A 72,089-nucleotide genomic window follows, 5' to 3' on the forward strand; every position below is an offset into this window, starting at 1 on the left:
CACCCAACAATCTTTGTGTCCCATTTCTACCTATTCTTCAAAACTCAGTTCATTCACAGCTTGGAGAACTCACTGTTTATCAAAGCAATAAGGAATGTTCTGGTGAGAGAAACACCAGCATCTTGGAGAAGATATCCTCTGCAGGCCAAGGCTGATGGAGGGAGATGTCACTTCAGATTAGGACCCGATAGAAAAGGAATGGCAAAATTTCAAACTAATAGAGGACATGAGGTGGTTCTCAACCAACAAAAGCAACGTGGGTGAAATTATCATAAGGATTGGCAAGACTGGAATTATAGTTGGAGGGCAATAAGAGTATTGTTAAATCTATAAAAAGAAATGATATAAAACATGGATAATCAGGAGTCTGAGGTCAGTTGTTCCAATAAAATTTCATAATGCCTTGCCTAAATCCAGATCTGAGACGTTATTCAAATTGAGAATCCACTGACTGGAGGATAGTTAAGGTCCCCAGAAAGAAGGACCATGACACATCACTGCAAGTGTATAAGGTAATGATTCCCTCAGTGCTTCCTGCGGTACTACCAACCGAACAAGGGTCCCTTGGCAATTTACTTAGGACATTACACACTGGGGAATATTCAAACATTTTGAGGACTATTGGCCATAGGAGCCAGGATCATGTTGATACCTAGGAACCTGAGGCATGAGTATGCCCCCTTCCTTTAGACTAGGACATATTGATGTCAGGTAGCAAATATAGTCCTGGCCCAGGTCTGAATTACAGCGGATCCACAGACCCATCATTAGTCATCCCTCCCCTTTTTTGGCTATATAAATACTTGGCTTTTACCAGAACTTCCACATTGGTTCTTTTGCTATAGGACTTGAACTACTATTGTGGAGAAGACCAATTGAAAGCCTCTGAAACTGCCTCCATTTCAGACCAAGAGAATAAGTAAAAAGAAATCTTAAGAAAGGATTTGCAGCAGGTCCAGACTCTGATACAAGCAGTCCTGCTGCTTGGGCTGTAAGACCTGCAGAGCCTATGATGTTAGAGGAAATTATAGTGAGAAAAGATGCCATGTGGGATTTATGGTAAGCCTATAGGAGAGCACAAGAAATGTGAATATCTTTGAATTGTATATGAATACCGACTAGAGAGTGCTTCTGTGACTAGGGTCACAGAAGAAACACTAAATAAAGAGCAGACAGAATGACTCAGTTGACCTCAGCCAACCTCTATTATTGGTCATCCCAGTGGTAGCACAATAGGTGCGTGAATAGAGTAGCCATGGTGGCAGGGATGGAGGTGATGCATGGTCATGGGCTCCCACTTCCCAAGGCTGCTCTAGACACTGTGACTGGTGATTGTTCAAGTTAACAGCAACAGAAATCAGGCTTAGCCCTTCATACCACATCATCTCTCAAGGGGACAACTGGCCACTTGGCAGCAAGTTAACTATATTTTGCTCCTTTCACGGGAGAAGTGATTAGTGTGATTTATCTTGAATGGAATCCGCACATATTCTGGGTACGGGTTTGCCCACCCTACCTGCAGGGTCCAAGCCAGCAACACTATGAGAGGACTTCTAGACTATCTAATCCACCTTCATGGAATCCTGAATCACACCACATTGAACCTAGGAGACTACCTTAAAGCAAAGGAGATGTGTCAGTGGGCACCTGACATGAGTGCCACTGCTCCCATAACATAGCTATAGCTGACCCAGCAGCTGCCCTTTTGTTAGAATGAAAACATCTTTCATTCATACTTACCTCTAGAGTTTTGTAGAGAGAAAGCTCAGACCTAAAACCCTAATCTTTCTGTTTACTTTTGATAAATATTGAAAGAAAGGGGTGCTATACAATGAGCTTTTACTTAGTATGAAGAAGAGACTGGACTCGAGTTACATGTGATTCCTTGAAGCTACTGTGGATACCATGTAGAATCTTCCTCCTTCAAGACATGCTCCTCTTTCGATTCTCTTTGCATCAATCAGCATCTCTTGGGAACTGTGTCTGTGTTATTTTTCATAGGTTGTCTATGTCTGCCTCTTGCATGCTAGCTTTCTCAATGGAATATTTCTGCACAATTACTTGGGAAGCTATACATTGAAGTTGATTCTTTAAGCATACTATGGCCTGTAGGCCACATCTGGTCCACCATCTATTTTGTAAATAAAGTTTTCCTGGAACATAGTATGCTCGTGCATTTACTTATTGTCCATGGCTGCTTTCACACTACTGTGGCTAAGTTGAGTAGTTGTGACAGGGGCATACGGCCCTGCAAATTCTAAAATATTTATTATCAGGCCCTTAACAGAAAAAGTTTGTCAATCCCTGCTTTAATCCAATAGCTGGAGATTCTATGTTTTTGGAGTCAGTGTTTTTTCACCACTGTTTCCAGAGATAGATTTTTGTTTTAGGTGAAAGATACAGATCACTTTGACCACACTGCACAAACCTAACTCCAATGACATTCTCATATCTCTCTCTTTCAAAAGTGAGTATTTTATTCAGAAGGAATATGATCTGGAAACCTGGTTCTTTACTATTTCAAGACACTGCTCTATCACAGACAATGGAGGGGAGAGGGCCAGACAGCAGGCTGCCGTCACTATATGAAGGGGCTTCTTATTTAGAGCAGTGGTTTTCTCGAGGATCCCTGTGTCTTGATCACTGAGTCAACTTATGACTCTTTTTCCATCTTCCTATGACTTTTTCCCCCAGTATTGTTGAGATATAATTGACATATAACATTATATTTGTTTCAGGTGTTCAACATAATGTTTGATATAGGTACATATTATGAAATGGTTACCACAATAAATTTAGTTAACATTCATCACCTCCCATAGTCACAATTCTTTTGACTTTAGATGAGAACTCCTAAGATCTACTCTCTTGGCAACTTTCAAATATCCACTACAGTATTGTTAACTATAGTCACTATGCTGTAAATTACATCTCCAAAACTTTGTCTTACAACTGGAAGTTGGTACGTTTTGACCATCTTCATTCATTTCTACCTTCATCTCGCTCCCCAACCATGCCTCTGGCCACCACCAATTTGTTCTCTGTTTCTATAAGTTCAGTTTCTTTTAGCTTCTGCGTATACTTGCCTATTACTTTTCTTTCAATGAGTTTATACTTTAAAGTCACGGCCAGCCACACCCCTCTTTGGGTTCCTTGGAGCGATTCATTGGCAAATGTTTGTCAATGTGCCCTGAAGATGGAAGCTCATTATGTCTGTGTTAAGTATTATTGATTAAGCAGGACTTCTGCTCTCTCTTCACAGTCTTCCTACTAATTATGTCCATGTTTCATTTTTCTACGTGAACATCAATGTCACAGAGAAGATTTCCCATAGAAGAGCAGAGAGCCCAGCGCTATCTCCCTTAAAACAAATAGATTTTTCATTGAAATCAACATATCTTTCTGAATCGAATAGGTTTTCATGGGGCCAATAAATTTCTTCAAAACAATGCATTTTTATTACAACATATTTTTGTTCAAACCAATACTTTTTGACAACCAGATATTAATGACCTGGCCAGAACTATAAATTTACCCCAAACTATGTGTTTTCTCAGCAGAAAATAATTTTTCTTATACAAACACATTTTTATTTGAATCAATCCTTTTCTGAAATCAGATATATTTCTGCAGGGGACACTGGGAACCTCTTTACTAAGAAATGTCATTTTGTTTAAAGGAACATGGCCTGGATTTCAAGCTTCCCTAGTGACTTACCTTAAATATCTTTATTCAAAAATGAGTGAAGTAAAGGATATTAAAGAAAATAGACTTTTCTTTTGGTCAACTAGAAATGCAGAAAGGTAGCAATAGACACTTCTTATAGGGCCTCAAAAAAATGGATCTCCATCTTATCTACCATCAGGACATAGACCAGCCGGCAGTACTCTGCTTCCTTGAATGCAGCAGAGATGAAAATCGTGTCCCTTCTTAGAAATGCTCTCTAAACATATACTCACAGAAGTACACCAGAGCTACATTATTAAGACTCTCTCTTTGGCATCAGACAGCAATGTCTGTATTGCTTTTTTAGGAAAATTATCTTGCTGTTTCGGATTTTCTCTGTGTTTAACTGAAGCCCAGGACAGCCCTACTCTAAGGGGAGAATATTATTACTACCACTTGTTTTTCCACGTCTGCCTTCTCTGGAAGCAAGTCTTCATCTTCTTAGATACTGAGTTTCTAACCCTTCTTACATGGAAATCAGCTATGAGAAATTCACACAATTGGCTTAAAGGTTATAAGGTGTTTCTGGTTCCTGAAAGGTAAAAAGCATGAAAACAATCCCTACATAAACTTTGCCAGGTAGATATAACTATAAGAGATGTGTTTCAAGGGTTTCCTGTTGGTTCTTTTATTCTTTTCCTTTGCAAGTATACGCCCAGTTGATCAGCTTAAGGCCTCAACAAAGATTCATCAATTCTAGAATGTCTAGGGACTGCCATCTTTGTCTCAACTACAGTAAATTTATGGGACCTGTGTTTCTTGCTACCAGTATGAGCACATTCATTTTTCTGTTTCCCACTCATTTTCATAAAATAATAAAGGAAAAGCACAAAGAGGATGTTCAAATAATTACACAATGCTTTTTGAGACAAGGGTAGCTATGCATCTAAAGCTGTACTTTAGCTGGCGGATGTTATGGTCATTCAAAATAGTCAAGTCTCACCTAACATAAAGAAGTCCAGTTTCAATGTACATGAGACAATTTAAAGCTCACAATATATGAAGCAAAAATGCCTGTGTTGTAAAAAAACGTAAGGACCTAATTGAATGGAAAAAAACATTGAAAATGGAATATTCAGGTTCTTATTAATAAAAGTAATCACTATTGTTACATATTTACTATATGCAAAAGACATTTTGATAGCCATTTCACATCCATTTTCTTGTTTCCATCTTAGGACAAATCTATGAGATACGTATCCTTATTACTGTGTTTAGAAACAGAAAGAAAACCAAAAAACCCAGAGAAGCTGCTTACCCAAGATCGCATAGTGAATGAGTAAACAGGAAGGACTTTGAACACAAATCTGCTTGACTTCAGAGTCAGTACTCATCGCACCAGGCTATCCTGCCTTCTCATGATTGCCATTTACCAGCTACGCGACCTGGAGCAGTCTCTCCCATAAGCTTTGTTTTTCTCGTTTGCACATGTGTTTGCAGATGCACTTCCTACCTCCCTGGTTTTTAGTGAGACTCAGATGAAGATATGAATGGGAAAATCTTCTAAAACAAGAGATTGTGATAGAAATATAGAAAGTAACGCTCCGCAAATGCAAGTTCATTTCTCAAACGTGGATTGTGTGAATATGTTTTGGAGACATTGATGGATTTTTTTTCGCACTTTTTAATTGATTACTTCACTTCTCTGTGAAAATGTTTACATGAGACAGAAAGTTCCTTCTTGGTAGTAGAAGACTCTTGTGCATCACTGAAGGAATCTAGGTAAGATGCAGAAAATGGAGCTGAGACAAAGAGATATAGGTCATCAGGTAAATAATGAGGTTATAATGAGGTCATCAAGTAAATAAAAAAGCAATAATAGTAACCATATCATACACTTATGGAACTTTCTCCTTTTAACTTACAAATCATTTTTACTTAAAATATCTCCTTTGATCTTCACAGCAACTCTGAAGTAGACAGAGCAAGAGGGTAAAATCTCACTTAAAAATGAAGAGATCAGTGTTCAGAAAGATCAGGTACTTGCCCAAGGACATGTAGCTTAAATAATTGGCAAGGCCAGGGCCATTTCCACTTCACCATATAAAGAAATATTTAGTTGTCAAATAAAAAGGAACAGAACAGAATATCGCAAGGACAAAGATAAAAGACAAATACATGTAACATTCCTTATCTTTTCTCTCATTTTTTTCCTTTGAATCACCCTGAGTCTTAGTCACTTGGCCAAAGCTACCCAGATTATTGCTGGCTGAACCAAGGTTGACATTTCTGTTTTCTGATTTCAAGTTCAGTGCTTTTTACAGGAACCTATTCTGTGGATGTGGAGCCTGATGTAAGAGGGCAGAGAGTGGGATATGGGGAAATACGGTAGGGTACCTGTAGGTTTCTTGAATGTGTGGGCCATACCAAGGCAAGTTGAGGAGATAATGGCTCCGATGATGGCCCCAGCAACTGGGTGTCTCTAGGAAGACTGGGGAGCTGGGAAACTGCAGCAGAAGCGGCTGCAGGCATCACAAGCCACACTTGGCTGAGTCAAAAAGCAGACTCTCAATCAGATGCTGCCATATGGGCAAGGCCCAGGGACCGGCCAACTGAATATATGAAGAAAAAATCCAGGAGGTGTGGGAACCAAAAATATCAGGCTGATTCCAAATAAACATCTAATCCTCATGAAATAAAGCCCATCTTTTGCAAGTTCAGTTTAATTTAAGAAGTATCATTATACATATGTATAGCACCTATGTTATGCTAAGTGTTATGGGAACCAAAAATGATACGTGACTCAACTTCTCTGAACCTCAGTTTTGTCATCTGTAAAGTAAGTGCATTGAAGTCGATCATTTCGGAGGTACTGTGAGTCTTTCACGCTGTGACATAGTCACTGCCTGATATTATTTACAATCTGGTAGTCACAGAGATAGAATGTTAGCAGTGGACAGGCGCTTAGCACTCACCTGGTTCAAACATGAGGAATAGAGGAGCTGATTCAGGCTGTGACTAGAGCCTGGGTCTTCTAAAGCCGAGTTCTGGGTTCTCTGTACCACAGCTTCCACTAAATACATTACATGAAGAATCCCTATGTTGAAAGAGACCTTACTGGCCATCGAGCCCATCTGTTTATCCAATGCTTAAACCTGTTCTGGGACAGCCTCACCAAGTGGACAACTCACACAGGCTGACATATACCTCCAGCACAGAAAACTCACTCAATCCAGAAAGAAGCCATTCTATTTTTGTAAGGCTACAAATTTTAGTTTTGTCCTTAAATTCAGCTTCTACCTACTGCCCACCATTTGGATTCATAGAGAACATATTCATGGCCTCTTTTAGATACCTGACTCATGTTTTCCTGACTCATTCATAATTCTTGGCACTGGTCTACACAGCAGCTTGTTCCAGATGGTTTCTGGGATTAACAAGGAGTCACAGTTTGGAAAAAGCTATGATATCCTTCCTAAGAAACACTTCATTTTGTGCCAACTAAGAAAAGGATATGAACTTCACATGGGGCAGAAGATGGCAGCAAGCGTAGCTCAGGACACTTTCTCAACTACAGGACCAGTTTTTCATCCTGCACATCCCTCCTCTCTTTTTCTTGGGGACACAACCACCCTTTCTAGTACCCTGACTCCTACAAAACTAATATAATTGCATGAGATTTTTGTAAGGTCAGGAAAAGAGACAGACATTCCTTGAACAGAATAATGCACCCCATTTTTACCATAGAAGGTCTTGTTTATATCAGTGCTGCCTCCTCAGAAGTCTGCTCTGGGAAGGGGCGCTTCCTTTCATCCCTCTCCCACCCCACACCCTGCACAGGATCTGAGGCCCTTCACTTCCTGCCAGCACCATTAAGGGAAAACCTAAGCCAAAGGCTAAGAGGAGGAAAAAGCAGACTTCGAGGGGGTAAGTGTGAAGGAAGCAGAGGAGTTTAAAAAAAAAAAAAAAAAAAAAAGGAAAAAGAAAACAAGGAGTACTTTGAAGGAAAAAAGAGAAAAGTAGGAGGCTGGTGAGGGGGGACTCTCCAATTCACATCTCGGGTAGAGTGAATGTGGACTGAAATTCACATTTAAGGAAAAAGTAGTGGACTTTTCTGCACTATCTTCTGGACTTTGTGCGTACTTGATTGTCACAGTCAGGCATTGTGGTAGTACATCTGGGTAACACAGCAACCCTCCAAAGATCATGCTAGGATGGCAAGGAAGATGCAGGTCTTTCCATCAGTATTAAATGTAAGAGATGTAGTGCCTGTGATATATTAAGATCAGATCACTGTTCATTAATTCATTCCTTTAAATAATAAATTTCAACACTTACATTCAAGGAACTTTATAGGAAGTGTGTTTTATCCTTCTACTGACAGCTTATAAGCTATTTGGGAAAATGAGACATTAAAGTGAAGCATAAATTAAGAAATTTCACAGAAGGATTTAACCTTAAGTATTAAATGAGTGGTATAAACAATAATTGACATGATTTCATGGGAAGAGTATACTTTGGAGAGATTAGGGAAGGCAATGTTGATGAGGTGAGTGTTCAGTTGGCTGTAATGAATGGGTTGGAATTGGGTGAAGAAGTGAGAAGAGAATCTCAGACATGGGAAACACGTCAAAAGTGCAGAGGGAGAGTGAGCGTACTATAACTGAGTAATGAATAACGCAGTTTAACTGAAGCCAACTGCTTTAAAAAATTATTAGTAAAAGAATAACCTGGAAATGTAGGTTATGGAGGATATGAATATCAGGTAAAGAAAAAAAGTTTTGATCAAGAAAGAGGCATGATGGAAATGTTTTAGAAAGAACATGAAATGGGAATGGATAGCACTGGCAGGGGAGGGGGGAGAAAGGGTGGGTAGCACTTAGAAGGGAGATCCCCATTAGCAGGATTTTGTAATAATCCAGGTGAGAGGATTCGGATAGTGGATTGGGAAAATATAAAAGAATTGTTTGTGAGTGCATTGTGAGGAGGAAACTAGTGGGATTTGGTGACTGATTTGGTATAAAGCAAGAAGCGACTCAAAGATGACTCAGAGACTGTGAATTTATGAATTTTACCATTAACAGAAGATTTTGAAGACAAAATATAAAAGGATCTGTTGCCGTATGACAGAAGGAGTGAGTGATTAGAGAAGAAGACGGCTGCATTGAATGTAGAACTGATTGGTGGAATGATCTCCACGCTATTTAACCTGAGAGTCGAAGACCTCCAATTTCTGACCCTGCCTTATTGCCTTATTGTCCTAGTTCAGGGGGGGTGAGGGTGGGGTAAAAATCTTTACTCTAGCTTATACCTCAATCAACTAAATGAGAATCTCAGGGGGTGGGATCCAAGTAATTGTTTTTAAGCTCCTCCGACAATTCCATTATGTAACCAAGGTGGGGACCACTGCCTTTCAGGTATTTGCCGCATGCTATTTTCAGTATTTCTTCCTCAGAGATCCATCTTTAAATGTGCAAAAGGCATTGTGATAAACTTTGCCTCATCTCAGTGCCCAGCACTACCAACCACATGAGCACCCGAACCACCAATGTGGACACATCCTTGGCTCCTTTCTCTCTCTCAAACCTGCATCGAGTTACCAAGTCTTGTAACTCTACTTCTTAAACAGCTCTGGGATTTGACCACTTTTCTCCTTCCCCATTAACACTTCCCAGCCCAGGTCATTATTTCTTGCGAGAGCCTCCTAATTTCTGCAGCCTCTATGGCTCTTTAATCCCGTATCAGAACTGTAGATGGAAAACTTCTTGTAAAATCAAATCTGGTCCTATCACTTCCCTGTTTAAACTTCAGTGGTTCCTTAAAGTCATTAGGATAGGGTGTAAAGTTCTTAATATGATTTGAAACTTATTCTACGATTCGTCTCTTGATTACGTGTCCAGTTTTACACCTTGCCATTCCCCTCCTCACACTCTGTGATCTGGCCATGCTGGTTGCTCTCCCACTCTTCTGGATAGTTGTTCATAGTGATCCCTCTGCCTGTAACTCCTTCCTCTCCCTTTCCATCCTCCTCCCCTCATTTACTCCTGCTCCTCCTCTTTATCACCTTTCTGCACTTTTCAGCTTAGATGATAGACACTTTCATGTGAAAACCTTCAACGTTCCTCCTCTGTGCCTTGCCCTTATTGTAATCCATTTATTACACTATTTCTGACCCTCACTAATCTGTTAGTTTTGTAAATGCAAGGATTGTGTCAATTCTGTTCAACATTTTATCACCAGCAAAATGCCTGGAACATAGTAAATGTTCAATAAATAATTTTGGAGTCACTATGAAGTGAATCTCCTATTATTACAGGACAAACAATTTGGAGGCAGACACAGTGACTGATACATATTTGTTCCCATGTAGTGAACACTGAGGAAAGACATAGTGGCACAGAATGTTTTTTCATTCTTCATTCTGACGTCCACACAGAAAACCAGTGGAAAAGCAGAATGTTATAGTTTTAATCAGTCCTACCTAAAAGCAGAAATATAGGGCAGTTAGTCAAAATTAATCTAGATGTACAAATATGAACTTATCATCCCTTCTTGTGATATAATAGACAAAGGAATAAAGCTCATAAAAAGTTTTGGTGAGACACTGATCATGAGAACTTCACTGGGATGAATCAAATGCCAAAATTGAATGTTTACATCTATTACACTTTACTAATCCCACACATTTACTGAGCCCCATTTTTGCCATTCTAAATGTCCCCTGAATTTAGATGTCCATATAAGAGTCACTGCATTTTTTTATAAGAGAAGATTGAGATGAAATTCTGCTGCTTCTCTGTTTTGTGATTAAACTCCTTCAGGAATATGGGAGGGAGATTAAAATGATTTGGATTTCTTACCTTTCAGTTTCTAGCTCCTTTTGCACCCAGAAGAAGATGCTTGACAATCAGGGCCAATCGACCATACACCATCAGGACTGAACATGTTGTCTTTATTCATTCTTCCATGGGAAGACATTTTAGGCATGTAGCCACGCCCTCTGAGACACAAGAGTGAATTAAAAGTGGATTTAGAGAGCACCCAGCGATGATAAACTGCAGTTCTGAAAGGAATAAATTCACCACCCAGACTCCCTTAAGGCTGCTGAGGGAGGGACTGAGCAAAGGAGCAAATTTCACCTTAGACTGACAAACAAACGTACAACAAGCATGGCATCTTCTTATGCTTGCTATTCTACAAATAATCCATTAGAGCAAGAACAAAGATCTTGCTTATATATCTTAGATTCTAATGTTGAACAAAAGTTCAGAATTAGAATCACACCACAAAGAGAATTTTGTGGGAATTTAATTCTACCCCACTGAATGACAAGCTTTGTTAGAAGAATGGGTGGAAGGGACAGTAAGGGTCATTTAATTTCCGGGGTATCTGATACTCGAATTTTCTCTGCAACACCTGGGCCACAGGGCTGTCTAGCATGTGCTCTCTGTTGATAGGAAAGTCCTTGACAACCAAGACTAGGAAAGCTTATTGAGACTGATGGTCAAGGGCCTGCTTTCCTCCTGATCAGCTGAGTTGGCAGCTCTGTGTCAGCAACACTTCCACTGCTTCTTTGCAGGACTCGAACACCATAAACAAATAAGAAATGCCACTCGGAGATCCATATCCTATCCAGCCCAGAATCCTCTCTGACTGTGGAACCAAAAGACCTCTAGTGGGAAAACACTGTAATTGTCTTTCATGGCATTCCCACAGGGGCTGAAGAATTACAAAGAAGCATCATGCATTTCCCTATTCTGGACCTCTCACTAGCACACTTCATGTTTCCCCTTTTCTCAATTAAACTCACATTTCTTGAATTCCAACTTTGGACTAGGATTATGCTAAGTGCTTTCTCCTCTTGCGACATTTATTGAGATTCTGCAGAGGAGTACTTGTCCCGTTTAGCCACTTCATACTTCATGGAGTGGCCCGTCTTGTAGCCCTTCATTTTGGGGAAAGAACAACATTAAAATTAAGAGTATAAGCTCCTCTCCCCAGTAGGTGGAGTATAATCCATCACTACTTATTGGTTGATTGTGGATTTATTGCTAGTTTTTATCTTTGCTTTTCACTTTTTCTTTTTTTGATCCAGTAGCTCTCAACATTTTCTACTGCATTATTCCAAGATAGGACCCCCAAATCTTGGGTCTTTTGCAGAAGGAGATACATGTTTTAACTTTATAACTGATCTGAATTTTACATTCTATGTCATTAAATATGTATTTGTTTTAATAAAACATATTTTGTATGATTATTAACTAAAGTCAATGTTTATTTGCGACTTCACATTTCTCCTGGCAGATAAAGAGGGACCCTAAGGTTGACAAATATCTTCCATATCAAGAAGAAAAGGGGAGCTGGCCCCATGGCTGAATAGTTAAGTTCATGTGCTCCGCTTCAGTGGCCCAGGGTTTTACTGGTTCGGATCCTGGGCATGGAGCTAGCACTGCTCATCAAGCCATGCTGACGCAGCATCCCACATAGCTGAGCCAGAAGAACCCACAACTAGGATATACCACTATTTACTGGGCTGCTTTGGGGAGAAGAAGACGACGAAGACGAAGAAGAAGAAGAAGAAGAAGAAGAAGAAGAAGAAGAAGAAGAAGAAGAGGAGGAAGAGGAAGAAGAAAAAGAAAGAAGAGTGACAACACATGTTAGCTCAGGTGCCAATCTTTTAAAAAAAAATCGAAAAAAAAAAAAAAAGAAGAGAAGGTCTGCAATTCCACCCCGGTAATCTCCTCTGGTCTTTCTCAGTATCTCCCTTGTCCTCACTGTACAACCTCCAAACCTGGATGTCCTGGGCCCTCCGATGATTCCCAGGCCGGGGGAGTATCTACCTTCCAAAAGGCTGGCGTGATGCTCAGCTGTTTTCCATCCTATCTAATAAATATTTATTGAGTACCTACTATGTCCCAGGCACTGATATAGATACTCTCCAACTCTCCTTTTCTCTTTCGATCTCAATCCCTCATCACACAGCCCTGTACTCTCAATGAATACGAAGTATAATAAAGAACTTCAAAGAATGTCTGACCTGGGACGAGTGTGCCAAATGGCGCAATGTAATAACTCTTGTCTAAGTTTTCTCTTTCCATTAATTAACTTGGTCCAAAGAGTCCTAGTTTTTACAGTTGGATCTTTTTGATATTCTTGTATTCTTGGCTCATCAGCCTCTTTCCTATTTTCTCTACATGGGATAGGTTACAGAAACTAGAGATAATAGGGAGCATTAATTTTACTTTGGCTTAGCATCTGTATGATCTTAAGTAAGCCACTTAACTTCCTGAGGTTCCTTTCCCTCCCTGAAAAATAGGGATAGTAACGCTTAGCATGTAAGGTTGCTGTTAAAGTGAAGTTGAAATAAGTCTAGTAATTTAACACCCATAGGTGGACATGACTCATTATAGGTCATCAGTAAGCAAATATATTTCAGCACCCAACTAGAACCAAGTTCCAACTTTTGCTTACTGTGAGAATACAGTCATGCACAGGAGACAATCTGCAATAGACCTAAGCCACCAGCAAAGGAGGCATACCAATGAACAATGAGGGAAAAATTTTAGGGAAAATTATGTATTTTAAAAATATAGTAGTCACCTTGAGAAAAAAGTAGTATTTTGATGGAGTTCCTCACCGTTATTTTATGTTGAATTAGGGATGCGTGAGGTTGGGAGCAGCTGCATCTTTTTAGTTCTTACAGCCCCTAAACATCTTAGGCTGCTTAGTAGCCGCAGTAGAAACTTTGCCTTACAACTAAGTGCTAAAAGGCGATCCCCAGGGGCCGACCCTGTGGTGGAGTGGTTAAGTTCCCACGCTCCATTTCGGTGGCCCAGGGTTTTACAGGTTTAGATCCTGGGCTCAGACACGGCACCATTCATGAAGCCATGCTGAGGTGGCATCCCACATAGCAGAGCCAGAAGGCCCTACAACTAGAATATACAACTATGTACTGGGGGGCTTTGGGGAGAAGAAGAAGGAAAAAGAAAAGAAGAAGATTGGCAACAGATGTTAGTTCGGGTGTCAATCTTTAAAAAAAAAAAGTAATGACCATCCTCAGAGCACAGTTCTACCTGCTCAAGTTCTTCCTTAAAAATGCTGACACAGCAACAGTGAAAAGACTCAGTTCTCTGACTTCCCAGATAAAAAATCCAACAGCTGTTGAGCACCTACTATATGCAGTGAAGTTTACATGCATCGTGTCACGTAGACCTTACGAGTGTCCTCGCCTTAATGCTTGAGGAAACTCATGCTTTTGGATGTAAAGCCACGCGCCATGAGCTGTCCAGCTACCCAGGGGAAGAGCTGGGGTTTGAAGCTTGGCCTTTCTGGGTCTGGAACCAGTACACTTCAACTCTATGCTAGACAAACTCGTCATTGTCCCAGTGCAAATGATGATTTCCAAGGCAGTCTGTAATCATGCAGTTTAGGGAAAATTATTTTTCTAGACTGTTTCTTCCAGTGTAAACTTCATATGGATGAAGAAAAAATGTGATGGAGAAAGTGAAGCCAGAAGATTGGAGCGGGTAGGACAAAATCTTGCACAACCTTAGAAAGAATTTGCAAAATGAGACAACAAGCTAACCCTTGCCACAAAGGGATGCCAGGAGGACTGATGAAGCAACTGGTGTGAGTTACTCTATGTTCCTTGGAGGAAGGAGCTTTATAAATAACCAAGACTACTTTTCTCTTTAAAAGAGAATTAAATGAATGTTGATTGTTTGCTTAACTAGCACAACTTGACCTTTATTGTGAGAGATTTTTTTGTTTCTTCTGCTAAAAGGCAAGGCCCTTGAGATCATAGGGCATCTTCAATATGTGGAGCTGCCCAGAATTTTCATTGAGGGTCCCCAGAAAACCATCTTTGTCCCAGACAGCCTCACCCAGGCAAGCATGTGAAGTGCATGGGATAAGCAAAGGGCTGGGTGCCATGGCATTTGTTTTCCATTGAATAGGATTAGGGATTCTGACATGAATGATTAATCACCACATTGCAGACGGCTGACGAACACAGGAAAGAGTCCACTTGCAATGGATGGTGCATGCAATCTATTCCAAACAGCTGCTGGGTGTTCCTGTCTCTTCCACCTCCCTACTCTCTCCCCAGGTTCCTTGCTCCTGGCTTCTTTCTTTCCCATTCTTTCTCCCTCTTCTACTCTAACTTGATCTTCTCTCTCTTTTTCTTTCTTTCACAATCATTCCCCACTCCCTGACCCCAGTCCATCTCTGTTGATGTTGATTCTCTCAGTCTCCTCTTTTCCATCCTCAATCCCCTTTGTGTCTGCAGGACCTGGGTCTGGAGCCCTGAGGGGGAGCACACTGAGGGCTTTGTAAGAGAGAGTACAAGAGGCTAGATTTGAAAGAATCGGGGTGAATTGCAGCTTTTCCTGTCACCTCCTCAGGTACAACGGCAATGAAGAGGAAAGTGCCCTTCCCCTGAGTGAGATGGAGAAAATGAACAGAATTGTATAGAGCCACACACACAATATGTATATGTAAAGATCATAGCAGGAGGAAGAGGATTTGTATTTCCAGGTGCCTCAAGTTCTGGAAGTTTTAAGTAACACATTTTTTTGCGGGAGTAGATTTGGAGGGAGACTATTTTCTCTCTGTTTGCTATGGCTTGTTCATCTACTGTTTCCCTTTAGAATAATGTTTCCCTTTTAGTCATCTGGGTTGTGGAAAGCTGTGTTTGCTGCCACTCCCCTTTGGAAAATGATACCATCACAAGTCCTTGAGTTTTGATGGCCCGGAACAAGAACTCTGGAGTCTGATTTTCTTGTTTGACTCCAAGCTTTACACTTCCTCCTTGTGTTACCTTCAGTCAGTGGTTCTCTACAGCATGCATCGCAATCATCGGAAAATCTTGCAAAGATGCAAACTGCTGCTTTCCACGCCCAGAATCTCTCATTCGGTAAGTCTAGGATGGGGTCCAGGAGTTTGCATTTCTAATGAGTTTCCGGGTGGTCCTGATGCTGTTGGGCTGAGAGTCCCACTTTGTGAACCATTTCCCTGAATGACTTCCTAGACCTCTAGGCTGGTGATTCCTTCCACCATATTTAAATGTATGTAGGATCTGTGGCCTAGCATGTATAGCTTACAAAATTTAAGATTACTCTTAGAGAAAGGAAATGTTACTAACAAAGTTGCCCAAATATCAGGAATGAGTATAATGTGGCCAAGAAAATCATCTAAGACAAGAGTATGAACTAACAGCCATCTCCAGAATCTTTTTTCCATACATGTCCATTCATAGAGCTCCTTATTCCCTGTACTGTACCTAATGAGCACCTCCCTATGTAACCGCCTCTCAAATTCTTCATTTTCACTCCATCATGTCCAAGATGGTTGTCCGTATGGAAACATGACCCACATGTCTTTGAGGCGTTGCCTGCCTAAGACTTTAAAGTGACATATGTATTTAAACTTAACTAGCCAAGCCAAACAAATTAGCAAGCTGATAGGACCTCCACCTGTGCAAATTGCAGTGCAACTGCCTACCACCAGGTGTCCTCTTAGCAGGCTGGGATCAATTAGTGATTGCAATTGAAACCGAATGTCATTAATTACAAAGCTTTGGGCTGTTCAAATTTTATTTTACTAAAATTACATCATGGAACTGGGGATGTGACAAAGGACTGCTGACAAAAGGAAAATTGGAATGAACAAACAACCCATACTCACTTGACTCAAGTTGGGTGCTCCAGGTGGGCCCCCTCTGATTATTCTTATTATTCATTTTTTTCATCACACCCAGATATGGATTTCTGTGCATGTGGCAACAACTGCAAAAGCTTTGAACCTTCTGATTTACAATAAAGTGAAATAGCTTCAAGTGTTGCCCTCTCTGGGGCATTGGCTTAATAAATGCTGTTAGCCCCTTGAAACAAATGGCTCCAAACCCAAGGCTAGCTTTCCAGACACTGGTCCAACAGGCCAAAGGCTGTTGAAAGGATTGGCTTCTTACAAACTCACATCAAGCAACGCTGTCTACGCTGTTGACCCCACCTACTGTAGAACTAGCCTGGTGGGAAGAATTGTCTCAACAATTTGAGAATCTACCTCAAGCGTAAGCCTAGGAGGGAGAATGAAGGACATTTGTCTTTGATGAGGAAATACAATCTTAAGCCTCTGGATAGGTGGTTGCTGTAATACACATGGTCCCAGAAAGCTGAGCTGTCACATTTAGCTAACGGATGGAAGCATGAAAAACTTTGGAAATATCAAAGCTTAACATTTTTCCAGTAACATTAATTCACTTATACTGTACATAATTTTTTTAGATTACTCATTAAGCTGTTAAAACAGCTTTATATAGAATATGAGAAATATGGGTTGCTTGTACATGACTAAGAGTCTCTCAGGCTTTGTATCTCCTAACAATTTTTTTTTTTTTGAGTATAAATTTGTACCTGAGTGCTTTATTAGCATAGCTCTTTGCATATAATTTCCCAGGTGGTTTTTTGTTTTAAGAGAAAGTATGACTGGAGCAAAGGAACTACCAGTATTTAATAATGTTTGCATTTAAATAATCTACATAGATTTTGAGGTTAGCACAGTGATGGGGTGCATGTGTGACGGGAAGGTAAAGTTCACCATTTTGCTCCTACTGCTGTGCATTCGGAGGCTTCTTTTTAACCAGCCAAACCTGAGCAGATGGGAGAAGAAAGCTTAGAGCAAGATAGAGCTTCTCTCTTCCACATTTGCAACCACTCACCAAGATATTCCTTCTTGTAAAGTATTAATAGTTTACCCAGAAACTTCCCTGGGTAAAGTCCTCAGACTGGACAACTCCACTTTCTTCATCAGAACCTGGCCCTATTACAACCCTTAACCTAGATGTCTTGCTCTCTGTCACATAGCCATGGTGGATAAATGAGTTCATCTGAGAGGGAGTGGGAAGTGAGGTGTAGTCAAATTTCACTGGAACTTGAGTATTTCACCAGAATTCTCTTACTGTAAATTCTTTCATACGAACAATGGGAACAGACTGTCTAAGTCATAAAATTGTATTGAATAAGTGAAACTGAGTTACAATTACAGGAAAGTGCCTGTAATGTTGTTCTGCTTTGTTTCCTGTACCTCCACCCCTTTCTCCCCACATGCACCAAGAAATTCCAGAGGAGAATCTTAACATCAGGAAGGGTGCAAGTGATGATTTTTGTTCATGATGCCTTGGGCATAGACCATTCTTTATTACACATCACAGCCTGGAGCGTACCAGCACTGTTCCTAACATATTGTGATGCAGTGAATTTTAACCATCCTCACAAAAAGTTAAAATTTAAAGCAGCAACAAAAATTTATTTGCATAAAACATGATGTAGGGTTCATTGTGATTGGGTAGAATCTCATCTTGGGGAAGCAGGGATTGGAAACCTCTCATGTGCTGTCATGAGAGCAAGGGAATCCAATATCTTTAGCACATACAGTAAAAACCTGGAGCACAGAACGAGGTTCCTCGGAGCCTAGAAAGGGCACCTTATGCTAGACTCAGGCTCAGGTTGCCTGACCACTGAAGACTCCAAAGGAAATGCTATCAGGAAGTTTGCTTGTCCTCTGTCAGGTCAAATTTGGACATCAGGCTTAGGAAAGGTGGGCTGATTGCTGAAACAAATTTGGGAGGCTATCTGGAAAAGGGACAGTGCTGATTATATTAGTTATATGTGAGGCTCAACTTCTATTAGCAGTTTAGGATTCTCACTGTGTTCCCTCTAAACAAATTGGATGGGGAAGAAAAACTGAGTTAAATTAAATCATGAAAAAATAATTAGTTTTAATTTTCAAAGTAAACATTAGTATGCTTTTTCAACCTTCTTCCCTGACCACGAACCAGAGACAAAAAGATTTGTGTCCGGAGACAACATTCATTTGCAGTGTATGCTCTAGAAACCTGAACTGAGGACCGTAGGTCTTCAGGCAGTTCTGGCAATTAATTTGAAGCACTAGGAACCAAAGATCCTCCCTCTCTTATTTTTTCTTGCCTTCAAGACATTGTGAGGAATATTTTTTAATCTTGGAATTTCTAGCGTGTAGCATAGTGCCAAGAACAGAGTATTTGCTTGATAATTTTTGTGAATGAATGGGTGAAGTACATACGTGTGAGTCACTTACCAACCTCAGGTCCCTACTTCATTTTACTTATACACATGTCATTAGGGGCATTTGTGTGTGTCTGTGGGTATTTGTATACAATACAATATATTATTATTACGTATGTATTCAAGATATTGACACATCTTAATGCTTGTCGGGGAAAATGAAGTTTACATGGTGATACATACATTGTTCATCATGGCCAGCCTTTCACTGAAAATTACAAAGTGAGCCATTCTGTTTTTATTCCAATGGATTTGTAAACTAAGTTTTCCTTAGTACTAATTATTTTTCTTGTTTTTCACAGCAAAATGTATTGACCTACATTTGATATTATAATATAGTGTATCTGCTGATGTATACTCATTGCATATAAAATAGATACTCATAGTTTAAATAGACAAGCATTTCTATAAGATCTGATGAAAGACAACAGTATCTTCCCAGAACTGTCCTCATCCCACTTCAAGGCTCGTTTCCAAGAAGCACTGACTTTCAACTTTTTAGCAATTTCTTTTGGAACCGATTTCCATGCTGTGTAATAGCCCACTTACACTGATATTTCTTAATTTTGCATTTGTAGACATTGTATTTTGACTTCACCAGATGTAAAGTGAAGATTGAGTTCATTGTCTTATGCACACACATTCACACACACCCCTCCCATTCTCCATCTTTCCCAATGTAATCATTTCACAATTTTTAGTGAAATCTGTAGGCAGTGTTGAGGTTATGGAGATTGTGTAATTATTGCTTAGCCACAGATGGCATTGGGACTACACTTCCACTTTGTACAATATTTTGTTCCTTAATAATCATTGCCTTGTTTTTCACCTATGACCTTATGACAAATTTGTAGTGAAACTTCTGACAGATTGCTAAAACTATCCCCCAAATGGTCAAACACAGCAGGTAAACTGTCAACTCTGATTTGTTTGATCTCGTCTGTTTGGAGGACATTCCTCTTGGACCATGTCTTCCTGGCACACGTAGAAGAACTGCTCTCCAGGCCTGTCACACCAGCAGTCTTGAAGTTATTGCTCCTGCCCTTTACCTCGGTTCCCCTGTCTTCTTCCTTCTTATGTGGGAGTAAGCTATCTTCCAGTGGCTTCTGAAAAGCTGTGCATGGGAAATAAAAGGTTGAGACCTTGCTGTTCTTGAAGGTGTCTTCGTTCTACCCAACCATCCAGTTAGTTCAGCTGAGTAAGAATTCTAGGTGCAAATGGAAAGACATTTCTCTTTTGTCTTCTAACGTTCCCATTGACTTCTTTCAGCATTTCTATGATATTAAATACTACCGTGACTCCCAACTCTTTGTACAAGACCTATTTTTTTCTCTCCAAAAACTGTCTGGGTCATTTCTGGTGTTCTCAGCTTCACTGTGGTGGGCCTTAATGGAGATCTGTTTCCATCCGCTGTGATGAGCTCTTAACAGGCCCTTTCAATGTCTAGATTTATCTCCTTGACTTTGGGGAAATATATTATGTTAGCACTTCAGTAATGCCCTCTCCTCTATTTTCTTGTTTTCTTTCTAACTTCCTATTATTTCAAGTGGTCGATTCTATGCACTGATCTTCAAATTTTATAATTTCTCCCTGATTCTTATTCCTTTGTCATTTTTCCTCTTCTTCTTCTTCTTCTTTTTTTTTTTTTTTGTTAGTTTTTTAGGGACTTTTACTCTTTGGAAGTTCTGTACATAGACTCTTGTCCTTATTTTAGTCATGCAATCAATGTCTATTTGGATACTAACTGTTGTATTTTTCTCTCCTCTCTCTTGTGATTTTTCTCTGTTTTCCCCCAAATTTGTTTTCCTGTCTTTCTTTCTTTTTTCTTTCTCTCTCTCTTTCTTTCCTTTATTTATCTCCTTTTTTCCTGCTTATCCGTATTGGTCTCTAACTCAGCTATTAAGTGTTTTCCTCAAATGTCTGGTGATTCTGGCTTATCCATTTATATTTAAGAGCCAGACACTAAAAATCTGATTGTATGTGGGGTACAGCTGATAGACTAGTAGCCTTCACAGGAAAGTTATTGATTGGGGCCCTTTTGGCACCTTCAAAATGGAGATCTATATGTCTCATTTCTTGCCTTCATTTCCTCAGAGAAGAATTCTGATTTCTCATTAACACAGTTCTTGAAAATAAAACAATATTGGCATCCGTAAATATTTTGTTGTTGTTGTTGTGTAATTTTACTATCACATTTCATAGTAATAGGTCTTCACAAATTTAGTTTTGAAATCATGATGGGAAATATCCTGAATGCCAAACTGAAGGAGGAAATTTATAATTTGTCATAACCTTCATGCCCGAAACCTTTAACAAAAAATTGCTGTTCATAAGGCGGTAACAGCTGGGTTCCTACATGAGATAACTGGTTGGTTTTGTTCTACATGATTTTCTCCTTTGATTCATGGGGGCTAATGTAAAGCAATACTGATGAGATTATTAAGATAACCAAAAGGTGGGGGCCTCCATGGAGCCGGGCCAGGCTTTACTCAGGTACCTCTCACTTGTCATTGCACACACAGCTCTTTCCTACTGTCTTGGTTATGGCTGTTGTTGGCAAGAGAATAGCAAGTGAACAAACAAAAGTCCAGCATCTTCTTCAGCACGTGGCACTCTTCAGAGCCTGGAAGTCAAGACCACGCAGAGTTCTAATTCTAGTAATTTATTAAATGGAACTGCCCTTGTGACCTCAAACAGGGAGTGCTCTGATAGAAAAAAATGAACAGTGCATTCACTTCTCACCTCTGACAGCTGGCCTGAGATTGATATCTGCCATTTCTGCCTTCACTAGGGTATCAGGTAATGAGAGCTGGTAAAGGATTTGGTGATGTCAGAATAAAAGCCTTTCATAATACTAAGAACTGTCAGAATGCTTAAAAATATGACCATGGGACGTCGTCACCAGCAAGAACTTTTTTGTGAGATGTGATGAGCAAGTGGATATCAACTCATATCAACACCATGAAACACTGCACTGTTGGTCACGAAAGAGGAGATACATCACACCAGAGACGGATGAAGCTATTTGTGCCATTTACAATGCCAAGGAAACAGACAGGGTGCCTATGGCCATTATTTCAAAGCTATAAACCTTGTGTCTTTGCCCGCAGTGGAATATACTCTAAATTGGTCACAGTCAAAAAGGATTCAAAAAACCATGAGAAAAATAGAAGAAAGAAAACCTTCCCAGATCATTGTTGGACACACATACATGTACACAACTGAGTGATAACAGAGAAGGAACTCAAGGTGAGTAGCACAAGAGTTAACAGGTAAACTAAAAACTAATTTCGAATATAATCCAAGATTATAGAGCTTTCCATGAGATAGTTGATATTTATAAGAAAACTGGACAAATGAAAAATAATTTAAAAATGATTCTCTGCTTTACAGAAGGATCTACCTCAGAGCTCCTTTCCTGAGTTGAGGTTTTTGATGGGTTTTAGATTATTAACTGATGCAATTGTCAGAGTTAGGGTTGAGGGGACAGGAGTACAGGCAGCTGCTGCCAGGTGAAAATTAATTATAAAAAGAAAATAGAGTCTTTAAATTGATAATTTAGGGAGCTGGAAAACTGGAAACTCATTCGCAACAATTTGATTTTTGCATGGATTTTCAAAAACATGAATTTCGGTAATTGGCAAAGTACATCCACAAAAACCTGTAAAACCAATGTTTATTTCTTGAAGCCTCTACACTGTGAGCATCCGTGCTACTTTGTTGGAGGAAGGGGAACCCTTGTCTTCTTTCTGGGTTTACAGCAGCAGTTCTAAGATTTTTAAATTTCATAATCAATAAAATTAAGACAGCTAACAAGAAAAGATTTGTGTGCAGGTGGGTAGGGGGAACAGACACAGGGTCACCAATTGTTTTTTTGTTTCACAATAAAGATGCAAACAAAGCAAAGTCTACTATCTTAGTATTTCTTTCATTTCATATAAAGACAATAAAATCCAAAAAAAAAAAAAATAAGAGTACAGTCTCAAAATAAAAGGCAGTCCTTCATTAACTTAAAATAAATTTAAACAAAATTTTCACTCCATAGTCTTTAGATTTTTCATTTTATAATGTAAAACCTGTGCGTGATGCAGCAATGGTTATTGGAAGCAAGTTTGTGAGCTACTCATCTAGACATTGCCAGATCCTGAAAGTTTTCTATTTAGTCTTGATATAACTATGTAGTGGAGCTGGAAGGGGGCTTAGAAATTACTTTGTTAAATTATTTCTTTTACAATGAAAGAATGAAGGCTTTGTCTTGTCTAGGCTAGCCCAGCTAACTGGGGTGTGAATGGGGTTTTGGCCAGCTCTCCTTCCGACGCACTTTGCAATGCTGCCTGTCACTCCTCCACTTGCCTGAGATGCTAACATTTTGGCACAGCTGAGCATGATATGGAGGCTCTGAAGGAAGGACTCTTGGAAGTTGAAAGGGTTTCACTTTCAAGAAGTATTTATTGGGTACCTACTCAGGGCAACTCCCAGTGGAGAGGAAGAGCCCTTTTTCCTCAAGTTGAATATAATCCTGTCTGGAAGACAAGTCAAGTACCTGAAAATAAACCTAACAATGTTCAATAACGCAGGATTGAACATTTCATGAGTAGGCAGACAACAGGGATCAACAGGGCCTGGGGAGACAGAGTCATCATGTGCTTCTGAGGAACATTTATGGGAAGCAGCAGTGTTGCCATGTGTAATTTGGTTTTGGGGCCCCAAATCTGCATCAGACTGTGTAAGCACTACGCAGCTGGAGCCTTACTAGACCTCTCACAAGGGCCTTTGGTGCCTTCACCTTTCGTCCTTTCATTTCAGCTCTCACAAGACAAAGAACTCAGGAATGGAGAGTTTTGAAGAGGGCAGGAGGACGAGCAACGAAACATTTAACACCCCTTTTTCATTCTCATTAAATGCCACAACCTTCACTGTTAAATATGCTCTTGACCTTGTAGGACAAACTCTAGAAGCAAATTTCTCATTTGCCGGCCTCTCCCTGGGCCTTCTGCGACATACTGTCGCTCAGACAAGTACTGTTCTTAATGGGTTTATGGGAAAGGCTTGGCCTGCCTTTCCATCTGCACCTTCTGCTGGCTCCCTCCGAAAAGCGCGAGCTTGCCATACGACATTCCCTTGAATTATTTAGATTGGTAAATCTTTCTGCATCTCACATCTTTAGTCCATCTGTTAGCCGGAGCTTTGCCTTTATAGGAAGTGTCCTTTATGCATGCTGGCATCTGTCAGCAGTACACTTCCCTCTTTTATTCATGATCTTCTATGGGAGAGGGTACAAGCTGCAGAAACGCCGCATGCCTGGTATGCATTTCATTTTAATGGAAGATTACATGACTGGGGTGCTGGTTTATTACCTTGCTCCACATGCATCCATTCATCACCTGGCAGCCCCCTCACCCACCCTGTTAGGAGGTGCTGGCCCTTCTGCAGCCCCTTGGTCCCGGCTCTATGCAGGAAGTGGGCTTGATGGGGGAGAGAAAACTAATCCTTTAAGAAAAGATGAAAGATCGGGAGAAAAGAAAAATATATAACGGAGAATCATGGGTCGGGGAAAGGGAAAGGTCTTGATCTCAGGCCACTACCCAGATGCAGACATGGAATTATTTGTACAAAGCACTAGATGCATTAAGGAAAATGTCAGCGGGAACACACTGTGTCCCAGCTGAGTATATTCTCCCTGAAAATCATGCTCCTAAACGTGTACTTTTTTCTTGTTTTCCACTCACAGAGTAATTAAATCTCAGCAAGGTCTTCTCATCCAATTTTCTTTTTAATGCTGGAATAGCCTTTATAATACTGTTTGCCAAATGTGGATTATCCATGAGAAATAATCTTCTATAAGAATTTTCAAATTATTTTATGTTGGCATTTTGATGTCAGTCTAAAAATAATCAATATAAAGATACCTAAATAGGGTGATCATATATACTAGTTGCCTGAAACATTCACAGTTTATGCCTATTGTATGTAAATTAATGCCTGACAATTATTTTTATCACTCTCCTTTTACTCACAAAAGCGTGCTGGTTTGGATCCTAAATTATGATCACGCTAATAAAAAAATCCTAATAAAAAAATTACTTGAATGACCTCTCTGTATTTGACTATTGCCAATATGATTTCAGGGTCCATGTTAGAAACTGTGTTGCTTCCCCATTGGTACCATGTCAGGCTTCTTTACTACAGAAATAATGGATATGTGCTCATGAGGAACAGACCAACATCTATATTTGGAAGACAATTTCTCCTTCTAACTAGGGTATTTTTCAACTTAGCTTTCATTAATTTTCTTAATGAATATTCTGTGAGTGCCTACTATGTGTCACATACTTTTCTAGATTGTGTTTTCAATGTAAACAGGACAAAAGTCTTTGCGCTGATGGGACTTACATTCATTGAAAATGACTGAGATTATATTCTGATTGACAGCCACTTACAGTTTCGTATACATATTTACATTCATAAAGGATATATTGTATGTTCTAGCATTGAGTGAGCACAGATTTTCAGTAGTAGAGATAAGCAGAGTGAGGCAAATAACAGATCAGAAAGGCAATGAGGACCAGCACCAGTTCAGAGGAACCACTGATACACCAGCTCTTATCACCTGTGAGTCATATTCCTTATCCCTTCCACTGTATTAGATACATTGTAAAGGAAAATGAAAAGGATGAGTGCTGAGGTCCTGGTACTTGTTATGGGGACCTATGGAAAAATGGAAAGTGCCAAAGATATGTATGAGTTAATCCTGTGAGCACAAGTGAGAATTCTCTGATATTTTATTGAAAGAGAACATTGGAAAGAAAACCAATCTAGACTTCTCTGAGGTAGTCAATCAGAACCAGGCATGTAAAGATTTGGAAGTACAGTTTACTGAAAAGTCCCTCAATTTTCCAACTCTTCCATTAAATTTCTATTTCTACTATTATATTGTTAATTTTCAAGAGTTCTTTCTTTTTCCCTGACTCAATTTTTTTAAATCACCCTGTCAGAAATGTATTAATGCAACATAATCTCTTATCTCTCTGAGGATATCAATTACAATTTGGTTGTTAAAGATTTCTTCTCCCTACAAAAGTCTTTGTTTTCTATGAAGTCCTTTCTTTTATACTTGATTTTGGTTCTATCTTTAATCTTAGATGCTTTTTATAAACTATAGGCCAACCTTTGATGGTCCATTTATAAGAGTGAGGTTTAAAAAGCCAATTGGAAGCTCCACTTGCCTGAGAAGGGCTTGTTGGCTGGCGGGATTCACTGCATGGCAATTGGGCAGTACCACGTGTTTTCACTAGAAGTTTTCCAAATGTCAGTTTCTGTAAGTCTTTTCTCTTTGACATTCAGCCTCCCAAGAGTGGTAGCTTCCAGTCTCCTTCCTGGAGGGCGTAAGCTGTCTGCATTCTAAAGAGTAAAAGGAGTGTGGAGACTGGAGAGTCCCACGGTTCAGAGTGAATACTTTTACTTAACCCCCTTTCCCTCTACGGCACCTGGTCTCTTACCTCTTGCCAGGATGGGGAGAAAGTAATCACCTGAAAGGATTGGAAAAGGTCATCAGGGGGACTAACTGGACTTCAAACATACTTTCAAACAATCTTCCCATTTCAGTCCCTTTGGATTTCACCTTCAGAGGTCGCAGGTGCTGTTCTAGGGTTCTGAAGCTGAATGCAGTATCTTCCTCTTGGTGCCTATTCTGAAGTCTTGGGCTTGGATATTTTTGCTCTGCTGAGTGAGTTACAAGCAGTCCATCTGCTTTCTCTTTTCCAAAATGTTATCTATATCTTCTATCTGCCACCATGTTCTTCTCTCTTCTTGTGAATTTATAGATTTATACCTTATTTAAAAATTACAGAATTCTAGTGGAGTTTCAGGAGGGAGCGGAAATAAAAATTTGCGATCCATTTCCAACTTTAACTGAAGATCCCTTTCTTTCTTTTCCAGGAGAAAAATTTCTGATTACTCTTACAAGTCTTGAAAACATATTGAGCTCTCTTGAATGTCTTTTCATAACACAATCCATTGTTTTCTGGCTTATTTCAACTCCCAACTATCATAATAAATGTAAAATACAAAACTTACGGAAGTAAGGATTTTTTTTTACATTACCACATGCTAAAGTGACAATATAGAAATGATGTATTGTATGGCCCCTGTCTTTTAGATGGTGATAATCAGTTTGGGTTTTGGTCTCAACAAGTCAGGAGGCTTGCCAGAGATCATGGGGAATAAAGACTTCTGCTCCTTATTTCCCTACTAGGTGAAATCACAGCTCAGCAAATAGGTCCAGCCTTCTGGGCAGGTAAAGTGTAGACAGATGAGAACCCTAAATTTCTCCCATTCTACAGACACTCAGTCCATTTGAGCTGGGCTGATACCATTCTCTAGGTGGTAGAGAAGCCTCAGTGCACTGGGAAATCTGGACTAAGGAGATCCTCTCAGGCCTGAGCATCAGGGCTAGCTGCATGGGTTTCTAATCTGGAGAGTTTCTTAGTGTTCCACGAAGAGAAAGACCAAGGCTTTGTGTAATGCTCTGCTATCACCATCTTGAAATTCTTAATAATTTTTGAACAATGAGTCCTGTATGTTTATTTTGCCCTGGGTCCTACAAATTACATAGTTAGTCCTGCCTGACATACTGCATGAAACCCTTGCAGCTGAGAGAGTGGAGGCTGAGTTTAACCCGTCTGGCCTCCCATTGTGAGCAAATAGTTGGGAATGACCATAGACACTATCAAAGTTTAGAGATTATAAATAACAAGGCAACTGAAGATATAGTACAGGTTGGATCTACAGTTGCACAACGCATGTATTCAGGTGCCAGACAGGCAACCTAATGTGCGGAAAGGGCTGTTATAATCAGGGAAGGTTAGCTCTGGGCAAGCAGAAAGAGCATGTCCTGTCTAAAGACATTCAAATTCAGTTTTAAAAACACTGGATTGTATTAGACAGAATATACAAATGGATCACCAATTTGCAACCCATGCTTAGGCAAAATCCAGGAGGCCATTGTAAATCCATGGTTATTCCCCAAGACACCACTTATCTTACACAGTTTTTTCAGAACTAAGATTTTTCAAAGTCAGACTAGGATGTCAGGTTAGTTCATATATTGATTTTTGTCATTCTTCCATTGCCTCTCAAAGATGCAAACGTATGTTTTACACTTAGGACACTTATTTGGCACTAGGCCTTGTGTTGAATGCTCCTGTTTTCTTTTACTTTGAGCAGCCTCACCCTTGTCACTCATGCTATATTTGATATTTGCTGTAATATGATTAGATAATTGTGGTGAAGGCATCATTCTCTGAGCAGATGGGCTGAACATTTAGGGTGAGCCCTGTAGCACAGTGAATGAGAGCATTGAGAACCTGGCAGAAACTGAACAGTGTTTGTGTGTGTGTGTGTGTGAGTGCTCACCAAAAACAAGATTCGCCCCAAAACAGCTGGCAAAATTGGCCCAGTCTTGACTGTCGCTGCAGGGACTCCTGAGAGACTAGGGGAGTTATCATTTTAACAGTTGAACACTGTTCCCTTTAATTTCCGAATATTGCCCAGGCTGCACACTGATGGAGGTACATTAGTCAGTACGCAACACCTTCCCCAATTTTAAGTTGATTTGTTAGCTTTCTCCCAACATGTTTAAATGCATACATACATCAGAACTGAAATATCTTATCCTGATTCTTGGACTTGGAGGAAAAAAATTGAAGTCTTTATGGCATAGCAATGTGACTTTTGAGTGCCTAAATATATAAGACATATAAGATGCAGCCAAAAAAGTGAAAGACCTGGAATCAAATTCCCATTCTTTTTGTATGGTGTAGACTTGCATAAATCACTCAACTTTTCTGAGCCTCCATTTCTGTATCTGTAAAATTGGATCATAATGATAACTACCTTATTGGGTTGTTGCAAGGATCAGATGAGACAACGGTGCCTCCTGGTCACCCAGAGATTTGAGGGTATTCATAGTTCAACAACTCATTCATGGAACACAGATTGGTAAAGTCTACCTTGCATGTGAAACCCAGAAATCCTCCTCTGGTGATACAAGGAGAGAATCTTTCAAGAATTAGACAAGAAACGCTACTTTTATCCAAATAAATTCCTCTTGTATAAAAATATGTAATTTACTGAAAATGGGGAAACTTTGGAGGAAAAGAATATCAGCTACTTTGGATGGGACTAAAAGATAAGAAAGAAAACTAAACTTCATAATCCTTAGGCCTGTAGGTTCTCTAAAACTCAAAGATCTAGGATTTAGAGATATAGGTTATCTCAGTAGACACTGAATTACTGGAACAACACCAAGAGTCCTGTGAATCATCTCTCTTCTTTCCAAAGGATCCCGATGATGTCATTTGGATCATATAAAACCAGAACCATCCTGTGCCAAAGACCTTCCTGCTCGCTACTTTTACACTGAGTGATGGATAGGGCCTATGAACTTCCACTTGCTCCAGTGGCTTCTCTAAGATGTAAGTGAACTTTATCTTTAAGAAATTAAAGCACTCTGAAAAGACCAGTGCCCCTGGGAGCCTCCTAAGAATTATGGTATTGGGTAGGTTTCATATGTGAAGTGGAGTTGAAAGCATTCTGCACATCACCTCTTGATTAATCTTCTTTTAAAAAACCATATGGTAGGCTAAATAATGGCCCCTAAAGATATCCAGGGACTAATCCCTGGAGACTGTGAATGGGACCTTATATTGCAAAAGGGACTTCCAGGTGTGACTAAGTCAAGTCTCTTGAAATGGAAAGATTATCCCGGATTATCTGGATGGACCCTAAATAATGGAGGTAAATGTCTTTAAAAGGAAGTAGGAGATATGATGTCAACAGAAGCAAGAGATTGGAGTGATGCAAGGAAGGGATCAGGATCCAAAAACTGTAGGTGGCCTCAAGATCCTAGAAAAGGCAAGGAAACAGAATGTTCCCAAAGCCTCAAGAAAGAACAAGACCTGCCAACACCTTCACTTTAGTCCAGTGGAACTGATTTTGGACTTCTAGCCTCCAGAACTACAAATAATTTGTGTTGGTTTTTTTTTAAAGATTTTATTTTTTTTTCCTTTATTCTCCCCAAAGCCCCCCAGTACATAGTTGTATATTCTTTGTTGTGGGTCCTTCTAGTTGTGGCATGTGGAACACTGCTTCAGTGTGGCCTGATGAGCAGTGCCATGTCAGCACCCAGGATTCGAACCAACGAAACACTGGGCCGCCTGCAACGGAGCGCGCGAACTTAACCACTCGGCCACGGGGCCAGCCCCCTAATTCGTGTTGTTTTAAGCCGCCAAGTATGTGGTAATTTTTTCAGCAACAATAGGAAACTAACATGCATTGGTTTCATCAACTTTTACTCTCCTAAAAATTAGCAACAGGTAACTCATAATATCTAAAATATATTGAGCACAATGATATGCTAGGCACTGAGTTCAGTTAATATTTTACATACAGTATTTATTTTTATCTGCCTGACAACTTTTGGGGTTGATATTAGTATTGTCACCATTTTATTGAAAAGGAAAATGAGGTTAATAAGGAGCTAAGTAACTTCCTCAAGGTCACCAGTTAATAACCTGCCTGGTTTTATTGTTTTGTGTCTGTTTTAACCAACTACTAAGTTGTAGCTTTTTCAAAGGCAAAGATTCTATCTTAACCTCCTGTGTTCTGTGATGAAATCAGTTCTCATCATAGTCCCTGAATTCAAATGAAAATAAAAATAAAAATGAAGCCCACCTGAAACCATGATGTTAGCCAATGAGAAAATAATTTTATATGCATAAATTTAATCTATGCCCATCTGTTCAGAATTCTACTAATTACATAAGGGAAGGTGCATCTGATTTCCTTCAACAGTCACCTCCACTCTATCCCTTCTGCCATGTGGCTATGGCCATAGGAACACTTCATGTATGAAACTGGGTTCACATTCTTCTCATTGGTTGCCCCCCTCCTTTATTTTTAAGTGATTCAACCAGAGGAAGTAGATTTCTTGCAAGAGATATGTCATGCAGAAGCCAAGTGCTTCTGGTATTTCATTAGATGCTGATAGCGTTAGATTTTAAGTTGACACCGAAGCCTAATTAAACATTATGCCAGTGCACATATTCTGCAAATTAAGACACAACACATTACGGAGCCCAGTCTAGGATAAGTTAAAAAGGAAGCTGTCAACATGCAAAGAACCCTGTTAAGTGCTTTAAAGAGAAATTTTGAATTTAAAATGCAAATGGGTTGAGGACTCCTTTCCTTTCAGATTGAAAAGAAAAATTCGGTGGGGTAGAGAGAGTTTTATTTCATTTTGTACTAATCACTGAGTTTTGACTCCAGTTGCAACCACAGTATACTACAGCAGTGTTAGAAACGGCAAGAGGAACTAGCCTACAGCTAACAACTCACTTTTGGCTCCTCACTAGCTGAATGAAAAGCCAGAAGCAAACCAATCCCGTCAACGTTGACAAGTCAACACATGTGTTGAAAAAGAAAGAAGTTTTCGGATTGAAACAGGCAGGACCACTGGCACCCTTCAGATCTGCACAGCTGTGGAAAAGTTCTGTACCTGACTTCATCAAACTGTGGGGGGCGGAGTGCTGGGAAAAGCCAGAGAGGTTGTGAAAGCTGAGGTGATGGACTCCAGAGCTGCAGAGCCGGGAGCAGAGCTGAGTATACTGGCTGTGACAACCTGAGTTTTAGGAGAGCAGTGAGGACAGTGGGCCAAGGGAAAAAGTGATGTAAGAGGTAGAGAGATTTGGGGTGCTCTGCTGTGCTCACTGGATCCTACCTCTACCCCAATTCCCATTACTTTTCTTTGAAATGTTATTTGTATTCATCCAGTAAATACCAAGTCGTTGTTATGTTGATGCTCTGAGCAAACAAACATGAATAAAAAGTGGTTGTTCTGACAGAGCCTGCATTTGAGAAGGGAAAGAAGATCCAGACATAGACCTTACTAGCCACCCTGCTGGTGATGAATGTCTCCTAGTGATCTGCACCAGGCTGCAGGTGAAAACGGTGTCTGAGGCAGCTCATGGAGGAAGCATCTGTGAAGGCCCCACGGAGACAAAACGTTTGAGTGGGACCTTAAAATAAAAGTAGAATTTGGACCATCGGACCTGAAGGAGAGGTAAGATACAGACTCAGGTACTTTGAAAACAATGTTTAAAAGGAAAATCATTGGAAGAATTAAAAAGATTGACACAAAAGAAAGGTCATGTCTGTTCAGCTCAACCAAAAGAATCCTAACTTGAGCACTTTCTTTTCTGAGTTGTTTATTTGATTGTAGCTGACTCTAAGCCATTTATATGGCCTTTCAAGGGGCTGAAATCGCAGCACTGCCTACTTTGAATTTTTAATTGCTTTTTCTTAATAAATAAAACAGACTTGAGAGGCAGGGATCTGATTGAAAAACTAATCCAGAAAATTGGATATAGTTGGTTTTATAAACCTTGTCATTGGATCATTAAAATTGTTTAAATCTTCTAACCTCTTCAGAAAGAACTCCATAAGCCTTGGTCAAAGCTCCATGCCAATAGTCAACCCAATTTATTTTGTTTCCATTAAATTCATTCTCACCATATGTGCAATAATCTGTTAAATAAATGGAGAACACAAACACATATGTACACGTGCGCACGCACACACACACACACAGAGTCTTCTGCTCTTAAGGAAGTTAACACTTTGATGGAAAAAAGGGTTTGTGTCCATGAAAAAACTATAGAAAATAATACATTATTTGATAAAATACTAGATTGAATACAATTCAGTGCCAAAAAATAGAGTAAAAGACAATTTCTACGGGTGGCAGACATGGAAGGAATCAAAGTTAGAAAAGCTTAATTGAAATTGGCTCAAGTTAATAATTTTTCAAATGTATAAATACTACCATCTAAAAGAAGATTTGATAATTTTATCATGGTATATCGTTTGAGATCCAAAAACGAAAAGTGACATGGATCCATCAGAAACGGCAATTTTGAGAAACTTGTCAAGTTTTGCTTTATTTGAAGTTCTTATCTTTAAAAAATATCTTTAACATATTGAACTATTCAATTTTCTTAAAATTGTCCTAGGGAAACTGTGATTTTTTTAAAATTTATCTTGATTTTAAGAAAGAATTAAGGATAATTTACTAAATAACATAATTGTAGAAAAATTGATTGAATGGCATTTAATGGATTTTGCTCACTGAAATAATGAAATGGTAATTGCTTAATAATGTCAAATTATTTTCTGCTGTATACAATTATTAATTATATGCAAAGAAGAATAGTTGATTTTTTTTGGTAACTATGATGATTGAATAAATTATTTAATAACATCCAATTAATTGTGTTCTGTTCAATGATAAGATGATAACTGATTGAAAAGTAATAGATGAATTTAGTCTTCACACAGTAAGCAATACTACATGGAATAAAAATCCCTATTAAATCAAGACAAGGAATAAATCATATATTATCCTTAGAAATCAATAGGTTCTGTTAAAATTAATTTCTTTTTTATTTTAAAAAGTGAATTGGAATACAACTTTGTGCCTATAAACGTTTTTTTCCAGAAAAAAAAAGATGAAAGATATTACATAAACCCAGTCTGGTCCCTTTTTATGCAGTGAAACAGGGACTCTTTCCCTATCATTAGGATTTCAGAAAAGAGAATGACATAGTATAATCTGAAACTCTGTGAACCTGGGAAAGGCTGATAAATAATAGGATTCATATATAATTATTCCTGATGAGCCAGACAAGCTAAGACAAAATTCCCTTGAACATTACTAATCATAAGAGGTATTTCCATTGGCAAATTCTTTATCTCTTTTTCCATGTCTGGAAAAATGTCCATCTTTCCTTCACTAACAATCCCCTCCTTGATAACAATAGTAGTTAGAGAATCATAAACCTTAGAGTTGGAGTGGATCTTAAAATTCATCCAGTTGCATTGTCTTCCAGTTGCAAGAACGTGTCTCCTCTTGGTGCTGTCAGTGCGCTGCACAGGGATCATGGGCTTGGGCAGCCGTGTGGGATGAAAGCCTTCAGCCAGAGGTGAGTGTTCCATGTACTCTCCCTGCAGCACGAATTGCCGCAGAATCTTCCCCACTCAGTGTAGCAAGTACTGCCTCCATGTAGTAACTGATGAAAATGTCCTAAAGGAGAGAGTAGAACAAAAGAAAGGAGGAAGAAGCAGGTCGTGTTAGCAATGGAAGAGAGGAAGAGAAAGAAAAATCCTGTGCTGATGGAGCACGTTCTAATCATATGGTGAAAATTAACTCGAAAGATAGATAGATAGACAGACAGATAGATAAGATTGAGATAGATAAATAGCTAGTTAGATAGATAGCTAGATGGGTAGATAGATCTATATGGGTAGACGGATAGAAGGATGGATGGATGGATGGGTGGATCTATTGACTAATCTTACTTAGGATTCTTTGGTCACATGACAAAACACCCTCTCTACCTCTGCTCACCATTACTGCGGTGGCCAAAGGCAGGCAAAGAAAACTTCACAGTTTGGAGGCCTAAAATTAATTTTGCTATTGGACTTCTCAATTTTTAATTAATATTTTCATTGTAAAGAATTTTTTTCTAGAATGTTTTTCTGTGGGGGGAGTGGAGGAGGCTGCAAAGGCAGTTGTAAAAATTTACACAAAAGGGTCACCAATAATAACACTCTGTAATTTGCTTCCTTTTACTCTAAAATATAGCTTGCCTGCTTAACACCTAATTCTTTTTAACAGCTGCATAATATTCTGTTGTGTATTTCCACCATTTATTTAACTAATCTACACATGATGGATGCTTAGAGTGTTTTTGGTCGTTCAGTAACACAAGCCTCTTGAATTTTAAAAACTTCAGAAAAGTAGATTGAGAGGCAGCCCATACAGAGAATATTCATTAAATAATAGGCCAGACATATGTGATAATAAACACAGTGTGAAAATAAGAGTGTCAGTGTTCTTTGCCTAGCAATCAATTAAGACAGCAGCAGGGGTGATTCAATTGACTCCAACATTTAAGACTGACAATTGGAAACGAAATTTAAAAAATGGTGAATTTACTTCCTGTCTACAAACACTATCGCAGTTACTTTGTGACCTTGGCAAACCTCTGCCTCTTGACCCTCTTCTGGAAAGTGATAATAAGTCACATCTTATGGCAAACATCCCTATGTGACATTTTACCCAGTTTACAGTCATAATGGATCACTTATATTAAAGAGAATAATTAGGATGAACTTACATGGTATTAAATGGACAATGACGTTGGCACCGTTCTCCGAAGCTCATTGTACACACTGCCTAGGGGATGAGATAAAAAATAACTACTTATCCTTTGGCTCCACACTTTGAAATTAAGGCTCGATATGTAATTCTTTTTTCTTCTTATTTACCTTGGAATTTCACTGACTCATTCACTCAATCATTTACTACATAATTTTTTAATGCTCACCATGGTCCAAGCACTGTGTCAAGGGTAGAAACACAAAGATGAATGTGCCCTCAGGTAGTCTGTGTCTCCACATGACTTAAAAAGCATTCGGAAAGGGCAAGCTATTATTCTCTTCGCCATTTTACACAATTAAATCTGGATTCTTTCAGATCCTCCTATGGCACCCTTTCCAATCATGTTCTCATTCCCTGGGCTCCAGTTTTAAGACATAGAAGGCAGTTCGGTGCCGCTGCAGCTTAAGGAAGATGGGGCCTGGACGAGACTGGAAAGGACCTCAGCTAAAGAATTTGAACTCTATTTTGTAAGTGTAAAGCCTTTCAACATGGCAGTGATGTGATGAAACCAGTGACTTAGGAAGATAACTGGAAATAGGGTAGACTGAAGAAAAAAATTGTATTAAAAAGCAAAAGAGAGATGATGGAAAGTCTGAAATGATGAAGGCCAGTGAAAGTGGAAAGGAGGAATAATTATAGAGGCATTTCAGAACAAGAATCAGAAAGACATAGGGACAACTGAGCATTGGATTGATGAAAAAGGGCACACAGATTTTTAAAAAGCTCTTTTTTTTGCCAGGGGTGGGGAGAGGGTGTTCTTTATCTGTGTGTCACTCTCACCAGAGAGCTTGGTGTTGTGTGTGTCCCTGTAAAAACCTCAGCTTCCATTAAACAAAGTGCTCTTCGTAAATGCCTTCCTTGTAAGACCTGGCTGCCCTACCCCAAGCCATTAGTGGGAACAGAACGTTAATAAGAAGGGACTGTGGTATCTCTAAGAGAAGCTGACCTCCTTCAGCGGAAGCAGGGCACCCATTATAGCGTAATGATAAATCACGAGCTTTTCCCTTCCATTATTTTCCTAGAAGACTCTTCTCTGAATGCATAAACATACTGGAGGGAGGAAGAAAAAAACAAGCAACAGATGAACAGAAAAATGGAAAAAGAGAGAGGGGGCAGACAGACAATCAACAGACTCCCCCTGGGATTTAAAATGATAAATGCACCATACACATCCACATATTTGCATATAGTGAAACTTTAACATAACCTCATAAGGCAAAATCTCCACAAGAAAATGTGTACTTGAACTGTAAGATACAAGAGCCTCATTTTGAGAATTATAAATACAAATGTCATTTCAAGGAGTGCCTAATTATATTTAATTTTATGGTGTTTTTCTCCCTATCCCTGAAAATTCAAAGACAAACTAAACCAAGGTGAGGGAGAGAAATCAATAAAATTTATAACTGAACTTATTAGCTACTTTCCTTAGCCAATCTTTCAGCTGTATCCATGATCCCCTCACATTTAACAGAAATATGCTTTCAGGGGAGATACTTGCTGGGTTCTCCTCACTTGACATATTGATCAGGAGCCAATACCGAGAAGGTGTAGGCCATTCTTGCTGGCTCTACAATAACGTCTACAAGATAGTTCAATAACTATTGCTAAAGACCTGCTCTTATGTCAACCATAGCATTGTGGCTCTCATGTGTCTTTTGTCTCCAGAACCTAGGACATGCCAGCCAAACACCGAAATGAGTTTTAGAGCTCTTGGAAGATAGCTCCTGTTCAAAAGAAACAGGATCAGTGTGAAAGCATGATGGGAATGAATAAGGGAGGTTCGAAGGGGGCTGATCTGAATACTGTGAGTTTTTATACTTTGTCTATGTGTCTCAAAGAGCTCAGATTGAGTGCAAGGATTAGTGGGACCGTTTCCACCCAGCTGAGTACATCAGACTCCGTTTTTGGCTTCTATTCTGCCTCTGATACCAAGAGCTTCTTGCTTAGACTAGATCTTTCCATATTTGAAACCTTATCTTCCACCAATGATCTTTGGTAGGCTCTCATCAAGTTATTAAACTTTATTTCCTCTTCCAGTTATGTCTGGAATGAATACTATAATCTGGCTCTAGTCCAGTGGAAATGGTCTCTTGTTTGGCCAGCCCCAATTTGCTGGTAGGGGGAACATTTGGATAGATGAAGAATTGGATGTTGGACATTAAGGGGACTGGCTTCAAAGGAAGTCTAGCTATTCTTAGTTCTTTGTGTCTTTGGATGTGCCTCTGTCTATCTAACCTTCTAGAGGATATTTGATAGTTTGATAGCCTCCATGTTTTCCACCATCCCATCTTAAAAAGCTTCTGTTTGCTTTGGAGATCCAGATCCATGTGGTTCTGTGGAGGCTGAATCGACCTCTGGTTGAGGAAATCAAGTACATGATGTGGGCAAAGCCAACTGGTACATTCCATTACTCTCTTCCTTCATATCCTGGTCAGAGCAATGCTTTCAGTACTGAAAATGTGGCCTAAGAAAGTCCAATTGGAATGAATTTCAGGAGTTCTTCTGGGGATGCTGGCATGAAGGTCTCATCTCTCTTCTGCAGATGTAAATGAGGAAGCATCTAACTGTTGGAGCTCCTGCAGCTATCTTGGAGCCATGATAAAGTCAGGCTTATAATTCATCCCATAGCACATAAGATAAAACAAAGAAATAAAAAAAGAAAATGGTCTTTGAGGCAATATTGGACTCCATACCAAGCTCACTGTAGCTAACCCTGCTTTCAGAAATTCCATTTATTTTAAGTACTGTATTAAACTTGAGACCAGTTTGAGTCCGATTTTCTTTTGTTCACAATCAAATGCACACGAATTTGCTTGTGAAGGGTGGTTTGTGTCCCTGGCTTCAATCTTGGTTTTGGTGAAGATCTTTCATGGACCTGGTGTAGGATTTGTAAACAGTAGGTGTATTTCCAATGTGTTCTCCCTTCAAGCAAAAAGGAACTGACATGTTAAAGTGCGTGTTCCAAAATTATTGGTCAATTTCTTTTTTCTCTATCGGGCATCTAGCTAACTATGAAATTATTCCTCCAACATATTTGATATACCATATTTCCATGACATCGGCCTTTTTCAATTTTATCAAAAAATTGTTTTCCATGCCCCGCCTCCTACTCTCTTTTCTTCATGATTGCTTTTTGGTTTTTGGTTCCATAGCTCTTTTTGGTGACAGTTACAGATATCCCCCCTTTGTTTTAGTAAGAATTGCAGTTAGCGCCACTTGCATGGTAAAGGACCAGATCATCTTTGGCTTGAGCTGAGAAATATTTCCTCCCAGACTACTGATTTACGCCTCAGATTTTTCAAATATTCTCTAATAGTGCTTTCCATCAATCGCTACTTTATATGTACAAAGTATTCATTGCTTTCTAATAACTCAGACTGCTTTTCCTTAGCTTTGTTGCTAACATCTATTTTTTTGACCATATGTCAGTTCAGTAACTCAGTCATTTTTGAGCCATCATGATTTTCATCCCTTTTCTGATTTATCGGTAGACTACTCTCTCTCTAGTATGCCTTTCTTCCTTAATATATTTGTGAAAGACTCTTTGACCTCAGCTGTCCTGAATGTTTTACCGTGCTTGCTGGCCAAGGCTTTTGCAATGGGTGCAGTTTTATGAATCTCAAGATGAGCTTTTCTTTTAAAAGCTGCCCTTTCGGTTCATTTAAATAAAATGTCTCCAGCTGTGTTTATGCTACAAAACCACTTATAACCATCTTCTCCACTTTGGCCTCAAATATTTTTTATTCTCGGACCTCCAGATTGCAGCCACAACGGATTTTGTTTTTATACTTTGCTATGAACCTTTCTACTCCCATCTTTGGGTCTGCATTATAGCCTGAGTCCTGAGATAAACACACTGGCCTCATAAGCAGCATCTCCATTGTAAACCTCTGCTCAAAGACCCAGACAGTATCTCCCATCACCAATTTTCAGAAGTTCATGGTGTCCAGTGAGCCGCCCACTTAGTCTATATGGGGGGTTCTGGCATTACCAGAGGCCCTTGTGACTGTCTGGAAGTCTACTTAGGGACTAAGGAATGTGGTCCACAAGACTTATGACTGGCTAACTATGGGCTAAGGAATTTGGACCATAAGAGCTAAAAAGAAAAGATAATCATACTGGTTTTTTGGGGTGTTTTTGGAGGAAGATTAGCCCTGAGCTAACATCTGCCACCAATCCTCTTCTTTTTGCTGAGGAAGACTGGCCCTAAGCTAACATCCGTGCTCATCTTCCTTTACTTTATATGTGGGACACCTGCCACAGCATGGTTTGACAAGCGACGCACAGGTCTGCACCCGGGATCCAAACCAGGGAACCCCCCAGGGGTCAAAGCAGAACATGTGAAATTAACTGCTGTGCCACCGGGCCAGCCTCCATACCAATTTTTTAAAACTATATTTTCAATATGACCATAGTTTAAGTTAACAGAGTCTCTTCCTGGGTAAACTGTTGATTCTTTATTTTGTCTTCTCTCCACTATTTTGCTTTGTCTTCCATTTTCCTTTCCTATTCTTCTCTGATGCCATTTGAATATTCCTTCAATTTCACAAACAGACATAGGAAACCCATTTGAATAAACTCCTCCCACCTGTAGCAGTGGTGCCATACTAAGGAAACTGGCAAATACTATGTGGTTAGGGTAGATTTTCCTTTGTAGTAAGAAATGTTGGCAGTTCTGGTAGTTATTCTCTGACTGTAATCAAGCATTAACACATTATTCCAGGCAGTGCTGTACTATAGCTTATCAAATATCAGCATGGAGCATATACAAGCTTGATCATGGGAACAGGGAAAGTTGGGAATGTGTGATTGAGAGTCCAGTAATGCAAGGTTTCCAATACCGGGTAGCCCAAAGTAGGAAAAAAATAGATTGATTCTAAGCCAAGTGCTTAAGAGAAATCTGAGGATCGAGCTGGGAAGACAAAATACCAACACTGAGTTCAAAGAAACAGGAAAACAACTTTACATCGGAAGTAGAGCCAAGAGCAAGAAGCCAAGCAAAATCAGAATAAGGAGTCCTTATTGGATCATAAAGAAGAGAGTTCTCCTTAAGGTAATAAATGGATTCATGTATGTGATACTAAATATTATTAAATAAATCCTATAAAATTAAGGGATTATGATTATTGATTAATAGGAAGAATGGTTCATAAATGCCTTGGGAGAAGTAGTTTAGGGAGTGAGAGACCCGAACAGGTTTTACAGTAATTTAGATGCTGCTGCTGCTCTGTGCCATTGGTTTGTCCGGGAGTTGGCATCATTTAAACTTTTTTTTTTTCTTTAAAGTTTTATTTTTTTTCCTTTTTCTCCCCAAAGCCCCCCGGTACATAGTTGTATGTTCTCAGTTGTGGGTCCTTCTAGTTGTGGCATGTGGGGCGCCGCCTCAACGTGGTCCAATGAGCAGTGCCATGTCTGCGCCCAGGATTTGAACTGAGAAACACTGGGCCGCCTGCAGTGGAGTGTGCAAACTTAACCACTCGGCCACGGGGCCGGCCCCTCATTTAAACTTTTTATTGAACTATTTCCTAAGATATGTATTGGCCTTCTTGGTTCAATGTTCAAATTTCTTATAAAGTAACACCGCATGTGCTGTCTGTGTAGCAGATTTTAAAGACAAATTTGCCTTTATAGTAGTTATTGATTATATCAGGAAAAGTTCAACTTTTTCTGACAACGTGCAAAAGACCAGCACAATTTTACTTAAATGCGACATTTTATCCGTAATTACATGTTGATATTGCGAAGTGGCCTTTAACCATAAGCATGATTCCTCACCCATTTATGCTGTAAGAGTGTGATCATCAGTGCTACAGTTTTTAAATGGCTCAAAGTGTTTCCTGTTACATGAAGTTTCTTCTATTCCTTCCTCCATTAATAGATCTTGGTGACCATAATTAAGTTGACAATACTCTAATAAGCTTATCCATAGTTAACTGATAAAAAAATTAATTATCTTGTTGACTCTACCTTGGTTAGAAAGAATGTTCCAATTGAAGTTACCTGTGAGTTGCTTCTATTTTAGAGCTCATACATTTAATAGTTGAAAATATTAATAATAATTTAAAAGCAAATGGTGTACTAAATGCAATATGGTATGGTGGATTCAATCCTGGAAGGAAAAAAAGGGACATCAATGAAAAAAAACTGCTGAAACCCAAATAAAGCCTGTAGTTTAGTTAATAGTATTGTAACATTGTTAATTGCTTACTTTTGACATATTCATCAAGGTTATGTAAGATTTAGTTAACACTTGGGGAAACTGAATAAAAGGTGTATGGAAATTCTTTATACTACCTTTGCAACTTTTCTATAAATCTAAAATTAAAAAATACAGTAAACAATGAAAAGTTTATTTTAAAAAATCAAGTGGTCAATGCAAAGAAGAAAATGTAATTGCTACCATCATAGCTTTCTTACTCCTCTTTGGTAACATTCCTTATTTAAATAAATTTATTTATGTATTTATTTATTTAATGTTATTTATTATGATTCTTTATTTAAATAAATTGACTCTTTTTCCAAAGGAAGAAATTAACGATAAAAATAATTAGGCAGTTAGTTCTGTGGAGATCAATAGTATATGTATGGCAGACATTTATATTAACACAAAAAGCAAACAGGTCAAAGCAAAGAAACAAAAAACAGCAAAAACAAACTAAAAAATGTTAGAGGTTTGCTTGCCTTCCAGCTCTTTATCTAAACCAAATTTTCTAAAACGACAAGTGCTTTGGTTCTTGAGTGAGGTCAGGATTCATAAAAACCATTTGTCAGGATCCACTTGGTACTTGACCCAGAATCCTCCACAGGGCTTTCGCTAGGGAGCAGCTACAGATGCTTCCTGGGCCTTGGTCTGCACATCCAGTTCTCTTGACAACTGCAGACCACTCGGTAAGAACAAGCCTCAGTGAAATTCTGATTTGACCCCACCTTGAAGACCTGGCTAGTGGGGGTTGCTCAATAAATGCTGGTGAATGAATAAATTAGATTGAGCAGTGTGCTGGGAGTGGAAGCAGAGACCAAAGGACTTCACTGCCCTGGTCTGCCAGATGCTCCATTCCAGACACAGGCCTAAGCCCTGAGCAATGTCCGATGCTTGCAGTACTATAACTCCCTGCTGGACATTGTCCTGTGCTGGGAGCCAAATTTGCTTTGCCCATGAACTTCCCAAGAGGCAACTTTTGTCCAGAAGGAATAATCATAATCTGGGGCAGAACAGAAGAATTTCTGAAAGAGCTTAGTTCTTGTCTTGAATTAGAGAAAGTCAATTGGCTGTTAAAAGTTTCATTTGGCATGAACAACACAGCTTTTATACGCATGCATGCAATGAAGGGTGGTGACAAAGTGCCATAATTCCAGGAGGAAATTTCTTTGGAACTCACAACTGTGAGAGAGCTGTATGGGCCTGTTCCCTGACATCTTTGCAGTCAAAAAAGCTATTGGAGAGATAACTTTGTGACAATTTATAATCCTTTCTGCCGCTGCCATTTGTTCCTAAGCAGCTTGTACTTTGAAGCTACTCTTCTTTTGTATGGCCAACAGTAAGACTCTCTGACTCTTTGTGCAAGGAAAGAAAGGAAAAGGATTGAGTGATGGAGAGTCTGGAATGGAGGTCAGATTCCCAGATGAAGGAATCACAGTTGGGCATTTGCTAAGTATCTCTCCTTGTCCCCTTGGCCTGTGTAGGTGATAGTTGTTGCTACATCAATGAAAAAGTTTTCAAAGTTTTGCGATTCATGTAGGTGTATTATCTACCCACAAATGAAGACAGGCGTCTATCACTTGGAAAGATTTGAAAGGTATGGACTCCCCTCCCTCCAATAAATCTAATTCTGTAATTAGAAACCCATTCTTTTTGTCCTAAAGCATTCTAGTCTGTTAAAATGCAATTGCCCCTGGGAAAGGCAACCCATTAAGCTTTAGAAGCCATTATTGCGGATTAGTTTTGCAGACCGTTTTTTGGAGGATTTGGAAGAAGAGAAAAAGACCTTAAGAAAGAAGCATTTCTTAAATGCCTTTTACATGTTTTCACCTTTTAATCTTCACATGGCCCCAGCTTCATTTTTCAAAAGTGAAAGTGGGAACTCACAAACATTAGGCAAATTGCCCAAGGACGCTCAACTGGTAACTGAAGGATCTGGGGTTTAAATGTGGTGCATCTGACTCCGAAGTCTGGGCTCTTCTGTTGGAAGAAGCTGTGAGTAGACAGTTGCAAGTCAGAGATGGGCAGAGCAGAGTACTTCTGAGAATGCGGTGGGGAGGATGGTGTGGAAAACAGAAAGTGGCCATTTGTAAACCAGTTGCTGGATCGCAAAGCCCCTACTAGGGTTTAGTTCAGCAAATTTTTTTTTTTTAATTTTTTTTTTTAAAGATTTTATTTTTTCCTTTTTCTCCCCAAAGCCCCCTGGTACATAGTTGTATATTCTTTGTTGTGGGTCCTTCTAGTTGTGGCATGTGGGACGCTGCCTCAGCGTGGTTTGATGAGCAGTGTCATGTCCGCGCCCAGGATTCGAACCAACGAAACACTGGGCCGCCTGCAGCGGAGCGCGCGAACTTAACCGCTCGGCCACGGGACCAGCCCCCCCTTTTTTTTTTTTTTTAAGATTTTTGTTTGTTTGCTTCAACCTTATAAAGAAGTAGATTGGTGCAGTGATTTAGCTCATAGGCTCTGGAGTCAGAGCCGGACCTGGGTTTCAATGCGGTCCCTGCTTACTAAGTATGTGACGTGGAAAATATACTTCTTTTTTTCTTGTCCCCACACTTATAAATTGCAAATATTAATCAAAACTTCTTCATAGAATTACTGTGATGATTAAATGAAATACTGCATGTAAAGTGCTTACTACCAAGATTGAGACAGAGTAAACGCACAATCAATGTTGGCTGTTATTATTTCCACAGGGGAAGACAAGGGAGTGGTATCCCATTAGGATAGATCCTTCCAGTCTTTCTTAGGAAAAGAAGCAGCCCCAGACCTTTTGAGGCTTGATTTTTACAGTGATATTTGAAACTCCCTTTGTTTTCGATGTTTCTGTTTTTTTTTCTTCCGACATAGGGCTTCTCATCATCTCACTATAGTTCTGGCGTCTTCCTATCTCTGAATATGGAGCAGAAAAACACTCTAAGTGCAATTTTCTCAGAGAAAAGAGAGACTGAGGGAGAAAGGCAGAGAAGAGGCGTCTGAAACTGCTGAAGGATCTGGAAGTAGGTTTACGCCAACTCGTGCATTCTCTTAAGGATGGTCAAATATTTCCAACTGCCCTCTTATGAGTCTGTTAAGGCTATGGGTGGGGGAGTCAGTAAATGGGAAACAATAAGCAGGAGGTTTTCCAAAAGATACCAGAATCATTAATGCCTGTGTGAAAAACTAAAGTTACATGGCATGGGGGAGGGGGACCTTTTCCCTATTATTCAGGAAACTCATCTGGTCACAGTGGGGCATGCTCTCCAGTAAGAAATATTATTCTTCTAGAGGGTGCAATTTCAGATAAAAGGAAATAAGGGAGGAGGATTAAGATCTTGTAAGGCACTTGGATATTGCCACTGAAAATGGATTGGGTTGGGGGTAGCCAGGAAGAGGAGGGGAGGGGAAAGGGGGCCGAAATACAAAATAAAACAAAGCTGAAACAGTCAGGAGAGCCCCAACCCCTTAGCTTGTAATAAGTCAGCTTTTGTTAGCTTGGCTTTTGAGTTTTAAACACTCAGTTCATCTCCATTGATTTGTAATGAGGCTGGGAGGCTCACAAAGCCTTAATCAAGCCAGGATCCCTTTAAAATGAACTCTTCTGCAAAGAGAGCTGGCAGATAGCATCTGTGGAGGAGAGGTGTTGCAGAGAGCTCACTGTCTCCATTGTGAGGCTTACATTCGGCCAGAGAATGGGGTAGGGGCTTCATTAGTCTGATAAAAACAGACAGGCCAACTTTTCATTAGAGGGATGCACAAATCCTCTTTACTTGGCTTTCCTCCTTTACATTATAAAAGCATTATCAGGCCCAAGCTTATGGGACTCATTATTCCATACAAACACCGGGCTTGGAGGTGGGGAAGTACAGGGAGCTGAGCTCTCCATCTTGGAGGGGCATTGAGGACCTCTGCTAGCTTTTCAAAGCAGAAACACTGAATTAACCATAGGCCAAGCTTCCTAACCCCATGAAATTAAGATCCATAAGATAATCTTCTTTTTTTCTGCAGTCACACAAGAGAAAGTGGTATAACTTTTGACCTGTTGCAGGAAGGGTCATTTCTTCTAAGATTTATGCTTCAAGATTCTGGATTATAAAGAAATTCTAACGCTGGTGTGTCTCATCATCTCAAGCGAGATCATTTTAAGTAAATTTAGTAAATCATACTGCTGCTGTTGTTTTCATTTTCTGCGCCATGTCTCATTATGAAATCACAGATAATATAAAATTTTATAGTAGATTTAAATTAAAATTTTGGGGATAGAGGCATTGATATGGTGGCTTGGATCAGTAGTCCTCATTTAACTTTTATAGCCTTTTTCCTCTCTGGCCTCTGCCTTCTGCTACTGTCTTTGTCTCACTTTTTTTTCTGTACTCTCAACTCTTCACCATCTACTAAGCTGAGGAATTGACACTGCCTAATGTGCTCCTGTCAGTAAATTAAAAACTCCTGGGTCTCCTTTTCCCTCTCTCCTTTAGATACAGTGATGTGTATTGTTTAATACCGTATTTTGTCAAGTGCCTCCATTTTACACCGTATGCAGTGTTACGGTCTGATGTTGTATTTAGACTAAGGCTCCGTATTTTGTAAAATAACGATATGCTTTATCACAATGATATGTCCCCAATTTTGCAAGACAAGTTTATTCCAAGTAAAGCACACCTGGATAAGCTTCCAATTTGTAAAAATAAAAGCTCTTTTATTTGTTTTTTAAAACTCATGTTGAAATCGTCACAGGAGGTATCTGATTCAGTAATGGTAAACTCAAATGTTAGCTCTACTCTGTAGCTCCTGACTAAACAAGTAACTTACTCCCTAAGCCAGGAATGACCCATAGCTTCAAGGGAGAAGATTTGAGTTGGAATTGGAGGAAGCTGGCATTTGCCTGAAGAACCAAGGATTCATTGCATTCCCTGCCACACCTAAGGCAAAAGTGTGACTTCACCTGGAACTTCCTGCTGTCACCATCCATTCATCTGCAGACTTTTGTTCAGTTTTTGTTCAGTCAGATGATGAAGTCTATCAAAAATGGCAAGGTTCTGAAACTGCTTCTGGTAAATTTTAGCATCTCCACAGATGTAGGCATCAGTATTTCCTCGTATATATTAACAATAAAACTTTATCTGGTCCTCCCTTTGGTCCTGCAGGGGAGGCAAACATATCTTTTTTTCCTCTACTCTCTTAGATTCATAAGCTGGGGTCTGCAAATTAGACTGACAAAAGAAAGATTAATAGGAGGAAAAAAACACAGTTTATATATGTATACAATGGGCATACCTGCGGGAGAACTCAGTGATGAGTAACTCAAAGAGGTGATTAGAATTGGGGACCTATATACCATCTTAACAAATAAAGTTTTAAGATGTTTTGATAAAGATAAGTTTTGATAAAGTTGTGGGGAAGTGACAAGACAAAGGACATGGCATTTGAGTTTCAAGAGTGGTAGATTGTAGGAAGGTATATATACATACATATATATATATATATATATACATACATATATATATATATGGAAAACTAATGGAAGATAAGGATTGTCTCAGTAAGGTTTGTTTGTGCAGACCCGTCTTGGTGCCTATTTCTGTCTCCAGTAATAATGGTTGTTCTGCTGGTGCAGGAGAGGAAAGGGGGAACACTTTCATGAAAAGAAATTTATGTCCTACTTTTAGGCAGATAGGTGGAGGACAAAGAGCTCTTTTTGCATTTGCTGCTGCTTAAATGCCTTTAGCTCAAAATAATCCTTATGCCCAGATGGCATATATTGGGGTGGAATATTCTGCTCTGCTTCATTGCCTTAGCATCTGACCTACATGGACGAGTGCTTAACACAGTGTTGTGTGCTGGAGTTACATCATCAACCCACATTGGCAACAGCCATGATGATGATGATGATGATGGTAAAGCAACCTGACCCACTTTTCTCTCTCTTCTACTTTTAACTTCTGACTCAACTATGACAGAGACTGAGGACCCAAGAGCTCAACTGTTTCTGTTGGCAGAGATTAGGTGATTCAGCATCTTGGGGTGAAGTGATTCAGCTTTGAGAGGATGACTCTTTGATTTATGGCATCATCTCAGGACATTTCCCTGAGTGAGGCACTGGGATCAGTCAGGCCCAGAAAGAACAAAATGTGAGGTACACAGTTCTCCAAACTGTGACATGACAAGTTAGGAAATAGACATTATGCTTTTTTTTCAGGCATGTCTGAGTTTACTACACAAACACCTAATTGTACTTCTAGGAGAGTAGAATTTGGAACACTGCCAGGTATATGCAGATAATAGCATGTTTGATGAAAGGAAGAACCTAACTGTCTTTCTTAGCTTGTGTAAACATCTGTGAGGGCCTACCAGTTCCTGCTCTCTGAATTTTTGCCTGAGACATGTCTATATTCAAAGAAGAGGATAAAACCCTGACTTTTCCTTTAACTTTCTCTGATCTGGGATTGGCATAAATTCTTATTACAAATAGATAGTTGCTCTTCAGGCCTACATCTGAGCCTGAACCAGTGAGAAGTTAGGGGTTTTTGCATCATCTGCTTGAGACCACACCAAGCCAGGCTGAGACAAGCTATTAGATCTGAATGTTAGTTTTCTTCTCTCAATCATGAGTTAAACTCCTTCTCTTTTATAGAACTGGCACTAAATGGCCTGAGTTACTTTGTTTCTTTTAGTGATAAATCTAATTGGGTCTCAATCCTGAAAACAACCTCTGGTTTGGCAGTTATCCCAAAAGAGATGGCGTGTGGTAGGGAGGTCAAGCAAAGGGTGATAAATTGAGGAATTACGGATCATACCTTCAGCTCTGTTACTTTAATTGCTTTTAGCATCACTGTGAAGGAAGACCAATCCAGAATGATCAAGCACTTAACAAAATAAAGCGAGAATGGTGGGCATGACAAACAGGAATAGGCGCGCTCTGGGGTGAGGTTTTCTGAGGTCAAATCATGTGTAACTCCAGCTTTTTCAGATATTAGCAATGGGATAAGTGAAAGTATTGTAGTCTTGTAGACGCCAAGCCTCTCAAGTAGCTCTGATTCTACTAGAAAGCGTGGATGGGCTGTTATCAATATCTGAGGGAGGTGTTTGGGTACAAGGGCAGGCTCACAGACTGCCTCAGACTCCAGCATGGCATTGGCAAGGCAGAAAGAGTGCCCAGGGCAGTACAGAAGTGGTGGAGAACAGTCTGAGGGTTCTGCAAGTGCCTCCAAGTTTGGACAAGAGACCCAGGGAACTTGGACTTTGACCTTGGTGGAACTTCAGACATGTCATCAGGGATGCAGTGAAGTTGAACACTGACACCCCAAAACCAAGCATGCTGAGACCCTTTGAATCAGATATCCTTTCCCTCAATGCCATGATTACCCTGGTGAAAAGAATAGGAAAAAAGCGAAGAAAAAAACACATGAAACTAATTATGTAGTTAAGCAAAATTCAGAGTTTTAAACCAAAAAGGATGATGTTTATGAATTGAAAGATTTTCATTTTCTGCCACCAGCAGAAAGTTATATACCTGCTCCCCTAAATCTTGTGACTATGAGAGCTTCTATAAGTGTCTAGGAAGACTGAAGATGTTGTAGAAGGAAGAACAATAATCCAGGAAGGTAAAGATTGACACAGATCCTCAGAAAAAGGCAACGTTATGGTTTTTTAGGACTTTGCCAATGTATTGGTGGGACTAGAGAGCAAGTTGAGGAGTGATGGGAAAAGGAGACCTGAAGATATGGTCTGTAGCTGACTCAAGATGAGGAAAAGAATGAGATTGGTGACTAGATATAAAAGAACTTGGGCCCAATAGAGGATATGAGTGGCTGGAATGCTTGTAGGTTAAGGACAAAGCCAACAGAGAGATAAAAGAAGCCACAGGAAAAGAGAAGATATGTTGGAGGAGGTGGGGGATATGGGATGAAGTGATGTGTGCATTGGTTATTGTGAATGGGAGGAGATCTGTTTTATCTCCTCAGACAGGAAGAAAGTAGGTAAGAGTGGTTATACTGTACTTTATATAAAGGGGAATGAGAGGTTGAGGGAGATAATGGTTGATCATATTTCCAGCATGGAAAACCTGCAACATCTCAACTAGACACCCCTGCATGGAAACTATCTCCTTTTGGTGAATAATTTTAATTGCCCTCTCTCTCTCTTCCAGCATCTGAGATCATGACATCTCATAAAAAGTCACTGAAATCTCTCTTATCAGCTTCTTACCCTCTCTTCAAACCTTTTCTCTCCTACTTGTTCTCCTCTACCCTTTCATAGGTGCATACCTGGTCTCCACTGCTCTGCGTGGAATCTTCAGATTTGTTGCTTGTCATGTGTTTGAGCAATTTCTTGATATGCCACCTCCAATATTACTCCATTAGCTTCATAATGAAGCCAGTGGACAAGGTACACTGGCCTGCATGTCCCAGGTTTCTAGTCTATCCACCCCAGGACTCCACTTATGTCAGAGAGGTAGAGGCACAAGAAAAACCTTTTGCTGCTGACTTTTTAAAAAACACATATACCTTCTTCTCTTCCTTTATGTCCCTAAGCTGATAGCATCATGAGAGTTCTTACTGCTAACTGCTGACCATCTTGGAACCCGGTTGGGCATAAAAAATATTTCAAAAATGATGAAAAATAGGAAATCTGAGATTGAGCCTATGGCACTCTGTTTTCTTCCCTGGAACCATGGAGATGTGATGGCTTGCCTTCTACTCTTCTAGAAGCTGTGGTCCTTCAAAGAAAAAGGACTGCACCAGTAGCTTGACAAGTCACCCAATCCGAGGATTAGGAGCTAGCCTTTTTTTGATGAGGTAGAGACTCTGCATCCTAACAATATTTAATTTCATGGCAAGAAAAGCAGCCTGGTGTGTGTTATAGCTTAAAATCTATGAAAGTTTTACATGATGCTTGTTGGTTGTGCACAAATGAATAAGGTGAATACTTGGGGTCACCATCTTCTCACATGAAGAATTTAGATCTTCAAATATGAAAACTGAGATTCAAAGAAATTGCTTCATTCATTAATGTACAAACAATGAGCATCATGGGAAACGTTTTAGGATGCGACCTTTTATAAAAGTAGGATACATTCAATAGGAGAGAATGCTTTTTCATAATGGGAAGAAAATCATATTTCCATTGCTCTCCCATAGATAGAGCTTTGGAGTTAGACTGAGCTGACTTGCAACTCAACCCCTCACTAGTTGTGTGACCATAAGTAAGTTACTCACCTCCCTGAGCTTCAGTTTCTTCACTCATCAAATAGGAATGATCATACCTACGTTTGTCCCTCTCACTTAGAAAGGGCTGTGATCAGGATCCTGAATTCCTAAATCTTTTTCTACCATCAATGGGATATAAACTATGGAGGTTTCTCCAGTCTAATAACATTCTTCATGACTGACGGGTGCTTTAGCCTCATGTATAATTAGTCTGGAAACCTGTTTTCCTGCTCCCCTAATAGCTAAAGTAGAGGTAGGCCTGACCACTTTGCCCCATGCCTCCTTTCCCTGTGCTCCTCCTGGTCCCACAGGGCCTTCCAAGGGTGAGGGCAGCTCCAATTAATTAGCTCCTCCATATCCACCTTACCAAATCGGCTATAGGAGAGGGAAGAGCAGAAAAGAAAGAAATCAATAGAAAGTGTTTGCAGCAGCTCAGTTCCACTTATAATCCTTTATTCCTCCCACTGTGATTTCTCTATCTCATACTGTAGCTCCCTTCATTGTTCATTGGGAATATTTAACATAGAGACTGGAACTCAGTAGGTACTCAAGTAGGGTTGGCTATTTTTATGTCACAACTATTAATATTCATTAGCTTGGTCATTGTCAATGGGAGCTACAATAAATAGGCCCTTCTTGAATAAAAGCCCGACATGCCAGACCACAGGCATCTTTCTTCATGTAGAAGGAGCTTGGAAGTCCCACCCGGCTTTGGTTAAACCGTCATTGATCTCTTAAACAATATGCATGAAAGATCTGAGCACTGGCGTTGAGAGAAGTAGACAGTTTGAGAGGACTGGGCTGTGAGCAGTGTGCCGCTCCTCTGGATACATATAAGGAAAAGAGTCTTGGGAGCCTTGAGGCTGAATGTCTCTAACTTTGTGCACAGTTTTCACCCCAGACTGATGCTGCCCCGGACCCATAGGGCAATGCTTCTTCTCTAAGAGTAACATTTAGCCAGGAGTGGAAAGTAAGGGTTTAGGCAGTGATAGAGCATGTTGGGCCTCCTGTTAATTGATGCCAGAATCAGAGCCCCAGACACCAATCAATTAGCAGATTACCACCAAGTCTGTGGTGTGTACTGCTTGCTTGTCCACTGTACCTGACTTGGAAGGAACAGTCGCCTTCCTTGAGACGTAGAGATGCTATTCCTGGAGAGCAGCGTGCTCCAGCATGGATGATAACATTCTCACTAACTAACCTTCCATTTTCACTTTTTCAAAGTCCACGGAGATACCTTCCCTGAACACTAGGATTGGGAGCCCTGAACTTGATGGCGGTGCCTCCTGTGAGTAACAAGTACCAAGTGCTGCTGTCAGGGCAAACCTGCGGGATTCAAAGATGCGGAGGGCACTCTTCCCAAGCCGTCTGGCTCTGCCCCAGCCCGAGCCCCAGCGCAGATCACCCTCAGGAACCTGAGCCTGCAGTCTACAAGGAACAGATTGAGAGGTCTGGGCTGGTGCAGACAGCAGCTGTGCCAGGAGGGCTGGGGTAAGGTCCCTACGTGCAAGAGAGGCCAGGAGGGAGGTGCTTTGAGTTCTGGGTTGCTGATTGGGCAGCCTATAATAAACCAACCCGTGAGCAGTACCAGACAGCTCCAGAGTCCTTGCACAGAATGAGGCAATAAATATATCACTGCACCATGAAATGGCCTCTGGGTGGCTATAGAACACTTAATTATTGATTAATCTTCATTAATTAATGAATCCGAACACGAGTGCTGCTAAACAGGAATATGAAGAGCCAGTGTTCCATGAGAGAAGAGAGGGAAGGGCTTGCTGAGCTCCCAAAGCAGGGGAGCCTGCCAGTCGTGGACCACTGCCTAGGGAGGGGCTGGCCACTCTTGTTCTAGAATGCCACTGCTGGGGTTGATAGTGCCTGTGGGTGCCACTGCAATCCCTAGACTGGATGTAAAATAAGCTAGGTGATAAAATGATAGCAGGGGAGGAAGGAAAGAGATAAGTGGGAGAATGACAGGGGAAACAGCAGTTCCACGCAACTTTTATTTAATAGCTACTTATTATTTGCCAGGAATTGAGGCTTCAAAGGTGAATAAGAAAGGGCCCTGCTGCTCCGTTGTTCACAATTGAGTAGGAAAAACAGAAGACTTCAATTTAATGTCCAACACATGTATACTCAGCACTACCTGGAAAATTCTGGAAACGTAAGATAGGATCAGAGGGTACTGAGAAATAATGTAAACTTAACATGCGTACCATTAAGAACAAAGAGGCTCTGAGATATAATAACAACAGTAACAATAATAATAAATGTCTTCCTTGAATTGGGGGAGGGAAACAAGTAAATTATTTACGAATGCAGTCTCATCCTTTTCTCTAGAGCTGTGCAGGAAGCACAGGATGTCATCAAAGGCGGCACAGCAGGCAGATGCTGGCTTTGTTAACTCCTGGCTGTCAGGCTCTGTGCAAGCTCCTTCACCTTGATGGCCTTTGGTTTCCTTGTCTGTTTAATGAAGATATTTATACTCTCCTTGCAGGGTTGTTGTGAGAGTGGAGATGATCATGCAGAAGACACAGAGATCCCTCATATGTAGGAGCCATTTATAAATAGTCTAAGAATCATTTATAAATAGCAGTAATTAGAGTTCTTGTTCTGTTTGGCAGTGTAAATAATTAATCCTTTCATGTTCAAAAACCTTCTGTATTCATTAATGATCATAGGAAAGGAACTGTGACACAAGTTAAATAAAGGAGTTTCCATCTGCACAGAGAGACAGACTAGTGTATTGCTTAGAAGCAGGGGTCCTGCCGTCAGCTAGTGTGGGTTTGAATTCAACCATTGCCATTTACTAGCTGTGTAACCTTGGGCAAATTACCTCACCTTTCTGGCCAGAACCTCAGTTTCCTTATCTGTTCGATGAGGATAATGACAACACTTATCTCTTACGGTGTCATCAGAAATAAAAGGTATTGTATGTGAAGCACAATGCCTGGCATTTAAAAATTCTCATATGTGAACTGTTAAAATAATTTTTATTTAAAATATTTTTATTAGAGGAGATCACAACTAAGTTCCATTGAGACAAAATGTTCTACTATCTGAGAAAAAAGCAGTCTCTTCCTCTCTCCCACCACACTCCCTCCTTTTCCTTACTCAGACCCTCCCACACACACTCACCCAAACACTTTTATTTTGTTCCACTGAGGTGAACTCTAGAACACCTAGAGAGGCCTCTTGTAACCTCCAAGCTGTGGTGGTCTAAGAAGATGCGAACCCTCAGACAATCACAGCAGGGCTGAGCTCTGCATATTTTTTCACTCTGAAAGCAAAATTACAATGAACCATTCTAGGACATGGTCTGAAAAGGTGTAGCTTTTGTTGGTAGAGGTGATAGGAATGAATAAGACAGCCTTCCTGCCTCCAAGGAGTTTACAGTTTAGGGTGAGAAATAATGCCTCTACAAGAGACTCAAACATAAGGTTGACTGTTTTACAAGCTAGGAAACTGATAGAAAGAAAAGGCAGCAGGAATTTGGAGGAGAGAGTGAGAAACTGCCTCTGGGGGAGAAGGTGACTTTTCAAGGAAGAAGTGGCATCTGAAACAGTGCTTTGAAGGATAAGTTGGATTTCAATAAAACGAGAAGGTGAGTAAGGTTATTGTAAGCTGAAGAAATAGCACGTAGAGAAGCACAAAGGCATAAGAAGATGGGAGATATTCTAGACATGCTGTATTTGTCATTTTTAATATGTGATTTTCATGAGTGTATGTTGTTTACTTTTACAATTTCTTCGTTTGTTTGAGTCTGAGTTACGGTGTCAGTTTCTGGGACTCACAAAGACTTCCGTGTTATAAAAGTCTCCTTTCAGTTCATAGGATGTATGGAGATAGAGCTATTTTTCAGGTTCTCTACAGGAAGCCATTTTGTAAAGAATAATGTCAGCTGGAATCTGGGGCTGGCCCTTGAGAAAGATGGCTCCCAAGAATTGCTGAGTAAGAATTTTCTTAACGTGTCCCCCAGATTTCTAAGCATGCAATCTGGGATGGATATCATCCAAACTAAAAAAGAAAAAAACAAAAAGAGGAAGAAAGAAAGGAAAGGAAAAATAAAACAAAAAAAGATAAAAAGAGAATCCCAACCCAATGAAACGCTTCCCCTGAATCCATGGAAAGGCTGGAAGGGGACAGCAATCTGTTGAGGGGCAGCATGAGCTGGGGCAGTGCTATCTTCCAGGTCTTAAGTGTGCTCCTACCCTGTGGAGAAATCACCACAAGCTACCCTCCGTCATCTCCCTAGTCCTCCCCTTCCTGTACCATTGAATGCCTGGGGGAAAAGAAATAAATAGCCAGGTAGAGTTCAAACCAGAAAAAAAATGGAAACCAGATTCTCTGAGGGAAAAACACAATCAGCGACATAGGGCGCAGTGAGAGAAACCTGGAAAGCAGAAATGCTAAAAGCGAGCGAGAGGCTCTTGCCAAAGGAAATTAGATATGAGCTGCCAGGTGATACAGCAGCGGAAAGGTCAGTGCTATTTTGGGCTGAATATGAAGAGGCTTCAGGCATCTCAGGACAAAAAAAAAGTACAAAGTAGAGAGGGTTCAGAGAAAGGCAACCGCATTGATTAAAGGATGGCTGTTGGCTTTGTGGGAAGATTAAAGCATGAGTTAGGCAGGAGCAGCCAGGGAGCTTGGTGCCAATTGTCTATTAATAGCACTTTGTGGTGACAAAACACTCAACACTGTGTTTATTTCTTATCTCTCACACGGTTGTTCTCTCCTTGTAAAATGTATTCATTCATCCAGCAGTCATTTATTGACCACCTGCTTTGTGCCATTCACTGTGCTGATGAGTCAAAGTTAAATAAGCTACAGCTCCAGTCCTTGAAAAGCTCACTAGCTAACAGAGACAATGACAATGAAGTGAAATGCCCCGTGGTAAGTACTCAATAGGTACCATGAACTCAAGAAAAGGGATTACTATGGTGCTGTAAGAGGGCAGGAAAAGTGTAAAGAGAAGGCAATCTTTTAGCTGGATTTTGCAGAATGAATAAGTTTTCACAAAGTGGAATGGGTAGGGTAGGGGGTTGGAAGACATTCCAAGCAGAGGAAGCAGCATGATTAAATACACAGATTATGTATTTGCTCCCAGTATGGCCTCATGAGGCTGAAGCCCAGGGCACGTGGACAGACTAAGGAGGGAGTTATAGAAAACAGATCACAAGAGGGATCCATCATTTCTCACAGTATGTTCCAGTGTGCTGATTGACATAAACCTCACCCACAAATATCCTTGAAGGTCTACAGTCAAGCTCTGTGCCGGACATTGTAGGACAATTACAAGTGTGCATGACATAGTCTCTGATCTGAAGGAGCTTATCAATCAATCAATCAACACTTGTTGAAATCATAGCATGTCCCAGGTGCTAAGCTGAGGATGCATCTCAAATCAGACAAACCTCCAAAAAGCTTCAATCAAAATGCTGGCAATTGATCAATTATGTAAATTACTAAAATTCTAAAAATGGATAGAATAGCAGCCCACAGATATTACGACGTGCCAGCAGTGGGGAGGGAGGATATTATATGGTAAGTTCCTGTTCCAAATACTTACTGAGGTAAAATAAACCTCCCCAAATTTTAGTGGTTTAAAAAACACCTTATCATTACCAGTCATAGCTCTGTGTCTTGACTGGGCTCAGCTGGGTGGTTCTTGTTTGGGATCTCTCATGCAGTTGCTGACACATGGAAGCTGGAGCTGGAATCATCTGCAGGCTCGACTGGGCTGGATGTCCAGAATGCTCTTTTACTCCTTTACTCGTATGTGTGGTGCCTCTGTTGGGATGCCTGGTACCCATAGGGGCTATGTGGGCATCTGTCTCTCTCTACACAGCATCCTCTTGTGGCTGCCCTGAACTTCCGCATGGCGCAGTCGTCTCAGATGGTCTCAGACATCTCACATGACATTTTGCTTCCCTCAGAGCCTGTACTCCCAGAGTGAGTGTTTCTGGAGGCTGAGGAAAAAGCTGCAAGGCTTCTTATGACCTATCCTTGGAAGTTATGCAGTATCATGTCTGTCAAATACTGTGGGTCAAAATGCAAGTCACGGGGACAGCCTGTTAAGGGACTGAACATCAAGGGGCGTGGGTCACTGGAGGGTCATCTTTGGATAAAAGCTGCTGTGGTTCCAAATGACAATAAGAATTGCAAAGGAGAAGGAGTCACTGTGTAGAGGACTGACAGACAAGACGCTACACTGGAGAAGGGGAGCTTATGTTGGGCCCTGGAGGAAATGTGGGTTGCATCTAAGGAGAGAGAGAGCTCACAGTGAAACGAGCATATATTCTCCAGAGAATTTGGGTTTGAATCTTGCTTCTATCACTCACTTTCTAACCATGTGCCTTTGCGGACAACACTTCACAGTGTGGTTGAAGAGAATATGATAATGTACATAAAAAGCCTGCATCCTAGCCAGAACTCGTAAAAAAGAGTTATTATTATTAATCACAAAAGAGGATATTCAAAACTGTTAAAAAATTAAAGATACAAGATATGTAGAGAACACAATGAGTGACCTATAACATTCTGTTAGTAATATTCAGAATGGATTAGAAGGGATAACTTATAGCAAGAGCTGAGATTCCACAATTTTTACATTTGTCACAAATTGTACTTCCTAAAATGTGTATGTGGATAATAATCTGGCCAGACACCCTCATGGTATGATTAGAGAGCAAATGAAGACTGTCTTATCCCAAAATATCATCTTCTATAATATGCCCAAGAGTCTTCTACTCCATCATTAGTAGTTCATTCTTCTCAGTTAAGATGTCTTGTCTCCTGGGAGCTCCTATCACAAAGGAAATACTCTGGAAGAGATAATATATTAAGATATGATCAATTACTAACAATGTATTATACTCTCGAGATCACTTTTCAACCGCAATAGTCAAAATATTCTAGGTTATAAAGTGCTGAAAATATTCCCACAATCTTAGCTCCTTTTAATACAACAAAACTTACTCGCTAATACAAAGTTCCTGGTATGTCCAGTCAACTCTCCTCCATATGTTGGCTCAGCACTAAAGGCTCCTTTGATCTTATGGCATGTCTATATCAACCTCCCATGATCACCATAGCAAGAGAAGAGAAGACAGGAGAGTCATGCACTGGCAATTAAATGCTCCTACAAGAAAGCGACATGCATCACTTCTGTTCAGATTTCACTGGCCAAAGCAAGTCACATGGCCACATTTAGCTTCAAGGGAGGCAGGAAACATAAGCCTCTCATGTGCCCAGAAGAACAACTAGACGTTGGTTAAGGGTAACATGCACAGCACATTGATCAAAGAGGAAATTTAGGGGAGAAAAAAATTAGTCTGCAGTTGAAAAGATTTTTGATAGTGAAGTGGTGGGGAAATTTTAGGTGCAGAATTGGAGGCAGATCTGATGGGTTATCACTATAGGTTTCTGGAAAGTACGTAGATACACAGGGTGGCACCAAGCTCCTAGAAAAGGAGGAGGTGTCAAGAATAGAGATAGAAGGAGAAAGAGGAGCACATATCCAGCGCCATCTTTGGCTCTTTCACATTTAAGCATCAAGCCATTTATCTTCAAACACTACGTCATGATGCTCATCATCATCAGAAAGCCAACAGTCCGATGGTAATGTTTTACCAATGGTCGATAAATGGAGAGGGTGATGGGGTAGGCATTCTGTATAAGCCAGAAAAGGAGGTAGGCTGAAATGAAACAGCAGAAACTAGGCCAGAGTGGGAAAGTCAACAAAAGATGTAGGCCAGTAAAAAATGGAAGGTCATGTCTGGGTATCAGGAGATACAAGAAAAAGAAACTGAAAAAGCAAGGATAGTCTGAAACTGCTTTGAACTGATTTCAGTTCAGGGTTCTGGGATGAAGGACAGCAGGCTGATGCTTCTCAGGGGAAAAAAGTTGTCTTCAGGGTAAGTAGCAGCACAAAAGAGCCTAATGATCCTAGTGGGGATCTGCCATGCTTCTAATAGAAACACCCTAAATAAGGGAGCTGGTCAGTCCTCTTGCCTCCGGACTGCTGCCCGACTCTGTATCTGTGCATGCAGGCAACTCGAAGGGTTGATTTCTGCCACCTTGACATGCCTCTTACCATCGTTCACCCTATAACTTTAACTGATAATGGGGTTACAGTAGGTGATTGGCTGGCCAATTCTTTTGTTTTAATTTTTTATTTTAGAACAGTTTTAGAACCACAGAAAAATTGAGAAGATGGTACCAAGAGTTCTTGTATATCCCACCCCCAGCTTTCTTTTGCATCTTACATTAGTATGGTGCATTTATCACAATTAATGAACCAAGATTTACTCTTATTAACTAGTGGATGACAACTTCTAAACGCCAATTCTATGTATGATCTAGAAATTGGTAATGGCCACCGTATATATTTGTAAGTCAAATAGAAGAAGGGGTTATGAAACAAAGAACTTTATGTATAAAGGACACAGCACTTCAGCAACCTTATCTTCAGTAGGCGAACAACAACAAAATTATATACAAAAAGGGTCTCTAGTGCCCAAATGGGTATTATTGCACTTATGCACTGAAGCTCAAACTCAATGAGGTGGAATGAATCTAAGAAGACTATCAAAAGATTGAGTCCATGATATCTCAAAAATAGCTGGGAACAAAACCCAGTCACCAGCAAGCACTGTGTCAGACTCTATGTGTATCATCTCTTCTCGGCTGCTAGCTCTGGAGACCTTCAGCTTATGGTTCTTGGGCCTCACTTAAACAAGCTTAGCAATGAATTCATAGCTTGTTCCCACAGGTGGGGTCTAGAATTACTCGTGTTGCTCCAGGCTCGGCTTCTGATAGTCTCAGGTGAATCGCTGAGTATTTGTGCGTCTTCTAAACTGCAGCTTTCTCCACAAATTCCTGAGATGTTCACAGATCTTAAACCTTGCCCTCCTGATTTACTTCTTCAGCTCTCCCCCACAACCCCAGTCTGCTTGACTGATGATGTAATGGCCTTTCCAGATGTCTCATCAAGGAGCCAGACTTTGTCTCTACCTATAGTTACTGCTTGGGGGTACTATTTCAAGGCAGAGAGACCTCCTATTTCAAGCCAGAAAGACAATTCTGGCTATGAATATTACTGCTTCCAAAGATACCTGCCACCATCTCTTCCCTGTCCCTTGGATATTCACAACAGCTGAGATCAGACCGAAGATCACTGTATCCACCTGAGTGCTGTGATCCAGACTGCTGGCTGCCTTCCTTTGTGTACAAACCTGGTCATTGTTGGCAAGTCTGACGACTCAACACAAGTATCCAGTACTATGTGGTTGACCTGAGTAGACCTGGAACCACTGACGGCAGCACAAATGGTTTTGTGTGCATGCATGTGTGTGTGTGTGTTAGAGGGTTATTGCTGGAGTTTATGAAAGGACTTATAGGATACAACGATAATGGTTAGGGAAGGTCATTGATAGGGAAAGACTTGGGATGGTAGACAGAGTTTAGGCATAAGAGAAAAAGGAGGCAGTCTGAAAAAGAGTCAAGTGTCAGCATTATTTCATCGGATCTCCATTGAAAGAACAGGGAGCTGGGAGATTATCAGTCAGAAGGGAAAAGAGATAGTGACAGATCACCAAAGTAAAAGAAGTGAAGAATACGGTCCCCTTTCTCCTGCAGTTGGAGATCTGAGTCACAGCCAATGACTCAGCATCTGTCTCAAGTGGCCAAATGATGGCTTTACAGCGTTAGATCCACCTGTCCTCAAATTTCGTCTGCACCTAGTTTTGGGGCACAGACTACAGGATCACTCTTTTTAAACTTTCGTCTTTGATTTCCAGTTTTTAGTCAAGCTCAAGCTTTCTGTTTCATTAGTGGAAAAATATGAGAGCCCTCCAGTGGCCAAAAATAAAACCTATAAATTTATACCACCTCTAAGTAAAGCCTCTTTAGCCTTGTGGAAAAAAGTTGTCTCTATATTTCAAAGACAGAGAATTCGGTGTCAGATAAGGTGGAACTTTTATTATCATTCCATTGACTCTCAAATAACTCGAGTAATTCTTAGCATTGCCAGATAGAGGCACAGCATTGGAAATAGAATCCGAGGTGAAACATTCCCCACACAGAAAAAAGTCTCTTAGTATATTTCCTTAAATGGAGATTTGTTGTGTAAAAATAAAGGCACAACAAAGAAGAGTTAACATTCCTTATGGTCAAATTAAAGAACTCATGTACAGAGGAACTTAGACTCTTCTCTTTGAAGATATAAATCTGCAGTCAGGAGAAACTGTTCCTAAATTCCTAATAGGAATTTATATAGATATATGGCTGGACAGGTTTTTTTTCTTCCCTCTGGCTTATCTATGCTGTACACTTTCTCTTATCCATGCTAATGGAGGGGATCAGTAGTGCAGATAATTGAAAGGTTGTGTGCCAACAAACTGCTTTGTGGTTGCTGCCAAAAACTCCCCAGTGTTGCACGGTTAATGAAAAGTCAAGCAATAGCAGGGTTCTCATCACATAGCAGCCCAGTATAATAATAATAGCTATTATTTATTGAGCCCTCACTATGTGCCAGATTAAGTACTTTACATCCAATTATTTCCTTTTATCCTCACCTACAACCCTATGAAATTGGTATATTTTCTTTTTTTCTGGATGAGGAAATTGAGTCTCAGAGTGTCAAGTAACTTCCAATGGTCACTCTACTCTTTAAGTGGTAAGACTGTTTTCTAAGCCAAGTTTTTTATTAAAGCAGAGTCCATAAATGCAAACATTTTGCTGTCCCACCTCCAAATGCCATAGCATATCATCCCATGCTTGGGGGAAATGTTCTGCAAAAATAGGATTTGGGAAATGGATTTAGAGCATGGGGCCTGCTCTAACCCTCCATAAAGAAATATTTCCAGACTAGATGTATTATTCATAGGCTTTTTGGATTTGATTTACTCCTAAAATTTTAATTAATCTCTATATGAGGGAAGGATTTGAGGTTCCACATGCAATGGATACATTTTAATCCTTACCTTGTTGAGGTTCTCTGTCAAATTTGGCTTAGTAATAGCTCCCTTCTTAAATATCTTTCTAATTTCAGCTTCAGGACCCTATTCAATCCTTGTTCTTTCTTTACAACTACTTCCAATTTCTTTCATTGTCTTCTCTTCCTCCATCCATCTCTTAAATATTGATCTTCCCCACAGTGTTGCCCTTCGCCATCTTCTTGGTTTGCTTTAACTGTTCTTGATATGGCTTCAACCAGAATCCAGATGCCAGTAGTTGGCGCGTGTTAATATTCAACTTGTATCTCACTCTGTTCCCCAAGCTTCATACTTCCAACTGCCAACTAGTTATTTCCATTTGAATTTCATATTGGCACCTCAAACTCACCAATTTTGAGTGTATTGCTTACATTGTTGAGAAAATTATGTTGTTACTTAGCAATGTGTCTTTCTGTGTGATGCATATTACTATTAGCATCATTATCAATAAGCAATAGATGAATAAATGTATAAAGTTCAAACTTCTTAGCCAAGAGTATAGTGATTGTCTGACCCCAGCTTTATATCAATCTTCATTTTTATACCCTCAATTCCCTCCATTCTGACCCTGCTCTCAAATACCTTCAGGTTCTCTAAGTTCTTTTCTTAATTTTCCACACCTAAGTGTAGACAGTATTTTGATTCTATGCCTCTAGTTCTATATTTTCTTCTTCTTCTTTATTTTTCTTTTCTGTTTTCTTTATTTTCTCTTTATCTTGTGAACTTTCGCTCATCTTATAAATTTGACTCCAAATGTCCTCTATTTTTTGCCCAGGTCTGCCAGGCGAAGTTAGTATTACTTTTATCTGTGATCCCACAGTACCTTGTACACATTGGTAATGCAGAATTTGTGTTTTAATGCAAAAATTGATCAGAGGGTCTGACATTCCCCTATGAGCCCCCTGAGGTGAAGGACTGACACTTAGGTTTCTTTTTGTCTTTATTATCAGACACAATTCCTCAGCATGCAGTAGAGGTTTGATGAAAGAGTAAATGACCCATAACCATACCTTTGGCATATCCTGGTATACACAGTGTTTACAGCCATCAGAATTAACTAAATTAATCTCACTCGGATGCCCAATCAGGAAGGGAAAGAAGCTTCAGAAATTAACTCCACTTCTGAAACTGTGTAGCGTATAGAACAAAATATAAAAGGAATTTTCATAAACGAACCCTCAGAAGAGTGGTAGAGAGAACTAGAGGGGTGAGTGAGGAGCCAAGAAATCAATAAGGACAAATAATTAAAATTTAAATAAGAGGCACAAAAGATTAGCATCTCACTTCCTTTCTTGCAAATCCAAAACAGTCTTCATTTCGATCAATGGTAGCATAATTCTCTTAGCACGCTCCGCATGGCCCCACTCTCCAGTTTGCCAAACTCGAAGAGTTTTGTACTTGTTCTTAGTCTTCATCGATGTTATGCTCTTCTGGTTGAATACACATATACTCAAATAATCTCAGATGCAAAGGAACCCAGGAGAAGAGAAATAGCAGGCAGCAGAAGGAGTAGGAAACAAGTCAGAATTAACTACTGTGAAAGTGGGAGTTAGAACACAGCTGGTGCACAGGAAAACTGGACCTGGAAATCCATTCAGATTAAGGTAGCCTCATAGAAGTCAGCAGCAGGAGCTCAAGGAGATTCGCTGTAGTGTTCTACTTTTAACGAGGCTGGGCTACTCTCCATGTCTCCACTCCATTATTTTTGTACAACTAACTGACTTCTTGTATTCTTACTGTATACTTTTTTTCTTGTCTTAAAGCTTCTACTTATACATATTTTCCGATGTCTCAATTTACTCGTAATTTCCATCTCCCTAGTTGGACTTGAGTGTTTCTTTGTGGGAGAGGTAGTTCCTTGTCCCCCAGTCTCTGTTTCCTCCTTCCATAGTAGGGATTTTTAATCCTATCAGACTAAACATCCCATTTTTACTCTGAATAGTGTACTATGCCCACTTTCATATCCTGAAACCTACCTTACTTATACAAATATCTTGAAAAGAACCCCAAATGCCCTAAGTATAAAACAAAGAAAATAATTTAAAAGAAAACAATTTACATTACTTATTTAAATTAAATTAGTTAATTAAAAATAATATATAATTTAATACATAAATGCCCAGGCATAACTACACTAGAAAATGAAACAAAATAGTAAGATGATTATACCTAAATGTGAACCAGGATGAATGTGGCACTTACAAATGGGGACTGACACGGTGACTTCTGCTGATGACTCAAATATCATGAGCAGCCTTGTTGTAGATGACGTGCTTTTTTCTGAAATGGTGAACAACTCTGGCTAAAGATACAAATATAATAAAGAACAATTTTTCCTTGACTGAAGGAGTAGGTACACCTCCAGAAAATTCAGTTTATGTTACAATTGCACATTTATATGGAAAATGGAGTTAAGCTCTACACTTAGAAAATTATAATTGTTTTCCCACTCACCTGGACATCCTTCAGGATTTTGAAAAGGTGTACGTACAGAACACAAAACAACTCTTTATTACACAAGGCTATTCTGGACATTGCAGTTCAACTTCAAGTTAAATGGTAGGAGGAACTTCCAGTCATTGTGTCAAACAAAATACCACCACACATTTCTAAAATTCTGCTCAGGGTATGAGTTTAAAACTACTGTTTTATATGAATAGAATCTCTGATTTCTGACCAGGTACCCAGCTGCTCAGAACATCCTAAACTGCGTTTTTCAGGCTCCATGGTGGCCAAGTGTGGCCATGTGGCTAAGCTGTGGCCAATGGATGCGAGCACAACTTTTGTATTTTGCTCTGAAAGAAAAAGGTGTACCCTCTCCTTCTTTTTCCCTTTCCCACTGGCTTGAATGAAGATGCAGTAGGAGTTATTTTCTACCATATGGTTAGGGTATCACCTTAGGGATGGAAAGTCAAGAGACAAAAAGATCCTGAGTTGCTGATAAACTGGAATTGCCTTGCCTGAGGTATCAAATACCTCTGATGTCCTACCTCATATCTCTTTATCTCTGACTTCAGCTGCAGCTGCTGTGAAAAGTTGCATGAGAACTTTGACTCACTTCACACTGATAGTGTCCTGCATCAAGTATATTCCGTATGTCTTCACTTTCTGCCATTTGGCTTGTCCTGTGAATTGAGCACTGGGAGGAACTTGCTCAGCCAGTGCACACATGCAACTAGAAAGTACAAAAGCGTTCATATCATCGTAGAAAACTGTCAACCAATTGGGAATGAAAAGCATTGGCTACATTTTTCTGCTTTTCCATTTTGGGTGGACAATTCTGGGAGACAATCTGAACACTTCTCATAAGATCCATGCAGAATCCAGCAGTTTTACTAACTGCTGTGGATGCTTTAAAGAAAGAAAACCACCAACTCTGGGTAAAACAAGAGGTCTCCATGGCAATGATTAAAGCAACCCTTATCTCCTGCATCCACAGTTCAGAGAATGCACAAAATCAGGAACAGAATTTTATTGTAAGGCATAATTGTAAGGGATACAAAGGATAAAGTACGTGCAGCCACAACAGGTCTCTTCTGTCGAGACAGAGGCTGATAGGACAGAAATAGGACCCTAAGACCCGGCATGGAGACATTTGTATAAATGAGTCCAAGAGTCTTGAATCTTCATGGTCCCTTGAAACCTCTGGACCAGCAGAAGCAGCCCAGCAGTAGCTGGAGACCAGTCTGTCTTTATCGAGGAACCAAGCAAAACAATAACGGAGGTGGATGCTTCAAAAGACGATGCTTGTTATCTGTCCCTACATATCCTCATTGCTTCCACACCAAAAACTAGGATCAGAGCTCAGTACACCCCAAGTGGGGAAGTATAGTCCATGTTTCAGGAGGAAATAGCTTATTGAACCAAAAGAATTTTAGGACTTGGCTAGTGAATACAAACAGACAGATCTTAAAGGAGTTGCACTTGGGGAGAGGGGAAAATATATGACTACATAAACTCTGCAGTTATTCCCCAAATGCGTAATTGAAATGTATACTTAGTAGCTAGCAGAATGTTCATACTGGTTTTCTGACCTGTGGAGTTTAGAAGCCATTATGGCCAAAAGGGGTAATGGAAGTTCTGATAACAGCCCCTCCAAATCCCACCTTGCTGTTATAATAAAACAGAAGTAATAATTCATCCTTGAAAAAATTGTAAAGGTTAATGTCATTCTCAAAGACTTAAAGGTTGGAGGAGTTTGGTCCTCATCATATCCCCACTTAGTTCACTCCCTTCAAAAACCAGAGGAATCATAACCAGAGGCAACTGGTTTATGAATCACCATGAACTTAATCAATAGGTAGCCCCAACAGCAGCTGCTATGCTGAATGTGGTATCTTTACTGTAGTTGACACTTGATATGCCCATATGAATCTGGAAAATGTATGTTTTTCTGTCTACCAGAAGCTGTTCACATTTGCATAGAGACAACGGCTCTAAGTATTCATTGTCATGTCAATGCACCAGGTTAACTCTCTTGTTCTCTGCCACAATACAGTATGCAGTGACCTTAATCATCTTCCTCAGAACATCATGTTAGTCTACTATACTGGTGCCTAATGATGATGCTCATTGGAACTAGTGGACAGAAAGTGGCAAGTATTCTGGATACTCTAATATCCACATACATACATGCCAGACACATACATGCCAGAGGATAGGAGACAAGCCCCCAAAAGTTTCAAGAATTTAACACATCTGTAAAGTTTTTAGGGATCCAGAAGTCTAGAGTATGAATGAGTATCCCTTCCATATACTTTGCACTTTGGGCCTCTTTGGATTTTGGAGGTAACATATGCCATGCCTGAGAATATTGCTTTGACCTAATTATTGAGTTGCTCACAAAGCTGTCAGTTTTGAGTATGCCCACATCCTCAGGGTTCTGGAGCAAGGCCATGCCTTCGGTAGCCAAGAATTGGTCTTCATATGCTTGGTCACAGTGGTGAATGGACAATTTCTGCAGCCATGATCTAATAAGGGCAAGGAAACCATGGACTCCGACTATTAACAAATTAAGGCCTTGGTCACCCCACCAATTACCTGAAGTACCAGGCAAGAATAAGGGAAATCTAGAATGAGTGGTGAAGGGAAGATGTTTTGACTATCAATTAAAGCCTCTGGACCAGTTCTCTCATTGGACCAGCAATGAGACTGTAGTTTGTTTCCCCAACCTTTGTTTATTAAATCTCTTGTAAAAGTTGCAGCTAGCCGCTACCTTGAAGACTCATTGACAGATTGTACTTTATGAGGGCATGAATAAATCTTGACAATGTGAGGGATGGACTGTCTCAGATGCCTCTGTGCCCCAACCTACATCATCTCAGCATACACATGATTCCAACCATGACAACTGCCAGTGAGCACTTCCATATAGGCTTCAAATAACTTCATGCTGACAGTGCTTCCCTTCAAGAATGCTCCACTTGTCTTTGGCTTCTGCCCCAGAGCTTCCCCAACACCTAGGACACTGGCAGAAACTTGCTTGGCAGGAGGCATTCTCTCTAAGAAACTGGAGAGAGTTAACATCTCTGAGGATAATTCTGAAATGATGAGGAATGGGCATTGGTGGATAAATTCTCCCACCTCCCTTTCTTCAGCTAAACAATTCTGGAAGGCAATCTGTAAGTTTCTCAGGTGGTACCATTGCTCGCAGTGGTGACCCCAATATTGTGCCCTTTTAATGCCTTTTGTCCTTCCATGTCTCACTTCCTCTGTCCTTCATTCTTGTTCTCTTGGATCATAGCCTAAGTGAACTTACCTGAAAAAAAGTTTTTGTCATGGGTATGCATTTGGGAGAACATAGGTTAAAACACCAGCCCTGGATTGCTAACTCCCAGTCTGACATGAAAGAAATAAACACTTATGCCATCACCATCTGGACCAAAATACATCCAACCAATATGCCCCTATTCTAATATGACTAATATTCTAATATGACTCTTGCTCTACTTATCTCAATATTGGGGTATCTTTTCAGTTTCAATTTCTATATCTAACTCTTTGCTTCTGGCATTTTTTAGTTTAAATTCCAGAGAGGAAGACTTTGACTGATTTAGCTCATCCTTTCATACCAGGTCAATTCATAACCTGGATATAGAGTGACTGATCTCGTGGAAGAAATGTTTTATTGGATGAATTAACTACTTCCAGAAGCGGGCAGGGAGCACATGGTAATAAACACAAGGCTATTCCTTCATGTAAAAGCATGAATGAGACTGTTTCCCCTAAAAGGAGCTGTAAGCCTGGTCAGCCTCACGACTGATTGGAATAACATAGTCCTCCAAAATGCCAAACCTTCCCCAGGTGTCTCTTATTTCCATCCCTTCATCTTCATTTCTACTACCACAGAGCCACCCCATATTTATTAGGTTTTGGTAGATAACACAAAAGTCTCTACAATGGCTTCCATTCATCCAGTTTCATCACAGTTTTATTTGGCTCTCAGAACAGTGCCATATTAAGCTTTCATTTTAATCATTATCCTCCCCCGTTCATGTATCAACTCTAGACATTTCCTGCCTATACGTCAACTCTAAATCACTCAGCCTAATATTTAAAGACACCCATAAACTATCTACTGGAATACAAGTTTATTTAGGGCAAAGCTATATCTTCTGTTCCTTTAAATAGCTCCTAGAGTCTTTGCAGCATTCTAGACAAACAACAAGAGCTCAGTAAATGTATGTTGAAATTAATTTAGCAGTGCTTCTGCATCTTCTATCTATCATCTTCTTAGGCACTTAAGGAATTCTCCAATTTGAGAAAACAAATATTTTCCAAATGAGAAATCAATCTAAACAACATAAGAGGAGTATATAGCATTCAAAAAGACTATTAAGTCATATCATCAGAAACTGGGGGAGAACTAAATAGATTGTATATTATCATAGGCTATGTCCAAGGAAAAGGTAATCCCAGAGTTATTCTTGATTTTTAACCAACTAAAAGACTAATGTACATTGTTACCTGATCAATTTCATTAATTCCTTCGTAATTAATCACTAACATGGACAAAAAATTCAATGAAAATTGGTCCACATGAAAGACATAATACAATGTTCCCGAAAAAAAGATCATTTAATTGAACACTATTAACTGACTTTTACTTACTACAACTTTTGTTACCATATTTTTAAATGTCTCTATTTTAATAATAAAGATTTCCAAAAAAAAAAAAACCTTTCTCTATGTGTGATTAAAGTTGGAATTTTGTCGTAGCTCAGTACTGCTGAGGGCAAGACAATTTAGCCATTTAACTCCTGTAATAATGATCAGCACAATTCTACCTGTAGTCAAGTGAGGGAGGAAAATTCATTCCCGGTAGCCAATGAGACTTTCAGTTGCCCTTAAAACTCTTTTGGGACATGGAACCCTTTAGATTCTGTTGAAGGCTAGAGAGTCTTTCCCTAGGGGAAGAAAAAAGTTTATCCATGACATATTGCCTACAATTCTTGGAAGTGAGGAGGTCGTGGACACCTGAAACCCATTCCTTGACCATTGTGGGTGTCTTGGATTTCAAACTTCTGCCTTAAATGAGGTGTCCAAAGTTATATGATGCTCTTAGGGAAGATGGTTGCACTTTCATTCAACCATCATAAGGCCCTTCCAGGTGTCAGATACTGTGCTAAGTCCTGAAGAAACAGATAAATAAAACATATTCCTTTCCACAGGGAGATTTATAAAAGGGTATGGAGAGACTAAAAGGAGCAGAAGTGCTATGAGATGTTATGAATATTATGACAGCAGTACATGCTAGGAGAAACCAGTTTGTGTAATACTAAAAGGTAGAATATGGAGTCAGATTGTCTAGGCTTGAATCTCACCTTGGCCTTTTAAAACTAATATGATTTTGTGCAAGTTATTTAAGTGCTCTCTGCCCCAGTATATATTGCCCCAGTACATATATTGTAGGTGATAATATATGCAATTCATAGGGGTTTTGTGAAGATTAAATGAGTTGATATATGTAAATCATTTAGAACAGTGCCTGGACCATAGTATGGACTCAGTAAATTAAGATTATAAATTATGTTTACTGTACTCATCAGGGGAGAATGCATGTGCCTGGAAAAGCCCCCTGACATAACTGAAAGTGAGGGAACAGTTAATCGGGGGAAAGGAATGGGAGTGGAGTGACAGGCAGCAATATAATGCACTGTGTTCCTCGTCCCTCGAAGTTCTCTTTGAGGGCTTATAGGAACTCAATCTTCCACCATTCTCCAGAGGACTCAGATGTGTGGTACTTTTCTCTATGAAGCATCCATCACTCTCACAAATATGTGCAGCAAGAGCTGCTGTGCAAGCAGAGTAAGTGACTTGCACAAGGTCACATAGGGAAGGGTCCACAGAAACACAAGGAACTTCCCCATTCTTGTCTGGTTTCTTCTCTAGCACACCAGATGGACTTCCAAATGGAAATTCATTTATTTCATTTATCCAATGAAGCACACATCCTTTTAAGATGACACAAATTATCTTGGACGGGCATTAGAGTAGAATATTTTTTTCTGAGGGCATGGAGCCACTATTTGCAATATAATGAGAAAGTCATCAGAATTATTACTGTGATATGAAAGGAGAATACCAACTATTTGCTGTTTACTTGAATCTCTCTGGTAACAAGTTTGTTCATTTCAAGAAAATTAATCTATGTCCTTTTAGTTATATTAGTAAACTTAAAATTTTCATAAAATATGAAGAATCTTTTTTTTTTTTACCTAATAGCTCTAACGTAGGCTCCATTGGAGTCTGGAGTACCATTTTTTAAAATGTTTTCCTATATAAGCCAAACTGAAAGTTTCAGCTATGTTTCTTGCTCCTTTATCCTAAATCTTTGCTTTGAGAACTGAGTGAGACAATGTACGTAAATTACCTGTCGCAGTGCCTGATTCAATAGGAGCATTATTAATAATGATAATGATACTAACAACTAGTGTTACTATTCTCATAATATGTTTATCTTAGCAACAATAGTAATATTTTTAGGGGGGTTTTTTCCCCTTTTTTTTTTTTTGAGGAAGATTAGCCCTGAGCTAACATCTGCTGCCAATCCTCCTCTTTTTGCTGAGGAAGACTGGCCTTGAGCTAACATCCGTGCCCATCTTCCTCTACTTTATATGTGGGACGCCTACCACAGCATGGCTTTCCAAGTGGTGCCATGTCCGCACCTGGGATCCGAATCGGCGAACCCTGGGCTACCGAAGCAGAACGTGTGCACTTTACTGCTGCACTACTGGGCTGGCCACAATAGTAATATTTTTAATACACACATGAAAAATGTTTATAGACACAGTGGATGAGCCACATTTGACCTACAGACAGAAGAGACAACAGGTATAATTTCATGGCAAGCAGAGAAAACTCATTCCTTTAAAAATGCCACCTCATTTTTTGCTTCATATTTGGAATTCCATAATCAGAATTTCAGACTTCATTGCATATTTAATATCAAGTATCTATAACTTCCCCCAGCTCTGCTGTTGAAGACTAGTAATGTAAGTTCTACCAGTCTTTTTCACCTAAACATGAGAAACAACCTAGGGATTCCATCAGGGTTGCAAGCACAGAGACCAAAACCAAACAGTGCCTGGTACTGTGTTTTCCAGGCTTCTGATTTCAAGCCTCTTCTTTTATCCTCCACTTCATCTCTCCCTCCCTAGTGATCTCCTTCACTTCAGGATTGAACTGTTTACTAGCTGAGGATCTCAAACCTTCCAGACCAGATGACCATGTTGAGGGGCTGGCTGGTATGTACAACTGCTGTTAGATCTCTCCACTTGGAAAAGTCTTCCATGAGCCTTTCAGGGGGCATCCATCCCCTGATGGGCCCCATTACACGTTGCCCATCTCTACCATAGCACTCACCATGATGAATTATAACGGTCTCTTTATTTGTCTATCTTTCCCCTTTCCCAAGGGCTTGGAGTACCTTGGCAGCAAGAACTATGTCTCTTGTTCATTCATTCATTCATTCACTCATTATTCACTCAAGAAATGTGTGATTCATGTCTAGATCCCAGGGAACAGAACTGTGTTTGGCCAGGGAAGGTGGTCAATGAATATCTGTTGAATGAATGAATAAATAAATGTGGAAGTAAGTGAATAAATGAATGACCAAAATGAAGTGACTATGACATTAAAGACAAACCTCTACTTCCCAAGTAGACTCAGGCTGGTCCTAGTTGCTGATAATCAGAAACTGCCATCGAAAGCAAATGTATGACTGTCTCTCTTCCGGAACATTGTGTAGCAAGATTCAGGAAAAGGCAGTGTGATGAGAGTGAGATTAAGCAGTTTGATAACATCAGTCTCCAATCACCATTTCTCACGGTGAACTGAATGATGAATGCGGGCCTGTCATGCATCTATTGAGATTCCTGGAGCACCTGTCTGCTAGCTTTCAGGGTAGCTCTTCCCTTCTATATCTGAGCAGAAGTGAGGAAATGCATTTCAACCTTAACTTTATCTCAGAAGCTCAAGAAACTGGTTTTATTTCTTGGAATTTCCCATTAGAAGGTTGTTTTATTGTACTTTCTTTGACCTCCTGAGTAGCCGGAACAGGTTTGGAACATTGTTTGACTAGATCATTAACATGTCCATAGATGGAATAGAGGGAAACATACCTTGGAGCGTTTTAAAAACAAGTTTTGCAGA

General features: G+C 39.9%; 2 long non-coding RNA genes across 2 annotated transcripts; both read left to right on the plus strand.

The window, feature by feature from the left end:
- Positions 1–21,423: 21,423 nt before the first annotated feature.
- Positions 21,424–36,461, plus strand: LOC102150597 (uncharacterized). The gene is made up of 6 exons (XR_290273.4): positions 21,424–22,016; positions 29,109–29,242; positions 31,670–31,887; positions 33,713–33,805; positions 35,362–35,513; positions 36,069–36,461. It is a non-coding gene; the product is annotated as an uncharacterized lncRNA (long non-coding RNA).
- A 6,228-nt stretch (positions 36,462–42,689) lies between these two features.
- On the plus strand, positions 42,690–45,395 carry LOC138924044 (uncharacterized). The gene is made up of 3 exons (XR_011438599.1): positions 42,690–42,845; positions 44,102–44,250; positions 45,239–45,395. It is a non-coding gene; the product is annotated as an uncharacterized lncRNA (long non-coding RNA).
- The last annotated feature ends 26,694 nt before the right edge of the window (positions 45,396–72,089 follow it).

This window comes from Equus caballus, chromosome 5 (genome assembly GCF_041296265.1).
Source record: "Equus caballus isolate H_3958 breed thoroughbred chromosome 5, TB-T2T, whole genome shotgun sequence".
Taxonomy (NCBI): Eukaryota; Metazoa; Chordata; class Mammalia; order Perissodactyla; family Equidae; genus Equus; species Equus caballus.